General features: G+C 35.0%; 4 protein-coding genes across 7 annotated transcripts; 2 read left to right on the forward strand and 2 right to left on the reverse strand.

Moving 5' to 3' along the window:
• The first annotated feature begins 20,186 nt into the window (after positions 1–20,186).
• Positions 20,187–24,056, forward strand: LOC131594521 (co-chaperone protein p23-2-like). 2 transcript variants are annotated; one of them, XM_058866679.1, is made up of 6 exons: positions 20,187–20,255; positions 22,629–22,812; positions 22,923–23,079; positions 23,254–23,282; positions 23,389–23,434; positions 23,843–24,056. In XM_058866679.1, exons 1-6 carry the CDS (start codon positions 20,251–20,253, stop codon positions 23,875–23,877), a joined length of 456 nt encoding a protein of 151 aa, XP_058722662.1. In that variant the 5' UTR covers positions 20,187–20,250; the 3' UTR covers positions 23,878–24,056. The 2 variants fall into 2 exon arrangements, 1 of the variants encoding a protein (XP_058722662.1); XR_009281415.1 differs by lacking the exon at positions 23,843–24,056 and having other exon boundaries at positions 23,184–23,282; positions 23,389–23,407.
• LOC131594519 (bifunctional UDP-glucose 4-epimerase and UDP-xylose 4-epimerase 1-like) lies at positions 20,659–21,974 on the reverse strand. Its single transcript, XM_058866678.1, has one exon. The coding sequence runs from the start codon at positions 21,928–21,930 to the stop codon at positions 20,878–20,880; it is 1,053 nt and encodes a 350-aa protein (XP_058722661.1). The 5' UTR covers positions 21,931–21,974; the 3' UTR covers positions 20,659–20,877.
• Positions 24,057–46,156: 22,100 nt separating the features above from the next.
• On the reverse strand, positions 46,157–53,924 carry LOC131594522 (FH protein interacting protein FIP2-like). Of its 3 annotated transcripts, XM_058866681.1 has the most exons (11): positions 53,771–53,924; positions 53,569–53,678; positions 51,497–51,631; positions 50,808–50,963; positions 50,211–50,294; positions 49,562–49,608; positions 49,408–49,481; positions 47,906–47,964; positions 46,921–46,980; positions 46,656–46,736; positions 46,157–46,540 (listed from the first exon to the last, which is right to left on the reverse strand). In XM_058866681.1, the coding sequence occupies exons 1-11, from the start codon at positions 53,820–53,822 to the stop codon at positions 46,487–46,489; spliced, it is 912 nt and encodes a 303-aa protein (XP_058722664.1). In that variant the 5' UTR covers positions 53,823–53,924; the 3' UTR covers positions 46,157–46,486. The 3 variants fall into 3 exon arrangements, with proteins under 3 accessions (XP_058722664.1, XP_058722665.1, XP_058722663.1); XM_058866682.1 differs by lacking the exons at positions 46,157–46,540; positions 46,656–46,736; positions 46,921–46,980 and adding an exon at positions 47,003–47,782 and having other exon boundaries at positions 53,766–53,880; XM_058866680.1 differs by lacking the exons at positions 46,157–46,540; positions 46,656–46,736; positions 46,921–46,980 and adding an exon at positions 47,005–47,782.
• Positions 53,925–61,036: 7,112 nt separating this feature from the next.
• Positions 61,037–61,824, forward strand: LOC131598832 (protein SRC1-like). The gene is made up of 2 exons (XM_058871396.1): positions 61,037–61,532; positions 61,636–61,824. The coding sequence occupies exon 1, from the start codon at positions 61,101–61,103 to the stop codon at positions 61,485–61,487; it is 387 nt and encodes a 128-aa protein (XP_058727379.1). The 5' UTR covers positions 61,037–61,100; the 3' UTR covers positions 61,488–61,532; positions 61,636–61,824.
• The last annotated feature ends 10,265 nt before the right edge of the window (positions 61,825–72,089 follow it).

Below are 72,089 nucleotides of genomic sequence, written 5' to 3' on the forward strand. Positions count from 1 at the left end.
GTATGGTTATTGACACTCCTGCGTCGGGTTCAGTAACTACTTCGTCTGCATGCTTGAATTGTCCGGTTGACATTTTTGGTAGGGAATTCGGGATGGACTTAGTGTGCCTTCCGTTGAAGCAACTTGATGTAATCCTGGGAATGAACTGGTTGGAATTCAACCGTGTTCGTATCAACTGTTTTGCGAAGACGGTAATTTTTCCTGAAGAGGTTAGTAATGATGATCTGGAGATGACAGCTAGACAGGTGAATGAGGCTATCGGAGATGGTGCAACAGTGTTTATGTTGTTTGCATTGATGAATGTGAAGGAGAAAGTGGCGAGTAGCGAATTACTAGTAGTGTGTGAATTTCCAGAAGTTTTTCCAGAAGATGTAAATGAATTGCCACCGGAAAGAGAAGTGGATTTTTCTATTGATTTGATTCCGGGAACTAGTCCAGTGTCGATGGCACCGTATCGTATGTCGCCGTCTGAATTGGCTGAATTGAAGAAGCAGTTAGAAGAATTGCTTGAGAAGAAATTTATTCGTCCTAGTGTTTCTCCGTGGGGTGCGCCTGTGTTACTGGTAAAGAAGAAAGAGGGTTCAATGAGACTGTGTGTAGATTACAGACAATTGAACAAGGTTACTATCAAGAATCGGTATCCATTGCCGAGGATTGATGACTTGATGGATCAGTTGGTTGGAGCACGTGTATTTAGTAAGATTGATCTGAGGTCTGGGTATCATCAGATACGTGTGAAAGATGACGATATTCAGAAGACTGCTTTTAGAACGAGGTATGGACATTATGAGTATTCTGTAATGCCGTTTGGGGTTACTAATGCACCCGGTGTTTTTATGGAATATATGAACAGGATCTTTCATCCTTATCTCGATAAGTTCGTGGTGGTCTAAGAGTGAGGAAGAACATGCAGAGCATCTCAGAACTGTGTTAGAATTGTTGAAAGAGAAGCAACTTTTTGCCAAACTGTCGAAGTGTGAATTCTGGTTGGAAGAAGTCAGTTTTCTTGGACATGTGATTTCTAAGGATGGTATTGCTGTTGATCCTACAAAGATAGAAGTTGTGTCTCAGTGGGAAGCTCCGAAGTCAGTATCTGAGATTCGTAGTTTTCTTGGCCTTGCAGGTTACTACAGAAAGTTCATTGAGGGATTTTCAAAGTTAGCATTGTCGTTAACTAAATTAACCAGGAAGGGACAAGCTTTTATTTGGGATGCAAAGTGTGAAGAAGGGTTCCAAGAGCTTAAGAGGAGATTGACTAGTGCTCCTATCTTGATTTTTCCGAATCCGACAGAATCATTTGTGGTTTATTGTGACGCATCACTGATGGGTCTAGGTGGTGTATTGATGCAGAATCAACAAGTGGTCGCTTATGCGTCGAGACAACTCAAAGTGCATGAGAGGAATTATTCGACTCATGATTTGGAGTTGGCAGCTGTGGTTTTTGTTTTGAAGTTGTGGCGACACTATTTGTATGGTTCGAGATTTGAGGTGTTCAGTGATCATAAGAGCCTGAAGTATCTCTTTGATCAGAAAGAGTTGAACATGAGGCAGAGAAGGTGGTTAGAATTTCTGAAGGATTATGATTTTGGTTTAAATTACCATCCGGGTAAGGCAAACGTGGTTGCTGACGCTTTGAGTAGGTAGACCTTGCATATGTCTATGCTAATGGTGAAGGAATTGGATTTGATTGAACAATTCAGAGACTTGAGTTTAGTGTGTGAAAGTACTCCTACTAGTGTCAAATTGGGTATGCTGAAGCTGACTAGTGGTATTCTTGAAAAAATCAGAGAGGGTCAGAAGGCTGATGTCGAATTGGTCGACAAGATGACTTTGATTAACCAAGGCAAGGGTGGTGAATTCAGAGTGGATGAGAATGGTATACTGAAGTTGGGTGACAGAGTTTGTATTCCTGATGTTGATGAACTCCGAAAACGTATTTTGGAAGAAGGACACCGTAGTGGGTTGAGTATTCATCCTGGTGCTACTAAGATGTATCATGATTTGAAAATGTTGTTTTGGTGGCCGGGAATGAAGAGGGAAATTGCTGAGTTTGTGTATTCTTGTTTGACTTGCCAGAAGTCAAAGATCGAGCATCAAAAACCGTCTGGGTTGATGCAACCGATGTTTATTCCTGAGTGGAAGTGGGACAGCATATCAATGGATTTTGTTTCGGGCTTGCCGAGAACTGTCAGAAATTGTGAAGCTATCTGGGTCGTGGTAGACAGGTTGACGAAGTCTGCTCATTTTATACCGGTGAGAATGGATTATCCAATGGAGAAGCTAGCTCAGTTGTATATTGAGAAGATAGTTAGTCTACATGGTATTCCTTCAAGTATCGTGTCAGACAGAGATCCGAGGTTTACGTCTAAGTTCTGGGAAGGGTTGCAGAAAGCTTTGGGTACTAAGCTGATATTGAGTTCTGCTTACCATCTGCAGACTGATGGACAGACTGAGAGAACGATTCAGTCGTTAGAGGATTTGTTGCGTGCTTGTGTGTTGAAAAAAGGAGGTACTTGGGATAGTTATCTGCCTTTGATTGAGTTTACCTACAACAACAGTTATCATTCGAGTATTGGTATGGCTCCATTTGAGGCTTTGTATGGTAGGAGATGTAGGACGCCATTGTGTTGGTACGAATCTGGTGAGAGTGTTGTGATTGGTCCAAAAATTGTATAACAGACTACAGAGAAGATTAAAATGATTCAAGAGAAGATGAAGGCTTCTCAGAGTCGTCAGAAGAGTTATCATGACAAGAGGAGGAAAACACTTGAGTTTCAAGAGGGAGATCATGTGTTTATGAGAGTTACTCCTATGACAGGGATTGGTCGGGCATTGAAGTCGAAGAAGTTGACTCCGCGTTTTATCGGACCATTTCAAATTTCTGAAAGAGTGGGAGAAGTGGCTTATCGTATCGCTTTACCGCCGATGCTTGCAAGTTTGCATGATGTATTTCATGTGTCTCAGTTGAGGAAATACATTTCAGATCCGTCCCATGTGATCCAAGTAGATGATATACAGGTGAAAGATAACTTGACGGTTGAGACTTTACCTGTGAGGATTGAGGATCGAAGGCTGAAACAATTGCGGGGCAAGGAAATAGCTTTGGTCAGAGTAGCTTGGGGAGGACCTGCTGAGGGAAATGTTACTTGGGAGCTAGAGAGTCAGATGAAAGACTCTTATCCAGAGCTTTTTACCTGAGGTATGTTTTCGAGGACGAAAACTCTTTTAGTGGGGGAGATTTGTAACACCCGTATAATTTTATTATTAATTTAAATTGGAATATTTAATTAATAATTAGAATTATTAAGGATTTTGAGGAAATAATGAATAAATTATGGTTTAAGGCATTTGGGCCATATGAGGAAATAGTAAAGATGCGGGTGTAATTTAGTAAAGCTTTCACTAATCTCAATATTATTATTTTTTCATAAAATAATTGGAAATTGGGAAACAAAGGAAGAACGTGAAAGAACATAATTGGGAACAAGGAACGTGAAGGAGAATTGTAGAGGGAGAGACCAAGAACCAAGACTTTTATCTGAGGTAAGGGGAGACTCTCCGTTTAATCTCTTTTATCGTATTATGGGTGATAGTATGGATTAGGAGTATGATTGGATCCGTTGATTCTATATTCTGAATCTTCATCTATGTTCATCATTAAAATTGAACTGTTAACCCCTAATAACTGATAGATTTAGGGTATGATGAATAGAATTAGTAGGGAATCATATACTATGGTTATGGATGAATTCGTATGCTGTTTAGATGTGATTTTTCTGGTTTTTAGACTCAAAATCGTGGACTGGTATGAGTAAAAACGAATGGGTTTTGGACTGTTACGAATTCTGCAGGTTCTGGGTATTTTCTGGTGTTTCGCGTATGAAACAGTGCCATACGCGTATGGGATGAGGTCATACACGTATGGGGGACACTCCCAATGGGCTATACGCGTATGATACGCAGTTGCCCTGTCCCAAATACCACGTACTGGTGTTTTGCGTATGAGAGCGTATGAGGATGCTCATACGCGTATGGAAATATTGAAAGAGGAAAATTATTCTGGTGATACGCGTATGGCAAGACTGATACGCGTATGAGGTTGCTTGTAGGCAAAATCTGATCCTGTTGAGATGCGTATGATACGCGTATGAGGCAAGGGGATACGCGTATGGACTCGTATGGACCCTATGATACACGTACGGCTTCCTGTATGTGAAATTTCTGTTTTGTGATTTTTCTGGAAAGTTCGATGATGTGTAACTTTTGACTTGTAGGCCTGTTTGTATGCTGTTTGAGATTGTGTAAACCTTGTGATGTGATTCTGTGGTTTACTGATGATTGATTGTATTGAATGATGTCAATGTATATATGAACATGCTTAGTATTGATGATGATGATGATGATGAAATGAGTATAGATGATGCTACTCATAGAATGGTAATGATGAAAGTATGTTATATATATGTTGCATGCATTCATAAACATGGGCTGAATCCTATATGATGAGAGGATTCAGCGAGGGGCAGAATTCCCATTGTGTGTAATTTGTGCTGGCAGGGCCGTATCTGGATGATGATAGATCGGTCGGTGGATGATTTCCACTGGTGATGATTGGTACCACATGCATAGTGTCAGTTTCATACATGTGCATGATTTGTTTATAGCATGATGATATATGTTACATGTTGACTGTCTGTTTATCTGTGGATGTATGAATGATTGATTTGTCCGAATATGAAACAATTGGGTGAATGATATAACTATGATATGTTATTATTTATGATGCAATAACATTGGTTAACTGTGATGAGACTCACCCTTACTTGTTGTCATTTTCAAATTGAGGTAGCGGCGCGACTTGGTGAGGATTAGCTCATAAGTCGGTTTTTAGTTATAGTGTCGGTGTCATGCTCTGGTAGATGTAACACTGGGAACACGTTTGTTTTGAGTTGATTATAACTCTAATTGGCTTTGTTGGTTGAGTCGGATACATTAATGATGAATGTTGACTCTGTGCTTTTAATTCCGCTGTGTAAAACATGATTTTATTTAATGAGTTATAATTTCAGTTGTTTCAGTGAATGCATGATATGTACCGACGTGTGTTTTCTTCATTTTATGAACTGTGACACCTCTTGCATGTTTACTCTGATCAATACTTATTTAACTGCCGCGGGTTATTAGAGGGGTGTTACAAAGTGCATTTGCATTTAGCACAAAAATTAAGGTCAATTTCACAAATAAATTAACTTACCTATATAACCAAAATTTTTAAGATAAGTTGAAACTCTTGATCAATAACAAGGGTATTTTTCAAATAGAATAAAACCAACCGTGTAGACATATGTGAATATAGTCAATCATTTCGTCGCCAATTTAAAAATCCTTTTCAATCATTTTTAAAGTGAACGCAAATCAAACACTTGATCAGCACCAATTTCTTTTCAAATTTAAATACCAGTTGAAAAAGGAATGGTTATGATGTATTTATCATATCCGTTTCTCAAATATTTGGGTTGCTAGTCATCAGGGCCGACTATTCACCGGTGCAACCAGTGATGTAGCACTAGGCCAATATTCTGAGGTGCCATATTTTTCAATTACTAACATAAAAAAAAAAAAAATACTCTACTCCAAATATAAAAGTGAGAGTGAGTTTGTGTTTTGCCGCATGTGAAGGATATAGTATAAATGTGTTAGACTGATTTTCTTTTTGAATAGTTATATTTTTGCGTTTTTTTTTACCTTAATAATAACATTATCACGAATGTGTGTTAGTTTAACCAAATATAATAATATTATCACATTAAGTATATAGTTTCTAATTTCAAATATATTTGTAAATAAAAAACAAAGAGCTTCTTTTATTAAAATCATTATCTTTTTAAATAAACATTCTTTTGTTTAATATTATTTAACTAAATATCTAAATTAATTATTAATTTCTAGTTTTCTTAATTTAAATTAATTAATTATTCTAAGTACTAATTTAATATAAATAAAAAGTACTAATTTAATAATTTAGCGTAGGAATACAATTTTACAATAGGATTACTAATAAAATTAGAACAGGGCCTCTGGATTAATTAGGACCCTCATAGTGGTACCTAGTTTGTGGCTTGAATGTTTGTCTTCTGTGTAAAATATGTTAATCAAACGAACTTAGGTTCATCTTACAACTTCATAATAAAACTCTTGTGATGAAAAGGAATGGTTAGGATGTATTTATCCCATTCAATGCGTTCCCCGAGTATTTTGATTTCTATCCGTACTAAGCTTGTGGTTAGAATACTCGTCTCCCACCTAAAAATAACGTAACTCATCAAACTATATTTTTTCTGCCCATATGCATCAAAAACCTTTTCCAAAAGAACATGTTTATCTATTCTACCGCGACACAAACAAACACTTATTCCTTCCACGCGAGCACACGCAAGCAACATTTAACCATTAGAATGCGACCCTAACATCGTTCATTAAAATCAACCAACCAACAATTATTTTCTACTAAATACTACGTAGTCTAGAGTTTCCCATCGCACTAGAGGATATGTAGGAGCGAGATTTAATGTCTCGTCAGAATCAATAATAAAAATCCTAAAAATTGTTCTTTCTTTCTTTTTCACATAAGAATTAGAAGATCGCAAGTAGACACCACGCTTACATCCTTCACAAAACTAACTAAATGGGTCCCATTGAGTACAGTGGTAGTAAGGGGTGCTAAACCTTTTCCTTGCATGCGATACGCTTGGATATTTTTCACGCCACGACAGCTGGGGACTTTTCTCCTAAGTGACTCCACCCTATTTTAGTTGTTTATGTTAAGTGTTTTCTTTTTTTTACATGCCTTATTCTTCTCCTTTTTTTCTTTACATGCTTTCATAATTGTATATTCAAATGTTTTATAATCTTGTATATGGTATCGTTGGAATGCTCTAGTTATTGGTACATTGTGAGGAAAAAATTTATACCCGAGCTTTGAGAGAAATTTAAGCTTAAGATGGTGATTTCATAGTGTTGGCCTACTTGACGTAATGTCTCATTGGGTTGGCGCGAAAACCCCGCATAAAGTAGATCCTCTTGAGAATATTAGTGTCTTGCAAGTTATTTGCAATGGTTGTAATATTTTCAAATAGGGTACGTGACTCTATGGATCTTTAGTAGAACCCTAAACCAATGACTATCAGGACAGATGGTTTTATAGTGCTGACTTGCTTAACTTATTGTCTCATTGGGTTGGCGCAACAACCTCACCCAAAATAGACTCTCTTGAGAGTATTGTTGTCTTGCAAGTTATCTGTGACGGTGGCAATATTTTCTAGTAGAATCCTTGACTTCGGGAACCGTGTCTAAAACTTTGGAGCCGATGGTTGCAGAGTGTTAGCATGCTTGACTTATTGTCTCATTTGGTTGACACAAATACCTAACTTATAATAGATCCTCTTAAGAAAATTGTTCACTTACAAGTTATTTGCAATGGTATCAATACTTTCATATAGAGTATGTGACTTATAGAACCTTATAAAATCTTTGAGCCACCCCTTTGTGAGAATCACTTTGTGCCAAACAATTAGAACTATTTTGTTATACAATCTCAATACTTATAAACCCATAATATGCATGACATTACATCACATAAATTTTCATAAAAGAGATTATTAGCCTATGGTTTTTATTTACAAGGAATTTAAAAATGACTTAAGTTGTGTAGTGAGTATTTGAAAGACAAGATGCATTTAGACAAAAGAAATACGCTGTTACTCAAGTTCAGAGTGCCGAAAGCAGATAATCTAATAGCCTTGAGTGCTAAGCTAACATCAATCAAGCATAACAACTTCAGAGAAAGACATGGAAAGATACTGAAATTATTGACAGTGAAGATAGTTGTGTGGGCTTTGGTTGCTTTAGCCCAATACTATAATCATCCTCTCCGATGTTTCACTTTACAAGACTTCTAAATGGCTCCAACCATAGAAGAATTTGAAAGGATCTTGGACCGTTATCTGAAAGATTATAGTCCATTCATAAGCTTGAGAGATACTATGACACCAAAAAATATAGCAGCAACATCATATCTTACTATAAGGGATATAACACCAAATCTGGAATCTAGAGGATTTTCGAGGAAATTATTGGAAGAAAAAGCAATAACATTGTGTAGTAACCGGCTTAAAAATTTAGAGAGTCGCCGCCACGAATTTTAATCCTAACGGAAGGGAATATAATGGGTAACCCTAAATGCTCAGAGACTCTAAAATCGCGAGTTAATTAAATAAAGGGAAGGTTTTAGACACCCTTTATTTCCCTTGTACTCAAAGGGACCCCTTTAGGTTTAGGTTCGAGGTGTGTTTATTAATTTCTATACATTATGCCTTTATTATTTTATTTATATTCATTTACAAAGAAACCATTTTTTACTTATTATTATACTCGCTAGGGTTTCAAAATCCTATTCCTACGTATCCCCAGGTTTGAAAATTGCGTAATCGTGGGCGTAGTTCGAAGTTTGATTTGAAAGCAAGTACACAATACCTCTTTTGAAAATTGATTTTGAATGTTTGATTATGTTAGTTAAAACGTTTTCGATTGGTGAGCTATTTTGATTAGGTGTGATTGGTTGAAAAAGAGTTGATCTTCTTTAGAATTATTAGATCGCGTTAGGCGGAATAATTAATTCTGGTCGATGAGGAGTTGATCCTTATTTGAATTCAATCACTCTAGGCGAATAAATTCATTTTGTTTGATTAGTTAATCCTTATTAGAAATCTGATCACTCTAGGCGAAGGAATTTGACCGTGTTTGTGAATTTATCGCGAGTTTTAAGAAACTTTTGCGTAATCGAATTAAATAATCAACTAATGCAACGTTTGACCGACCGATCAATATTTCGAGGATGTGTTCGCTATACCTAAGTCGCTCCAAATCCAACACCCATCCTTCCACCCCCCATAGCACCAATAGAGGCCTCTTGCAAGAGAGAGATGCTAAACAAATTCGGGAAAAGATATTTTAAAATATTCTTCATTTAATTCTAAACCATTTTTTATTTATTCAATATCAATACAAATATTTTACTTAATTTAACATATACTTTATACAAAATCTAAAAACAATAATGGCAGTTAACGAATTTATTTAATTAGTATAAAATTATTTTATTTTTTTCATATATATAGCAAAAGGTACTACTCTACAAGTACAAACAAAAAAACAGTTGTTGTTAGATATTGATTTTGTGTCATTTGTCATCAATATAACGTCGATTTCTTCTTCTTCCAGCACACCGAATGTCATGAACATTCAATCCAAAATCAAGCACAGTTCATCACTAGAATTCATTTCCACGAATTATAACAACTTAGAAGACAAGTCGATTCAAGATCTTGTAGGTATATTGCATCAAACGTGTCAATTTAAAACTTTAGAACAAGTTGAAGGTGTTTTGGTGAGTAGAGATACGAGACTGAGAAAAGAGATTCAACAACTGTGACAAAAAGTTGAAATGGAGAGACAAAAGCTTCACTTTGAGAGTCAGTCGAGGATTCAGGCTAAGGTAGGTTTTAGGAAAAAGGAAGAATTGTATGAGTAAGAGAAAAGTACATGAAAGTTATGAATGTTTGGTGAAGAAGTTAAGAAGTTGAAGGAAAAATGTGTTAATGATGGGAATGAAGATGCTCACCATTCTTCTAGACCTGAATACCAACAGCAACTCCAAGAAAATGGTGAACATCTTTATTCCCATCATTAACATATTTTTCCTTCAACTTTTTAACTTCCTTCAATAAGTTATTCAGAAGTTTCATGTACTTCTGAATAACTACAAGATCTTCAACTTGTTCAAAAGTTTTAAGTTGACACGTTCGACGCAATATACCTACAAGATCTTGAATCGACTTGTCTTCTAAATTATTAGAGTTCAAAGAAATGAATTCCAGTGATGAACTGGGCTCGATTTTGGGTTGAATGTTCATGACATTCGATGTGCATGAAGAAGTAGTAGAAGAAGAAGAAGAAGAAGAAGAAGAAGAAGGAGGAGGAGAAGGAGAAGAAGAAGACGACGACGTCATATTGATGACAAATGAGACAAAATCAATATCTAACAACAACTGTTTTTTGTTTGTACTTGTAGAGTAGTACCTTTTGCTATATATATTAAATAAATAATAATAATTTTATACTAATTAAAGAAATTCGTTAATTGCCATTACTGTTTTTAGATTTGATATATAATATATGTTAAATTAAGTAAAATATTTGTATTGATATTGAATAGAACAAAAATGGTTTAGAATTAAATGAGGGGTATATATCAAGAATATTATTAGTAATGTAAAACTTATTAATTTTTGCTTAATACTCAATAAATTTTAAGATTTTTAAATAAATGAAGGACACGTCGTTTCAATAAATCAAACTAAGACTTTTAATTCTTGTCATTTCTTCACTTTTTCTAAATTAATTTTGTACGAAATCAATGGATATTTGACCGTGTTTGTAAAATTTAATCGAAATAAGTTCGTCCTTCTCTTAATATTTATCTCAATCCTTTTTTTTCTACTTTATAACCATGACTAGATTGTCACGTGTAATATTTTGGTAACATGGAACTATTAGTTTTTATTTTCAATTATTTTTAAATCTAAGTAATATTTCTTATCTTTATTATTTAATTTACATATTAAAGAAAGCTGGATAGAAAAAAAATCAAAATTTTGAACTAAACAAGAATTTAACTAGAGACTTCTTAGTCATTGGATAACATCCTCTACCACCTTACTAATATATTTTGAAAATATCTCAATATACCCCTTGAATCTCTTACCCACCTAGAAAAATTCTAATTATGTCTCCTGCTTCCGTAGATACACATTAGGAAGCATATTTTTTTTAAATTTGGTTTTTTTTGGAGGTACATTTATGAAAGCATAAAAAACATAGTGAACGTTGGAAAAATTCAAAGGAATTCAAATTCTTGAAATCTTTCGTAGATATATCTACGGAAAGTGTTAAAAAAAGAGTGTTTCGTAGATGCGTCTGCAGAACATTCTGCTATATTTTAAATCAACTGCATTTTACTCCAAAACTCATTTTTCTTTATAACAATAATGGAACCTCATGTTAGTTGGGAAAGCAAGGAATTGGGAGGAAGACGATTGGTCCTTGGACGTTGCTGGCTGGTTCATTATCGATAACGATGATGATCAGTACCTGGTCACACTCCTGCTTGATCAGATTTCAAGTGTTCATTTGGTGCATGATGAGAGGGACATTGTCATATGGGCTGCCAAGAAGATGAAGGATTCTCGGCAAAATCGTGTGCGTTAGCTATTAGAAGTAGAGGGGAATCTACTGTTGGGGAAGAAGAGAATTTGAAAAAGCTGAAGTTTATGTGGAAGATTGAGGCACACTCAAAGGCTAAAATTTTCTTTCCGAGACTTGTGTTGGATAGAAAACCGACGAGACAGCAGTTGAAGAAGAGAGGGATCTTGACTTCGGCTATCGATTGTTGTTGCATTTTCTGTTTTAGATCAGAGGAGGATGCTAATCATTTATTTTTTTCGTGCCCAATCTTGGAGAAAATGTGGGAGAAAGTTGGCTCTTGGATAGGCGGTTCCATTTCGTTGACAATCCTTAAGTTAAGTTGTTTTCTTTGACAAAATTAAGATTTTAGACGAAAGATTAACTGTCGGTGTTATTTGGATGGCGGTGGTTTAGAACATTTGGATTATGAAGAATACAATTTTGTTTAGAGGTAGCATATTTAGCTTCGACGAGTGTGTCAGTGCTATAGTGTTATCCTCTTGGAAGTGGTTTAGAGCAGTTAATGTTTCATTTGCGTCCTGTAATTTTTATTTTTGGAACATTTTACCTCTTTCTTGTGTAAAGAGGTAATTGTTCTTTTTCAGTTGATTGTTTTATATCCTTTGGCTTTTATGAAATATCATTACCTATTGAAAAAAAATTATTTTTTTGACATTGGTTATTTATCATTTAGAAGACATGACAAACACATTTTGTAAAGATGAAGCCCAAGTGTTTGCAATGTTTGACTCTTTGAAAAACTAAAATATCTCACCATTAGGTGTGTTTGTTTCAAGTTACAAAATAACATTCATAGAAATATGATATATTAGAAATGCAATAATGTCATGTTTGTTTCAAGTGTTTGAAAAGTATTCACAAATATTTTTTATTTCTAAGAATTTATTTTACACATGATTTCTTCCTTAATTATTCTCATATTAAAGGGTGAGAACCCAACATTTCCATAAAAATAAATTCCAACTAACTCTAATTTGCCTTGTTTATATTTGTATTAAACCATGCTTTTGGTTAAATATTGGGGACCACCTTAAAAGTAATGGTTTGTTCCCTTGTATGGCTTTATGTTTCTTTTTGGTCCATAAAATAAAATAATACAAAGCAGCAGCATACATCAACAGTTTAAAAACTAATGCTAACCGATAGTTATTCTTTTTCTATGACATTGCATACAAAAATCGAACAAATAATAGTAGAACTTGTGCAAATAAGAAAAAATAAGTTCCTACTTCAATAACATGTGAATGTGTTCATGAATCATAATAAGCAATTTGTAATCATACCAATGACTACTGATGTAGAATCTTAAATACATGTAACTGAAGGCTTAATACAACAATTCTAGAACAATGATTATGGAAAACACTACTTGCAGTAGTGGCTTGTCCTTCTTTCAATTGTTGAGCAGTTGCTTCAAAAGCATCAGCATTCTGAATTGAATGCCTAATGATGGTAACAACGGTATCATTCAAGATTGACTTCAGCAACCGCCGTAGCTTGCTTGTAGAGCATTGCAACCTGCACAAAACAGTTATTTAGTTTTGTTTACATTAATTGTGTTGGAACCATTTTCCATAGGCACCATATAAATTGTGTTGGATAAGTAAAATCAGGCAAGCTGTTGAGAATTGAAACCAGCCCTTTGCAACTGCACAAAAACAGTTATTCAGTTTTTTTGCGCACAATTTATGCAAAGTGGAACTACAAACACATAAAGCTTACAAAACTTTGAATTATATAGAATCTTAAATTGGTAAAAGAATGGCAATTGGAAAGGAGACAAACCCATATACATATATGAAGGTAGGAGTTTTTTTTGTCAGAAGTTATTTTTCATATAGCTGCATGCAGGCATCATAACTGCACTTGGAAACCTGTTGGTGGCAGGAAATTCAGACAATGAGAGTAAGAATTTCATTTATCTCACATGCAGAACTTCTCATTTGCTCCCCTTCCATGTAAATAACTACGTACCTTGTAATTAACCCGTTAATTAAATTAAACATAAAAAAAACATCAATTAGCATATAAGTGATATATATATATATATATATATATATATATATATATATATATATATATATATATATATATATATATATATATATATATATATAAATATAAATTTTCAATGAGATTTTATTACATAGCTATACTCACATTATGACGGTGGAAAGCAATGATATTCATTTCAATGGCAGCGACAATGCAATTAGCATGTTTACAAAATTCATAAACTTTTTTATAGCTACTTAGCACCGTCATTGTAATTGTAATTCTTAGCCCAAGAAATGAACGGAAGATAAGTGGTGTAATAAGTAGTACATGAAAAGAGAATGGGGATTAATTGGCTCATTAACCCTCATTCTCTTTTCCTTTACTACTTATTACGCAATCATATTCTGTCTATTTCTTGTGAGAATCACAATTACAATGTTGTTGTTAGAGAACCTCACGGCAACTCTAAATAAAAGTTTATAAATATTTTAAACATGCTAATTGCATTGGCATTGAAATGATTATAACTGCTTCCACCGCCATAATATAGTTATATAATAAAATAATATTTATTGAAAATTTATATATTTGTTTACGAGTTATATGCTAATTGATTTTTTTTTTTTTTGTGTTTAATTTAATTAACAGGTCAATTAGAAGGTACAATTGTTTACATGCAGTGGAGAAAATGTGGATGCATATGTTTATCAAAGTCTTTCATGATTTTATATAGTTTAGCCGAAATAGTTCTTTCACAATTTTCTAAATTTGAAAAATTCTACCTAAAATAAAGATAACATTCACTTTGTTTGCTGAATCCTTGCAGAAAAATGGTGCAGAAGATACTCCAAACTATTTCTCTCCAATTTTCACATCTTTGAAGCCTAAACAAAGCAATTAAAATAGGTTACTCTTTCAAAAGCTTATGTCACCATTTTTTAATGCACAAAATACCATTTCATTTTGACTTTAAATACATATACATTTACAACTAAACACTAAAAGAATAATCATTTTATACAATTTTGCATCATGCATAAATAGTGTTAATAGAATAAGGAACATATGTTGCATTCAAAGAAAAGGAAATCATGTACCACTAACCTTCCTCTTGGAAGAGTCCTTGAAATCAAACTTTACCGCAAACTTAGCAGCCATCTCCTTTAAATCTCTGACTTCTTCTACCAGCTTGAGAGGGGTGCTTTCTAATGAGGCAGGTTTTTATGTTAAAACAAGATTGTAGCTCTTAAGCTTAATTGAATGTAAATGAATGGCTTTATAGCCAATACAGAAACTGAAAAGGAGTAAAATAGGGACCATGATTTACATTACTATGTCATGGCTATTTTTAAGGAGGAATAAATCAATAAAGAATAGTATTCCTAAAGAATAGGTTTATTCGAAAACTAAAACCTGGAAGGGGAGGCCGGTCGGTCCACCATTATTTTTTTATTACTTTTACTATTTAATTACTATAACTTCTATGTTTTTATTTGTTTATTTGATTATTCATGATTGATTTGCTAGATTGTTTACTTTTTTATTATTATTTAGGCTCTGCTTGGTAAGACATATTTTCGAGCTTATAGCTTATGTCTTATAAAATCATATGACAATTTAGACCCGTTTGGTAACGGTCTTTTCATCACGAGCTTATAGCTTATTTTACTAGCTTATAACTTATTTTCCAGACGCTATTTCAAATAGCGTTTTAGCTTATGTCTTATAGCTTATTATTTTTTCTTCCTTTTTTATCCTTATTATTTTATTTAAAATTCATTTTTAACCTTTATAATTTATTTTAATTTAAAATAAAATAATTATATATTAAATATCTTTTATGTCATTTAACATTTATAAGTTAATATTACCGTAGAAGCTTTTTTTTCTTCTCTCTCTACTGTAGATTCGCTCTGACCTCTCTCTAAAAGAGGGGTTAGGGTTCCTCGCGGATTACAGCTGATGAACGCAAATTCAAGGTCTATTGGGGAAGGAGAGTGGAGAAGAGTCAATCACAAACACAGAATTCTGTTTTTGCAACGTCGATGGGATGTGTTTCCGACGGGGGGAAGGAATCGCAATCACTGCGATGAAGGGGTGGAGGTGTCGTCGTTCTTCATTTCTGATTTTCTTGATTTTTCGAAGGCGAAGGACCTCTTCGAGCTGTTTGGTTGTATCGGTAGGGTGGTTGAAGTCGCAATATCGCCGAGGAGAAATAACAGAGGCAGACGTTTCGGTTTCGCTAGGTTCAAGGAGGTGGAAGATGTCAAGATGCTTGGGGTTCGTTTAGATAATGTCCAGATTGCGGGGAACAAAATTCATGCTAACCCTTCTAGATTTGTTAGAGGTGAAGTGCTGAAAGGTGTTGAGAGGAGTTTGGGGGCGGAAGGAAAACGGGGGTCAGTACGGTTTCAAACCTCAGAGGTGTATAAGGGAGAGCATGGTGATTTTGGGGGGAGGAAAGCGGGTAGAAGTTATGCTTAAGCAGTTCAAAAGGTCAATGGCAAGGGTGGGTGCAGTCAGAACTTGTCAACTTCTTTGTGTTTTTCTTCTAACGACGAGGATAGGAAGCGTTTTAGCAAGGCATACGTGGGCAGAGTGAAAATTCCAGGCTCTGCTTATAATATTCAATCACACTTTGATATGGAGGGTATGTTTGCAGTAAAGGTGTCTCCTATGGGAGGTAATATGTGTTTATTGGAAGATAGGGAACCTGGTTTCATAGAAGACATGATTGGAGAGGGGGAGGTATGGTGGAAAGATTGGTTTGAAGACATTAGCAAATGGAAAGATGCAGACAGGGACGAGTCTAGAGTCGTGTGGCTTAGAGTTTTTGGAATCCCGCCCCTCGCTTGGAATTCTGAATTTTTTATGGCTCTCGGAGGATGTTTGGGTGAATTCATTTGCATTGATGAACATACAGCTAGTGGCGTTTGCTTTGATGTGGCTCGTGTCATGGTAAGGGTGAAATTGTCTGCTGCTGTCCCGAATTCTCTAAAGGTGACCATAGATGGCATTCCCTTCTTGTTGTTGCTTAAAGAAGACAGCTATGGCTCTTCGTGGGCGTTTTCAGGTAATCCTAAAACTCAAAACCCTGGCCCCGAATCTACGGATTCAGATGATTTATTGTCAAACGATTTACAGGTGGAGTCCGTTTTTTCTGGGGAAGACTTTTTGGAAGATAGTTTCGGGTCAGCTCCGGATGTTTTTCCTGTCTTATTTCCTAATTCTCCTCATCGTCCCGGGCCGATTAACATTAGTGGGTGTCGAGGAGAGGATAAGGTGAACCAAATTGCAGGAGGTACTGGTATCAACCGGAAGGGGGTTTTTGAATCTGTTGATAGTAGTTTTGATGACGCTGTTCGGGCGGTGAAGATTAAGGAGAGGGTGGACGGGGGTAAAGGGAAGTTGGTGCCTAACAGTGCGGGGTTGCTCGTGGATGGGGCAGGAGAGTTCGTGAACGTGTCGAAGGGAGAGAATCCAAGACAGGACACATGTGGTCCCCATGTGCAACCGCAGACCCTTAGTTCTAATTCCATTTCTAATTCCTTTTCTCATTCTGTCTCTCAATCTGTTGTGGGGTGCAGTATCTTAAAGGAGAGGGCTGGTAGAAGCATGGAGCAGGGTATGGTTATTGGTGATGTTAAAACAAAAAAGGTGAAATATAAATGGTTGAAGGATAAAGTGGGCAGGGGAGGTAACGCTTATTCTAGTGGGAGGAAAAGGAAGATAGTCAAGAATAAAGGGCTGTGTGGCGGAGTTTATTCTTTGTTTGGGAGTGCAAATTCCGGTGATGGTGGGTCTAAGACGGCGGTGTATGGGAGACATAGTGAAGATTCCGATATTTGTAGGAATAACAAGAAATTGTGGGGTATGTTGGACGGCAACATCAAGGAGAAATTGTTGGAGGCTATTTTAGGTTTGGGTGTAGTAGATATGGAGGGTGTAGGTAATTTAGGGAGAAGAATTGAGTTATTGGAGAATGGGGAAGAGATATCAAAGGAGGGCGGGAGGGAGTTAAAAAAGGTGTCTTTATGATTATCGGAAGTTTTAATATAAGAGGGGGGATGAAGGCTCTAAAGAGGAGGAGAATTAGCGTCATTATTAAAAAAGGGAATGCGGATGTTTTTATGATTCAAGAGTCTAAGATGTCTTGTCTAAAAGAGGAGATGGTTAGAAGTTTTTGGAGTAACACGGAGATTGGTTATTCTTTCTCGAATGCTTCGGGGAACTCGGGTGGCCTTATTACGCTTCGGAAAGTTGGAAGTGTGGATGTTTTATATAGTTTTAAAGGCGAAGGTTTTTTGGGTATTAAAATGGTTTGGAAGGGGGAGATGTACTATTTGGTCAACATTTATTCCTCATGTGATTTTGCAAAAAAAAGGAGGTTGTGGGATTCTTTGTTGGATTTGAAGGCCAAATTTAACGATGGTGAGTGGATTATGGGAGGGGACTTCAATTCTATTAAAGATAGGAGGGAGAGGAAGGGAAGATCCTTAGTGATAAAGAAGAAGGAGGTGGAAGCCTTTTCGGAGTTCATTCAAAAAAGTGTGTTGATTGACATTCCGTGCAAAGGAAAGAAATTTTCTTGGTTTAGTGGGGATGGAAAGTCCATGAGTAGAATAGATCGTTTCCTTGTGGCCGATAATGTGGTTAGTAGATGGGGTGTGGTTGGGCAATTGATCGGAGATAGAGATATTTCGGATCATAGTCCGGTGTGGCTTATGTCGGATGTTGCTAATTGGGGTCCTAAACCATTTATGTTCAATAATGAATGGTTTTCTCATGTCGATTTCCTTCCTTTTGTGGGGGTTGAGTGGAAGAAGATGGTGGTTTGTGGTAGAGGTGGTTTTGTCTTAAAAGAGAAGCTTCGGCTTTTCAAGGATATTCTTAGGAGGTGGAATAAGGAGGTTTTTGGGAAAATTGATGTGGAGGTGGAAGAGGGTGTGAGGGATATTAACTTGGCCGATGACATTGTAGGGGCGGATGATGGCTCTTTATTCTCGGTCACTTTGGAGAGGAGGAAAGAGGCGTCAAGTCGGTTTTGGAGGAATATGCGGATAAAAGAGAATATGCTTCTTCAAAAGTCTAGATTAAAATGGTTGAGGGAAGGGGATGATAATAGTCGGTTCTTTCACAAGGTGATTAAGGAGAAGAGAAGGATTAAACATATTTGCCCTATTCTTACGGGAGGGAGTATGGCGGTATCGGTGGAAGAGGTTAGGGAGGCGGTTGTGGATCATTTTGGTAGAAAATTCGTTGAGGTGGATGAGAGAAGACCTTGTTTGGAAGGAATTCATGTGAAGAGCATTAAGAAGGAGACTTCGGTAGACATTGAGAAACCTTTTTTAGAGAGCGAGATAAAGGAAGCTATTTGGAGTTGTGGAGGTGATAAAAGTCCGGGTCCGGATGGGTACACTTTTCTTTTCCTTAAAAAGTGTTGGCATGTAGTCAAGGAGGATTTTGTGGCTTTTTTCGAGGCCTTCTATTCCGGTAATGCTCTTTCCAAAGCTATTACTTCTTCTTTCTTAACGTTAATTCCTAAATCATCCGATCCTTTGGGCTTGGATGACTACCGCCCCATTTGTTGGGTGGGATGTTTGTATAAGGTGGTTGCCAAACTCTTGGCGGGTATATTGAAAGGTGTGCTAGATCCGATCGTTTCCCCTTGCCAAAGTGCTTTTGTGCCGGGAAGACAATTGTTGGATGGGGTTCTAGTTGCAAATGAGGTTGTTGATTTTGCTAGAAAGGAAAATAAAAATTGTTTGCTCTTCAAAGTTGATTTTAAAAAAGCATACGATTGTGTGAGTTTGAACTATTTAAGGTCTATGTTAAGAAGAATGGGTTTTGGTAATAGATGGATGAAGTGGATGGAGTTATTGGTTTTTAATAATATCAAAAATAAAACTCACACGTTTAAATAAATTACACCCACTAAAATCACATCTAAATATATTTCAAACTCATTCCTATTAAATATAAGTTTATTTATAAATATGTGATTTTTAAGAAACTATGATACATTTTGATAATAAATCTGTTAATAAAATTCACACTCACTAATGTCACATTTTGATATTATTCAAACACAATTAAATAATAATTTAAAATTATTTTTTAATATATAAATATATTAACTTGTAAATACATATTATAAAATATATATTATATGTTAACTTATAAATATGTTTGGATGATATAAAAAATCACATTTAAATTACATTGATTTAGTTCAAACATGTTTTAATAGTATTTCAATATATATTTGGATGTGTTTTGTAAATTATTTAAACGTATGAGTTTTATTTTAGATGTTATTAGAAATTAATTTTAAGTTATATAAAATGGTTTTGTAAAATATTTAAATGTGGTTTTAGTGGATGTAAATTTTATTTAAAGATTTATTATCAAAATATATTAAGTATTACTAATAATTAAAATTTTGATATAAGTGTTATTTGTAAGTTAAAACTTGAAAACAAACTTTAAAACAAATTAATATAAATTTTATTTGTAAGTTAAAACTTGAATATATATTTTTTTCTTCTAGATTTCTTTGATAACTAAATAAAATTAAAATAAATAAATAAATAAGAAACTGAATATTATGGCTCTGTTTGGTAAAAATATCGGTTGATTGATAAGCTAAAAATAATTATACATATGGCAGTTTAAAAGTAAAAAAAATTAATTTAAAAAAATATTAAAAAAATAACTAAAATAACTTGGTTAAATATTTAAAAAATTAAATAAAAAATTGTTTTCTCAAAAAAAATTAGGAATTAAAATGAATCTTCACTTAATTTTTTTTATATATGTTTAAGTATATTCCTCAGTATAAATACATTAAAGAACCAAAAGAAAGGCTCAAGTGAGACAAATCCAAACACTCACATAGAATTCACTTCTTCACTCTCCACTCTGCAGACAATGAGGTTTTTCCCTTTCTTGCTGTCTTTTTTCTCTTTCATTTTACTTTTGCTGAAATCTGAAATTTTTCTATGTTTTATATGAAGAAAAACCATTATTACTTTCACTCTTGCTTAGTTTTAGCTCTGCCCCATTTCAATTTCATGTTATTATTGTCTTTGCTACATTTGTTTCTACCATCAAAATCATATCTTTGTAATTATCATGAAGAAAAAATGAAACTTTTTGATATATTGTTGACTCATTTGTTTGTAAAACCCTGTGAAGTTTCAATATTCTTAGTCATTTAAACAATTGAAAGTTGAAATCGCGATAATTGATATTCGCGAAGTATCGCATTCAAAGAATACTCTTAGGGTTTCAGTTATTGGTGCATTGTAGAGACATTAGAAACCTTTGATACCGCGGATTAAATTAAAAACATTTTTGTAAAACCCTAAATAGTTTCGAATTTTTTACCATTCTGACAAATTATTTTTATTCAGTTATTGAATATCGGTCTCAAATAGCAGAGAATCGCATTAGAATTAGAGTTTGACCTTAACAGGCTTCAAGTACTCTTTAACAATGGGAGGCCTATTAGTATAGAAAATATCGGTTTATGAGTAGTGTATTTGTCGAGCTGATTCAAGGCTTCCCCGAGTAACCCCATGGGTTGTTCTTTGTCCAATTCCACTGATCCCTGCACATCTCCTCTACACCATATTTGGCCTTCCAACCGAGTTCTCTCTCGGCTTTATCTGTAGATGCATAGACCTCGGTAGCGTCTCCTGGCCTTCTCGGACATAATTTCAATGCAATTTTCTTGCCGGAAGCTTTATTAAATGCGTCAACCATTTCAAGCACAGATGTGCCACGTCCGGTTCCCAAATTGTAAGCCACACAACCTATGTTTTCCGTTGCGAAAAGCTTTCTTAGGGCGGCAATGTGACCGTCTGCTAAGTCCATCACATGGATATAGTCTCGTACCGCAGTGCCATCCCTTGTAGGATAATCGGGACCATATACATTGAGCTCGGGTAATCTTCCAACGGCTACTTGCTGTATATAAGGCATGAGGTTATTTGGGATGCCTTTAGGATCTTCGCCGAGTTGACCACTTTCATGTGCCCCAACTGGATTGAAGTATCTCAGTAAAATGATTCTCCATTCTGGATCAGCTTTCTGAATATCTCGCGCAATTTCTTCAAGGAAAAGCTTTGTCCGTCCATAAGGGTTCGTTGCTTGTAACTTGAAATCCTCCACACATGGTATTGTTTCAGGTTGGCCGTAAACCGTTGCAGACGATGAGAAAACCATGTTTTTGCAATTGTGCTTAGCCATAACTTCATATAGATTGATGGTGCCGACGAGATTATTATCGAAATAACGTTGAGGATTTTGAACACTTTCACCAACTGCTTTTAGCCCAGCAAAATGAATCACAGCCTCGAATTTAGTTTTTGAGAAGAGGTTCTCCAAATCATCTTTATTCCTGAGATCTCCCAGTGTGAATTCAAGATTCTGAGAAAGGTTTGGACCAACGACTTCACGAACGCGGTCCACTGCTTCCATGACAGAATTATCGAAATTATCGATGATGGAAACATGAAACCCATCTCTTAGCAGCTGAACAACAGTATGAGCGCCAATGAAACCAGCCCCGCCGGTTACAAGTATTTTTTGTGATGAAGACGCCATATGTTGAAACAGCAGATATAGAGAGAGGCGTGAGATTTTGAGAGATAGAGAGCGTTGTGTAAAGTGATAGATTTGGAATTTGAGTTTTGGATTTTATAATCATTAGTTGCTATTTTTAGGTAATGGACAGAAAATTGGGATCTGGAATGATTTTGTTAGATTTTAACTTTCTTTCTATCTGTAATCCATTTTCGATTTGTTAAATTAGGCGCGCGGCTAATTTAAGATAAGATTAGTAATTCTGTTTTGTATGTAGGTTCCATTTTTAGCTTCTGGATTGTATTGCCAAGTAAGCTCCTTTTCAACCGTGTTTAGGCCATACTATAATTCTACAACGCGCTGTTAACCTCTTTTTTACAGAATTAGGCCAAACTATAATTTTAAGATGGTATTAGGACTTGTCGATCGGATCATGGGCCACCCACCATTTATATCCACGCACCAAGCTCAATACTGTTGGGTGTGAGGGGTGTATTGGGAAAATCTCAAATTCCATATTAGTTATCGATAGAGTCTGGGAATAGTTTATATCGAGTGAGACCCCTCACATTACTTACCGGTTTTATAGGGACGAGTTATGCGAAACTATAATTCTAATAATTGTGATTACGGTTATATATACAGTATACTATTGCAAAACCCTCTATAGTTGAAAAATTATTTTTCCCTACTAATTTGATTTTTCGGTTTGTGTGTAGTCGCCATCCTGAAGTTCTGTGGGCGCAGCGTTCCGACAAGCTTTACCTGACTGTTTCTCTAACTGATGCCAAGGATGTTTCTGTGAAGTGTGAGCCTCATGGTTTGTTCGCTTTCACTGCTTCTAAGCTTCAACATGAATCCTACAGCTTTACCTTGGAACTTTATGGATCGATTGAACCTGAGGTGAGTGATCTTTCACTGCTTCCAATTTACCGATAGTTTCGGTTTTTTCCATATCCAGTTTTGAAAAGGGTGGATGGTTCTGTATTTAAATTTGTCATTGTGCTATGTAGGGCTGTAAAATTAAATCGAGCTCAAGAAACATACTATGCTCAATTCAGAAAGGACAAAGGGGTTGGTGGAAAAGACTACTGAAGTCCGAAGAGAAACCTGCTCCATACCTAAAGGTCGATTGGAATAAATGGTGTGACGAAGACGCAGAATCAGATTGTAAGCTTTCGTTATCGTAAATAACTTTTTGATCGGTGTTTCAAAATTTAACTCTAATTCAGCATGAGTATTTATATAATTATATTGTTTCGACAACCTTGAAGGTTAAAACTAAATCAATTACTTGCAAGTATTACACTCGTCTGATTGAAGTTTCTATTGGAATTATTGCAGCTGAATTGATATCCGATGATGATGGACGGGTAAGTCAACTTTATTTCTCGTCGCATGTAATTTTGAGTTGTAGAGTTTAACAAACCTCGAACTCCAAGTACTTAATCTTATACAATTCAACTTGTTCTTTTGCAGTTTGCTGGCGAAGATGATGAAAGCAGTGACGATGAAGGAATGTTATGTAAGTGAATCAGTTGCATCTCTTCTTTAGCTACAGCGATTCTTTCAATTGCTTGCATCTTCTTTGAGAGCGTGTAAGGCGTGCTACTGCTACCGCATAGTGCTCAAAATCTATCACGGTTAAATCGCGGTTAAATAGGATCTCATAAAATATTTGTCACGGTTAAACCGTAGTTAAATAGTATTCATATTTTTTTTTTGTCGCGATTGAATCATGACTAACCTGCACAAGGTCTAAAAAAACTTAAGACGGTCCTGTCTATAAGATACCTTGGTCTCTGTTTGGATAAACAACTTCATTAAGCAGTTATGCCTGGTCTCTGTTTGGATAAACAACTTCATTAAGCAGTTATGCTTATAGCGTAAGCGCTTATCTTACAGTTTATGTATAAATGATTATCATTTGCAGATCTTCCTGATTTGGAAAAGGCTAGAGGAAAGTGATTTTTATAGTAACATAGGTTGAAAAAGCTTCAAGGAGATGGAATCATATGAAAGTGTTAGAAAGCTGCATGGATAAGACTCATATTGTTGTAGCTATCCTGTTGTATATATAGAATAGAATCTGAGTAGTGCTTTGGAATCTCAAAACAGTCTTCAGCTTCTTGATTACTTGGTACTAATTCTAGTCAAAGGTTTCTTTGATGTGGATGCTGGTTGCATCCTAATCTAACCTCTTTTATTGAAAATATGTTTTTGAAATTATACAACCTTGACATCCATTATTGTTGATTCAAGTTTCTATCTTTGACTGTAAATCCAAGTTTTTTTATTTATATACACAGTCAATGTAATGTAAGGAGTTCTTAGTCACTTAAGCACAATTATTCGGACCTTGCCGCTCCCGTCCCGAAACTAAAGCGAAAAACAAATTTAATTGGAGGCAGGGTCGGGTCGGGTCGGGTGTGAAGAAAACTCGGTTTTTAATTATGGGTATTAAGATAAACGGCTGAGATTACTCCAATCAAGTAGCATAGATATTAGCACATGTATAAATACTATTGGGTACTCACTTTGTACCTTATCCAAAAATATGAATGAAGTATAGAGCATTCTTTTGTGATCTTTCTCTCTTCCAATTCGTTATCTTTCGGTTACATATCTGTAACAAACTTTACTTTCATTTTCTCAATATGGTATCACCGAGCCTTTGAATCCATGGCTCCACCACGAAACACCAACAATTCAAGCAGTTCTGGATCTTCCGATCCCGTTTCCGATCCAACAAGCCCCTATTATGTCCACCCTAGCGACGGTCCAGCCTCTGTATCCATCACACTCGTCCTCAACGGTTCCAATTATCACAGCTGGGCACGATCCATGCGTAGAGCTCTTGGTTGAAAGATGAAATTCGATTTCGTCGACGACACAATTCCTATCCCAATTGATACGTTTGATCCTTCTTTCCGAGCGTGGACACGATGCAACATGCTAGTACACTCTTGGATTATGCGTTCAGTTTCAGAATCAATAGGTCAATCCATCGTCTTCATGGAGAATGCCATTGATGTCTGGAATGACTTGAAGGAACGCTTTGCACAAGGAGATTTGGTGCGCATTTCAGAATTACAACAAGAAATATATTCTTTGAAGCAAGATACTCGTACGGTAACAGAATTTTTTTCTCAACTCAAAATTCTTTGGGAAGAATTGGAAATGTATATGCCAATTCCCACCTGCACATGTAGAATTCGATGTTCTTGTGATGCTATGCGTAGTGCTAGGTCTAATCACAACTTCCTCTGTGTAATTCGTTTTTTGACTAGTTTGAATGATGATTTCAATGTTGTGAAATCACAAATCTTGCTTCTTGATCCTTTACCAAGTTTAAACAGAATCTTTTCCATGGTGATTCAACACGAACGCCAGATTTCACCTGTTTCTAATCAAGTTGATGATGATTCTAAGGTCTTAGTTAATGCTGCTGACAATAGAAGACCGGCTTCCAAAAAGTTTAGACAGAAATTGTGCACTTTCTGTGGAAAATCAGGTCACACAGTTGACACATGTTATAGGAAACATGGAGTTCCCCCTCATCTTCAACGTACCTCTGGCTCAAATGCTCACAATGCAAGTGTAGATAACGCTGAACAATCTAGCTCTGTTGATTCCAATGTTGCTGATACTCAACCTTCCCCACAGCTTACAGCTGAACAATACCAAACACTCATAACCTTGCTACAGAATGTAAATCCTAGCAGCCAATCCAGTACCTCAAATCAGGTGAGGACAGTTCAAAGTGCAGCAAATACAGGTAACATAACCACTTCCCTTTGCTTGCATAATTCCACTGTCAGTTCTTGGATCATAGACTCTGGTGCTAGTGACCACATATGTGGATCTCCTCATTGGTTTACATCTCTTAAAAACACAAACCCTGTCAATATTCGTTTACCTAATGGTAATTTTGCTATAGCCAAACATGTAGGCACCATCAGTTTTACTCCTACATTCTCTATTCATAATGTCCTGTATGTACCAGATTTTTCACTAAACTTAATCTCAGTTTCAAAATTATGCCTTGACATACCGTGCATTGTCAATTTCATAAAATTTCAATGTTTGATTCAGGATCCTCACTCACTGAAGATGATTGGTTCTGCTGACTTCATTGAAGGCTTGTATCACTTGAATTTGCCAAATAAGAAGCCTCAAATTGTTGCTGGTATCTCTGCTTCTAATTCCATTACCATCCCTGATCAAGCCCTATGGCATTTTAGATTAGGTCATCTTTCTAGCTCTCGAATGGCTTTGTTACATTCTTCTTTTCCTTTTATTGTTGTAGATCCTAAAGGCATTTGTGACATATGCCATCTTGCCAAACACAAAAATTTACCATATACAAGTAGTATTAGTAAAGCTGCAAAACCTTTTGATTTACTCCACTTTGATATATGGGGGCCTCTTGCTATTAAATCTATTCGTGGTTATTCTTATTTTCTTACTGCTGTAGACGACTATAGTAGATATACTTGGTTAACTCTTATGAAATCCAAATCTGAAGTCAGGCACCATATACAACACTTTGTACAGATAATACACACACAACATAACACTTTAGTAAAAACAATCAGGACTGATAATGGACAAGAATTTTTAATGCCACAGTTCTATCAATCTAAGGGCATAGTTCATCAAACAAGTTGTGTAGAATCTCCCCAACAAAATGGTAGGGTTGAGAGGAAACATCAACAAATTTTAAACATAGGAAGAGCCCTTCTTTTTCATTCAAATTTACCCAAGCAGTTTTGGTGCTATGCTGTTTCTCATGCAGTTTTCATAATGAACAGAGTTCTTAGTCCTATTCTTAATAATAATTCTCCTTATTTTCTTTTACACAAAACATTGCCAGATTTACATGCTTTGAAAGTTTTTGGTTCTCTTGTTTATGCCTCCACTCTTCACTGTCATAGAACTAAAATTGACCAAAGAGGTCGAAAATGCATCTTTCTTGGTTTTAAACCAGGTATGAAAGGTTCTATCCTATTTGATCTAAACACAAAAGAAATCTTTGTCTCTAGAAACACCAAACATCATGATAATATCCTACCATACATACCTGTCTCAAAACCACCTACTTGGTCATATCACTGCCCTTTACAACATAACACCACTGATACAGATTCTCATACACCTCATCACACTATAGAACCTACACCTACTAATCAACCACCCTTCATCCCTGTACCCAGTTCTTCTCCTACAGTCACGCCATCAATGTCACCCTCAACAAACCTACCAATTTCACAACATATGAAAACTCACAAATCTGCCAGACAGAAAAATTCACCTTCTTATTTAGCCGATTATGTGTGCAATGCCTTACATGACTCACAAGAATCAACATCTCCAGGTACACCATATCCTATTACTGCTTTCCATTCATTTTCCAATTTATCACCTGCTCAATTTGCTTTTTCTGCTGCTATCGCTCATAATTCTGAACCTAAGTCATTCAAAGAGGCTAGCAAATCTGAGCATTGGCTTACAGCCATTCAATCTGAATTGGAAGCATTAGAGAAACTTGGTACATGGTCTATAGTTGATCTTCCTCCTCATGTGAAGCCTATAGGAAATAGGTGGGTTTTCAAAGTCAAACACAAAGCTGATGGTTCCATTGAACGTTACAAGGCACGATTAGTAGCTAAAGGCTACAATCAAATAGAGGGTCTTGATTTTTTTGACAGTTCCAGCCCTGTAGCTAAACTTACTACAGTTAGAATGCTGCTTGCCTTAGCTTCCATACAAAATTGGCATTTACACCAATTGGACGTCAACAACGCATTTCTCCATGGAGATCTACAGGAGGATGTGTACATGACAATTCCTGATGGAGTAACTTGCAATAAACCTAATCAGGTTTGCAAACTGTTGAAAAGCATCTATGGTCTGAAACAATCGAGCAGGAAATGGTATGAGAAACTGACTTCTTTGTTAATACAGGAAGATTATACTCAATCCACCTCTGATTATTCCCTTTTCACTTTAAAGATTGCCACTGACTTCACTGCATTATTAGTCTATGTAGATGATGTTATTCTGGCAGGTACATCTCTTGATGAGTTCCAGAGAATAAAGTCTATCCTTGATCATCGTTTCAGGATTAAAGACTTAGGTGTTCTGAAATATTTCTTGGGCTTAGAGGTTGCTCACTCGAAACTGGGCATCTCTATATCTCAGAGAAAATATTGCCTTGACCTCCTTCAAGATTCCGGTTTGTTAGGCTCCAAACCAGCTGCCACTCCTCTTGATCCCTCCATCTAGCTTCATCAGGACAATGGTAAACCATATGACGACGTAGCTACTTATAGAAGGTTGATTGGCCGTCTATTATATCTCAACACCACTCGGCCAGATATTACTTTCGCAACTCAACAACTCAGCCAATTCCTACATGCTCCTACCATGTCTCATTACAATGCTGCTTGTCGAGTGATCCGGTATCTTAAACATAATCCTGGCAGAGGTCTCCTCTTTCCTAGAACATCTGAGTTACAACTTCTAGGATATTCCGACTCTGACTGGGCAGGCTGCATAGACTCCCGCAAATCTATCTCTGGCTACTGTTTTTTTCTTGGCTCCTCTTTGATTTCATGGCGTGCCAAGAAACAACAAACCATCTCCAGGTCATCGTCTGAGGCAGAGTATAGAGCTCTATCAACAGCTACCTGCGAGTTACAGTGGTTGTTACATTTGTTTCGTTATTTACAGGTTACATCCATTCGTCAACCAGTCCTATATTGCGACAGCCAGAGCGCGATTCACATAGCCTCTAATCCTGTATTTCATGAACGAACTAAACATTTGGACATTGATTGTCATTTAGTGAGGGAAAAACTGCATCAAGGAATATTACGACTACTGCCAATTACTTCTCAGGAACAGTTAGCTGATTTCTTGACTAAAGCATTAGCAGCCCCTAAGTTTAATAGTTTTGTTTCCAAGCTTGGTATGATAGACATCTACCATGCTCAGCTTGAGGGAGGCTATTAAGATAAACGGCTGAGATTACTCCAATCAAATAGCATAGATATTAGAACATGTATAAATACTATTGGATACTCACTTTGTACCTTATCCAAAAATATGAATGAAGTATAGAGCATTCTTTTGTGATCTTTCTCTCTTCCAATTCGTTATCTTTCTGTTACATATCTGTAACAAACTTTACTTTCATTTTCTCAATAATGGGGATGGGGTGGGGGCGGAACTGATAAATCTTAAATCCACCTAGTCTTGTTGCCATGCCTAATTGTAACGTGCTTTGCAAATACAAATTGTTTCATAAATTGTAATTTCCAATAACAAATGATTTGGTATTGCACATGAAAATTGAAAAGAAAAAAAAAATCCTCCTTTATGTTTTCCTTTATATCGCTTTATCTGGTATGAATAAAAAAAACTTTTAAAACTAATTTTGAATATATATATATATATATATATATATATATATATATATATATATATATATATATATATATATATATATATGATGTTTGGCATTGTTTTTAAATGAAAGTGTAAGTTTTTTTAGAACTTTATTTTAGGAGAATGTTCTTTCTTTCTATCCTTATGTATGCTTAAGATTCGCCACCATTTTGAACAAAATATGGGTATGGAGATGCATTTCTGAACGAATTTTGGGTGTATTTAGATATGCATTTCTGAAATGTCTCCGGAGTAATTTTAAAACAACACCATTGTACCTTACATTAAATTTTTTTAGGCCAAGTTATATTGAAGTAGAGTAAAATAATATTTAATTGAAATGAAACTAAAAAGATATATATTAATTAAAGTAAATCATAAAAAGTCAAGATTATAATGACATTTGTCTGAAAATACAAAAAAAAAAAAAAAATACATCCAAACATAAATTACTGGGTATGTCTAATCCTCTGCCTTCTCCTTCACTTGTATTGCACGACATTTTGTAATTCGACAATCATGTTCTCCACGAGGACCAATTGGGAACTTCCATCCTCATAGAATTATGCATGTATGCCTGCTCTACCCATCTCCATTACATGCCGACAAACTGTCGCCACGTCCTCAACGTGCTCATCGCTAACCTCAAGTACCTCCTAATTAATTGGCATATGTAGTCTTCTAAGAGCTTCTAGTGTCATGATAGAGTGTGACACCCTATAGAACCATGTCATGCAGCCGTCAGATACAACCCACTGAAAAGTAGCTGACACCTTACGATATTCCTCTATTACCAAGTGACTCTCGAAATCAACCAGTATCACATCAAGATCTCTGCACGGTGGAAGGATCAGACTCACAGGGAGGTCTTAGAATAATATGCAAATAACTAAAAAGTCGCATCACTCACTCGGGAAGATAAGGATACATAAGAGATGACCCACATGTCAGCCATCTAGAGTATTAGAAAATGACGTCAATCTGACGCGTCTCGCAGTGACCCTCGTATGGGTAAAAGCAAACATCATCGGGTACATGACGATCAAGATACCCTTTGAATGGCTCGACACACTATTTCCCCTGCACGGGATAAATGCGGCATCATGTGGCCAATCCTCATCATAGGAAATCACAACTTCCCACCTGGTGATGAGAGGAAAGTGAGAGATGATCCATCCCTAAAAGTGGCTTAGATAAAATATTAAAAACAAGTGTAACAAATGAATTATAAAAATATTAGTATCACTCAAAAAAACTGTAAGCATCATCCAACTCCTTGTCATATGCTTTGTCTTTCATAGACAACCTTTGCCTAGCTTCGAGTACAGGTAGACCAAGAAGTCGCCCCCCAATCGTGCTTATGAATCATCGTCAAGTCGATGAAGTACTTAAGGTAGACCACTTCGAAATAGGTTACAGTTTTATCCATGAACATGGATGTACCAACCAGGAATAAGAGGTAACACCTTAATGCACATTGTCGGTGGTACTCAACCTGCATATCATCACCTTCAACATCCATGATCCTCTTGTGTCAGCTTCCTCCTTTGAGGCACTAGCAGGATCGGCCCCCAAATAGGTGACCATCATCTCGAGGGATTCCTCTAGACCGATCCTTCAACGACTTAGTAATTGTTCCCTTGTGGGAAGATACAATAGGAACAAGACATCATCCAATATACATTACCATAAACCACGACATGCAGACAAATTTTGCAAAGAATTGGCATTCAAAGATGACGTTTTTGAATGTCAATTCTCTACAAAAGCCGCCTGCATGCCGTGGTTCATGGTAATGTACATAGTAAAACATAAACCAGAAAGACCAAAATAGGGGATAAAATTAACGAACCAAACAATAGTGGGGTGTGCCAACTCTAACATCTTCCTTCCGTGGTTTACCAACTTCAAACATGTACACTCTTGTAAAAATTATCATTATCAATATTGATTTAATTAATTGAAAACATATGTATTGCAAAAGAAAATAAATATACCTCTCTTTTCCATACATGTCTAGCAGCATGTTCTGCATAGAAATGAAGTAAGGAGGTGTCAAATGGGCCTCATGGGTAACTCTCTAAAGGAGCATCGCCATCAGCTTCCTCTTGGGCTTCAGGGGCTTCAAGTTCTGTTGCATCATCCAGGGACTCGTGACCCCGTGAAGTAGATTTCTGAGAGAGTCGACTACGAGAAGAAAAACTAGATGGTTGGGAACCTCGGCATTACAAACCATCAAACGAGTTATCATTAACTCATGGCCTCCTGGTCCTGTTAACATCCCTCTCACATCGTACCGACAGGATTGTTTTCATCCATTACTCATGTGTTACAACATACACCGAGAAAAATAACATGTCAGAAATATCCACAAATTCCATAAAATCAACCAAATTTCAGACTGAGTCAAATCTGGAAATGCATCTCCGAAAACGTTCAGAGAAAATTCGAAGATGCATCTCCAGTGAAACTTGTAATTCTCAGCCATGGCCGAAACACTATTGTTGCCCTAACCCTCCAAAAACATATTAATGCATATTCTTGTAGGCTACCAATTTTGTTTACACTACTATCTAATGTACTTAAAACAACTAATGTAGCTTAACCAAGTAACTCCAAATTAAAACATAAAAAGAGATAGAATTTTGAAACACTTACCTAATAAAAATGATGAGAAGTAGAAGCTTGATTGTATGATATGCTTGAAAGTAAGAGAAGCAACTCCAATGTTAAAAGTTTGTTAGGAGGAGACACTTGAATGGGACAGAGAGCTCAAAAGTTTAAGAGGATAAGAAGTTTTTTTAGAAAATGAAGCACGAGGAAAAAGGAATGTCTCGCGTGAGGATGTGAAACAAAAGCGTCTAAAGACACATCTCCAGACCACCCACTAATTTTTGAATAAATGGTGTTCGCAGACATGCATCTTCGGTCGTACCTTTTACTCATATGCAGATGCATATTTGGATTAAATTTTGGCATAATTTGGTGCCTCATCAATTCAATATGAGAAATAGGTTAAAAATGTGCGTCCAAATATACATATTCAGACAATGGGGACAATCATGACTTTTCATAGTGGTGGGGGAAAATATATAAGGGTGGAAAGAGAAACCATGTTATATTATTGGTATAACTTTTTATTATGTATTGATTGATTTGACATGATTTTTAATACCATTTTAGATTGCTATTTGTACTCTTAGTATTTATCTCTAATCCTATAAAATTTTGAAAATGTCTCTTGCGTTGTTCAATTTATAAAATCTTGATGCACCATACGATACAAAAAAACAAGTTCATCATAAACACACCCAATGCAAGAATAGATATGACTTGGATATGGTCTCTAGTTACAACCTTTAGATATTGAAATTTAGATACATCCTTTAAAATAACATGGCCTTTTTATCATCCCCATTCTCTAATATTTGAAATCAAAAGTCAAAAAGCCCAACATCCACCACGTGAGAAGTTTCAAAAATATCTCAATTTCTACTCTTTCTCATTCAAACTAAAACCCTTACCTTAATCATGTTCGGTCATTCATTTGTCACATTTGAAGAATATTTGGTAAATTTCTCATCCTCACCTTACTTTTTTTTCTGATTTTAATGCATACAATTTCTTCCAATTTTTTAATTAAACTACACTAAATTGTATCTAATAGAAATGTTATATCATTTTAGTCCAACTTTGATTTGGTTTGAGTTTGGGACATTTGAGAGTTAGAGTTTGTTCCATTCAGGAGTATGAAATGGATACATTTGGAAAACTAATGACCTTGAAACAGCGGTGTTGATACCCATCATGATGACGTGAGGTGGACTTTCATGGTTAGCACTCCAACGCCCAAGTCACTTCAGGATTCAAGATGAGTGGAGTGAAAAATGGAGATCAAAGAATGTACCTTGCTTTTTCAAGTGAACAAATTTTATACCTTGAGTCAAGTAGATTGAATTTAAGGAGAATTGGGTATTAACTATTTGGTCCTTTGGCTTGGCCATAATACTTATACCCAAGGCTTTGTCGGACACTGAGTGGGTTGGGGAAGCCTTTAGTGATATTGGTAGGCTTCTAAGAATATCGTCCGACGAATAGGAAATGAAACACTTGGAATGAGTTTTAAAAGGTAGTGGATGGCAGGAGCATTAAATGCTTCCTTACCATTGTAATGTTTCATCACCTACTCCCAACGTGCCACCATAGGGAAGAAGACTAGGGAATAATTCCTCTACTTATGGCACTTGAGTATTTTTGTCATTTCTTTCTGCTACATGGAGTGGTGTGAACATTTTATTAGGATTGATATCTTTCCTTTGATCTTGATTTTTGATATTTATTAATTTCTCTATAAAAAAATGAGCTTTTCCCCCAAGGTTCCATTTTACTCTCTTGCTACTCTTTATAGTCACATATTTTTTGGCTGATAATCATTGCCTTCCTAGCTCCAACTGTAGATTTCCACCATGATCCCCTTTTTCTTCACACATGTATATTATTGCCTACTTTAAGAGAATGGGATTCTCACCCTTTTAATCTCTAGGGGTCAATCCTTTATTACAGATCTATCATCACTAACTCACTCAAATTATTCGTAATGCGGGTGTATGATTCGACCGTTCTGATGAAAATAATTGTGTGGGATTATTCATGGGTAGATCCACTATATTTGGGAACACCCTCTAGCTATACCCAAAATGACAATGAAAAAAGATTCCTTTTGAAGTGGGATCCCCTTCTAACTGGGCAGTCTTAATGATTCCTTACAGACAAGAGGGTGTGTCATAATTTCGAAGGGTGTTTTATCCCCTTCTACTCCTGTATCTTTGAGAAGTTGGGTGTGCGACTTCCTTTTATTGCCTTTGAAAAGGAAGTGTTGGATTATCTTCGCGTTTCTTAGTTGTAGGTTCATCCTTATGACTGGGGCTTTGTAAGGGTCTTCCAATATTAGTATCAGTACTAGTGAAACATGTTTTTGGCTTCCATGAATCTCTTTTTCCACCTTCTTGAACTTAATCCTTCCTAAAAGGATTACGGCTGTAGACTCATTTATCTTCAACGGATAAGAAACGCGATCTTTCGTGTGTATACTGACAGTTAAACAATTTCAAGGAGAATTATATCTTGGTTACTCCCCTTTCTCCTTTTTCCCATGATGAGTTATGCGCCTTCCTCTCCTCTTCTTCTTCCCCGGCATCTTGTACCAAACGAAGGAGGCGATTTTGGTCCTCATATCACTTTTCCCAGAAAGTTAAAAAATACTTCATCTTGTATGATGCCTTCACCGATGCATAGAAGGATATGAAAGAGACATTGCTTTCCTTTTCTGACTAGGAGATATATTTTCGGGATATTCGTGAAGTGAAATTTTCTGGTATAACCCATGTCCTAGCTTTATTAGTATTCTACGATCTTGAATATTCTCCTATTGGCTAATTATCTTACTCTTTCACATATTATCTCAAAAGGAAAGATTCCCCGAATGTCAATGCACTGTATGTACTATATGTCGGGGATACTTTGGTTGTATTTGTGTCTTCAGAAGGTCGGAGCAAGAAAAATCGTGACTAGCCTACTAACACAGAATAGGGAAAAACAACCATCCGGGGAAGTCCTACAAAGATAAAAGGTCGAAATAACCCGGGTTTGACTCGAGTATCCATGTAAGATGTTATTTTCCCCTTCCCCGTGTGTTGGTTGGTTGCTTGCCTTGAACTACGACTGAGATGAATAGTTGTGTATGAAGCGATGACTGCACCCAGGTTCGACAGCTTTCCGCAATCAAAAAGTATAATATGCTGGAAAAAGCAACTTAAAAGGTGTTTCGGGCGACTTTATTTCTAAACCAGTTTGTCGCCAGTAAAAAGAAGCTTTTATTCTATGACACCTCTTCTAAAGGAGCCAAGGATTCAAACGCTCCTTATAATCTGGTTGAGGTGAAATTGGTCAGCTTCGAGAAGGAGTGTTTCTCCTGCGTAACCGTTTGGATGAATTTAAACATTTTGGGTCCCTTGCAGCTTTAGATGGTCTCGTAGCTGAGCGAGAGAAGCTGCTCGAAGAGAAGAATCAAAATTCCTGTCAAATGAGACTTAAGTCAGATACTTCATCTTCTGTAGCACATGGTGTCAGGTCGGGGCTTAAGAAGAAACGAATCGACCAAACTAAGGTTATGGGGGTTCTCCGAGGGGAATGGGTCACCTTGGGCGTACAATAGCGAGACCTTTCCAAATATGACCTAAAGAACCGCCTTTCACAATGTCTTGAGCCAGTTGGAGTCTTTGGTGCTAGGTCTTCTAGCTTTCCGTGATTCTTTCTCCCTTGCATGAGCATGATCTTCTTGTAACGTATTATTTAATGTATTAAACAATATTTGTTACACTATGTTTTGTTATCATTAGCTTTAATGTATTTGTACATTGTGTTTAGCGTTTTTAGAACTTTTATTTAGTGTTAGACTATGTTTCGCCTAGTGTGGAGCTCGGCACCAACGAGATAAGGTCGTAACTTTAAACAAAGCTTTATATCACAAATGATTGTTCCCCAACCATGAGTAGAATCCTCATCCTTGCCCCCAAGATATGACTCGGATCGAGGTGGACGTCTCTTGGCTCCACCACATAACACCTTTAGATTAGCTAGATCCAAAAAAGAGGAAGGGTGTGCCCGCTACACATAAATGTGTGTAATCTTTGGCTATGCAAAAATATGTGCAATCTTTGGCTATGCAACAATGTGTATAGTCTTTGGCTACACAAAACAAAGGTTTCTTGCTAAAGTTAGTAGGAATCAAAGTCGATTATCACAGATGGCGCCACTATTCCGCAAGGGAACCAGAAACTTAAGATGGACCAGCGATTGGACTTTCGAAGTAGTACACTAAGCTTTCTGGTAAGGAGTCGGTGTGTCTGCAAGGTTAACATTCCAAATCCTAAGTCAGTGAGAATATGAGAAATAGTGACCGGCGACATAAGAAGCTTTTGTTCTCCACATTGGAGCCTTCTTATCTTTATATAACAAAGGTGGTTATAAGCGTTTCATATGGAATGCGACATACTGTGTTGGAGATTGTCTGATTTATCTAGATAGTGTGTGATGAGCTAGGGGTTGAGATCTTATATGCTCGAGTGTACAAAGCTCCTCATATCTATTGTGTAGTTCTCATATAGCCCTTAATCTTTGGTCTCCCTTACCGGCCATTTTGGGTGGCCCAAAACATTATTATAAAGATTACAAATTCGGCTAATTGAATAAAATTATCATATATTATTTAGTGATTGAATTAAAGTTTAGGTTTATTGAAATTTTAGTTAACATCCTCGTTGAAGCTATCAGCATTTACAACCTCATGTATTACTAAGGCTTAATTGGTTGTAATATCGCCTTTTTTTTTTATAAAACTGAATTATCTTTATTTGAAAAAAATCACCCATTCACTTTTTAGAGTGTTAATAATCTTTTGATCAAGATCTGACGTCTGTAAAAATAAGGATTTATAATTTAAATAACTAAATTTATATTCAAATAGTTCGATTATGATCTAAATGTTAATAATTTCACAAATGTGTAATTGGGTGTTGCGCCATTGGAGGAACGTGGTAACTTTTTTTACTTAAGGCATGTGCTTGTAAACTTAAGGTTTGAGTTTCCTTTTTACGGGTATGCGGATTTTAAATTGAGCTTTGCACCTAAATAAACTCAGAAAAAATAATCTGGTTTTAAAAATATTCAATTTAGATAGAGAGATGAAGATGATTGAAAAATCTCTAAAAAAACTAAATTTTTATGGAAGAACTTTTTTTTTTTGCTAAAAATTAGCTAAATAGTACTCGCAAGTGTTTCTAAAAAACAAAAATATAAATAAACATAACTTGTAATATATTTGAAGCTTATAAATTGACAGTTAAGTCACCAGTATTTGTTCCAGTAGTCATTTTATATAATTTTTCATATAGAATTTGAGACAAATTTGCTATTTCAATTTTTACAAATTATTATAGGTTACATTTATATATTAAAATATTAAAACGATTACTTGAGTGCTTGTGATTTTGTTTTTTTCTATAATTTTTTTCAATTCAGTTTTTTCTCTCTCATCAAAAACTTCCTTGTTTTTTTCAATCTAGTTTTTTCTGATTATTGTTTAAATTTTTATTAAAATAAATTATAATTAAAATAAATTGACAATAAAAAATTTTATTAAAAAATGTATAAAATTTTATTTCGCTATAGCATGAACAAAAAAATAGTTTAGCATGATACAAATTATTAAATGCGTAATTACACTTTAGTTCCCTATTTTATCTTTTTTTTTATTTTGATCCTCTATTTTAAAAACCACTATTTTAGTTTTTTTTAAGTTTTCTGTGTAATTTTCGTCCCCTATTTTTGTTTTTTCTACAAAATTAGTCTCTATTTTTGTCTCATTTTCAACAGAAAACTCAAAAGGGGGCCAAAATCGTAATTTTAAAAATGGGAGACCAAAATTGAAAAAAAAAAACAAAATAGAGAGACCAAAGTTGCAATTAAACATTTAAACTGTTGAGTCACTTTAAAAGTAGGTATGAATAAAATCAATATTTTTAATTAATTCTATTATTTTTAATATATATTTTAATTAATAATTTATAAATTAAATACAATGTATCACTAAAAATAGTGAGCAGACAATAAAACATCGTACAAAAGAATTTATTTTAATTTATACATGTATAATTGTAATTATATTTGATATTTAATATTTTACTTCTTTGTTTTTAATAATTTATTGATATATTTTGTAAAACCAATACCCCAATGTCAAGTGTTTATACTTTCTTTGGAGATGACCATTATATTAACTATTATAAGTGAAATGTTAATATCTTTAATTACAAAATATTTATATTATCTAAAATAGTTATTAAGAAGATGATAATTATATTAATTATTATAAGTGAAATGTTAATATCTATAGAAAATTACAAGATATTTATATTATCTAAATAGTTATTTGCTCACTAGAGTTCTTGGGTTTCCAATTAGAGGTGCATAAAGTAAATTTATTTTGTGCATTAAAAAATTTTAAAAAAAAAATCAAAATTTTGCGATAGCATACAAACAAATTTAATAAATAAAAAAAAGTAAGATAATTGAGATAAAATGTAATATATTAATATTTTTTGTTCAAAAGAAGTGTTAACAAAAAAAACTCAATACAAAATCCTAAATGTAAGAAAATGTTTATATAGCACAAATTACAAGTACATTATTTTTTATTAATATGAAATATTTTATAATTTATGCATTTTTTACACAACTTCATAATTAGTATTTGATCACATTTGTATGTGAATGTTACAAAACAATAACAAAATAAATATAGTTTGAATGCACTATTTAGGTTTGACATGAATTTTTTATTGTCATGTAATCATTTGTGAGTTAATATTAAGAGATATACATGATTATTTGCAAATAAAATATCATACAACATATCATAAGTTAGATATAGGGGTGGCAAAATGGGTCGTGGCCTGCCGGGCCGGCCCGCGCACCCGTCAAAAATGGCGGGTTGGTTTGGGATTTTAGGCCCGCCGCTCGCCAAAGTCCGCCCCGCCAAAACCCGCCGCCCGCCATAGCTCGTCCCGCCAAAGTCCGCCTCTCCTCCAAAAGTCTCTCTTTTTTAGTTAATTCTAATAATTTCAATTCTTAATGGTTTATTTTATATATTTATTTATAAATATATGTAATATTTTTTTAAGCAAAATTTGTTAAAAATTTGCTTTTATAAAAAATTGTTTTAAAAAATAAGTGAAAAATTTAATTAAATGGTTAAAAAACCTATTAATCTATTAAAAAAATGAAAAAAAATATAAATAAAAATAGGCGGGCAAACCCGCCGCCAGCCAACCCGCCATCTTGGCGGGGCAGGCATGATTTTTATGCCTATTTCACTTGGCGGGCATGCCCGCCCCGCTCATTTTTCTGCGAACTTAAGGCGGGGAAGGCGGGGCGGACGGCCCGTTTTGCCACCCCTAGTTAGATATAAAGGACTTCAAACTGTGTGAATGTAGTCACTAAACTACTTAATAAGAAAATGAAATAATTTTCTATAATAAAAAAATTTAGTATTTCAAAGTAAATAATATACACAATAAAATACAATACATTATATATTTAGAAAAACAACAACATCAACAACTAAGTCTTATATCTCTTAAATGGGTTGGCTACATGAATTAAATTCCGTCATAATATTCTATTAAGGGCCATGTTTCTATCTAAATAATTGATCTTAAAATCTTTTTTAATAACTTCTGTGATAGTCTTTCTAGGTCTTCCCTTCCTCTAATTATGTGTCTTCTCTCCATCTGGTCTATCATTCTTACTATAGATTCTACCGGTCTTCTCTTTACATGTCCTAACCACCCAAGTCTATTTTTCACCATCTTCTCCACTTACCCCTCCTACACTCCCTGTAATATTTTCATTTCTAATTTTATTCTGTCGAGTCTTACCACACATCCACCGCAACATTCTCGTCTCTGCTACGCTTACTTTATTCTTGTGTTGATTCTTAATCGTCCAACATTTGTCCCATACAAAATCATAGGTTTTACCGCAGTCTAATAAAACTTTTCCTTCAACTTGAGTGGTACCTTTGTATCACATAAAACACATGATACTTTTCTCCATTTCAACCACCCAACTTGAATTCGATGGTTTACATCTCCTTCTATTTTCCATCATTTTGTATTACAGACCCAAGATATTTAAACTGTGTGACTTGAGGGATAATATGGTCACTGACTTTTATCTCTAGGTTAGAAATGCCTCTTCTTTTGTTAAAATTACATTGAATATACGCCATTTTACTTCCGCTTAAGCAAATACCATGTGTTTCTAAAACTTGTCTCCAAGTTTCCAACCTCTCATTTAAATCCTCACTCGACTCTCTAAGGACTATATCATCTTCAAAAAGCATGCATCTCGGTGCTAGCTCTTGGATATGTTCTGTGAGTACATCCAGAATTAAGGTAAAAAGGCGGGGCTTGTGATTGAACCTTGATGCAAACCAATTGTAATGGGAAAATCATATGACTCTGCACTCTGTGTCCGCACACTAGTCAATATCCCTTTATACATATCTTGGATAGCTCAAATATATGTAATCATAACCCCTACCCCTTTCTTCTCTAGGACTTTCCACAAAATCTCTCTAGACACTCTATCATATGCATTATCCAAGTCAATAAAAATTAAGTGCAGATCTTGTTGGTCCATCCGATATCGCTCCATCACATGCCGTAATAGATAAACCGCTTCCATGGTCGACCTTCCAAGTATAAAACCAAATTGATTCTCCGTGACTTGAGTTTTTTTCTTAATCTTCGTTCAATCACTCTTTCCCATAACTTCATGGTATGACTCATAAATTTAATCCCCCTATAATTCGCATAATTTTATATATCCCTTACATTCTTATAGATTAGAGCTAAAGTGCTTCTTCTTCATTAATCCAGCATGTGCTTTGACCATATAATTTCATTAAAGAGTTTGGTGAGCCACTCAATACCTCTATCTCCAAGAATTTTCACACTTCAATAGGTATGTTCTCTAATCCAACCGCCTTACTGTTTCTCATTCTTTTCAACAACTTTTTTATCTCATGTTTTTAAATTCCATTGTAGTAATTATAGTTCTGATCCTTTTCTCTAATGTCGAGTCTGCTTGAGTTTGGTGAAATATCATATACTACATTATATAGGTTATAGAAATATGTCTTCCGCCTATTCTTTATATCTTTTCATGAACCAAGAATTTGTCTTCATCTTTAACACACTTCATTTGATCCAAATCTCTAGTCTTTCTTTCTCTTACCTTAGCAAGCTTATAGATAGATTTTTTGTGAGTGCACTTACCCATTAAATATTATGTATGATGTCATAACTAACAGAATCTGACAGGTCGCGTCTGTACCCGGGGGACAGACTGCCTCGCCTAGGGGACGGGCTGTAGGAACGGTTGCGACGTCTCCTCCTGGGAGGGGAGCGAGAGCTGGAGGAGGAGTGGTGGCGGTGACGCCTCTTGGGGGGCGACTTGGAGCGGTGTATCTTTTCCAATGTAGCTATTATCCGTTTGTTCTGTTCGAACAGCAGGGTGTTGGTCCGGTTGACTGCGCTGAGCAGTGCGGCTGTGACCGAATCAACGTTCTCTGGGATCGGAATTTCAACCTGAGCGGAATCTGCATCGGCTTCCAGGTCCTCAAACTGTTTGGAGCTTTGGGTCGACGGAATGGCCGTCTGTCCGTCTCTTGAAGGTGGCCTTCAGTCATTTGGTTTGGATTTTCCGAGGGGAACTGCTTGTCCGTTCTTTGTCGGTTGGGGTTGCCCGTCACGATGAGGACGAGACTGGTTGCCAGCAGCGGTTTCTTGGATCAGTCGTTCGACGCTGAACTGGTCGTTGTTCTGCTGATTGTCGTTGTTGTTGCCGGCCATGATGATTGTGGAATGGATTGAGCTTTGATCTTTGTTAAAGAAGGGGAAGCTAGTTTCCCACAAACGGCGCCATTGATCTAACCTGATCAGAGTGGATCGTCACGGCATCTGGATCTGGCTTGATGAACAAGGAGGGGGGTACCTGCAAGGTTCTCCGATGCTAAAGTCAGAAGCTATCAAAGAGAGTGAGGGTTTAAGAAATAGAGAATGAATACCTGACCCTCTAGTGAAAGAGGGTATTTATAGCCCCCAGCGCTGGGCCAAGGTCTCCTAATTGGGCCAAATCCAATTGGAGGTCCACGTGCTAGGAGACTGCCAGAATAACCTTTGCTAGGGCTGAGTCAGCAGGTGACTCGCGTTCTGGGTGAGCATGGCGTAGGATTTGGAGGTGATTGACCGGATCCTTCTCTGAAGCGTTACGCACGTGGTCTTTATGCTTGACCAGTTCGTAACGGTAACAAGATGGGCCCAAATGGATTTGGCATGCTCGGCTGGCAAGGGGAGCTGGGCCTGCTTGGCCCAGTCCAAAATAACCCTTATATTAATTATTATAAGTGAAATGTTAATATCTAGATAAAATTACAAGATATTTATATTATCTACGCAGCTATTTGCTCACTAGAGGTTCTTGGGTTTACCAATAAGAGGTGCATATAGTAAATTTATTTTGTACATTAATAAATTGTAAAAGAAAATATCAAAATTTTGCAATAGCATACAAACAAATTTAATAATTAAAAAAGTAAGATAATTGAGATAAAATGTAATATATTATGTTGTCCTCTCTTCTCCGGCGACCTTCGTCGGCGTCAACGGCAACCTTGTAACGGTTGCGATGAACTTCGGTTCTAGCATTGGGTCAAAGCGATATCGTATCGTATGGTTAGGTGGCACCAATCAAAGGTGAAAATTGAAAATGCAAAATCCTAAATTATGACAAATGAGATTTTAGAAGACCCTCTGGGTCAATTTGTAAATATTATTGGAATTCTGGGTAATGTTGTGTGTGTTTTGTATAGGTGATGAGAGTTTGCAGCATTTATTGTTTGAATGAAGAGAAATGAGCACCATTTGGCAGGAGGTTCTGAAGCGGATGCAGATAGATCATATACATATCAAGAGATCGCTTGGATGGAGCACAAGAGTAAGAAGAAGGGTTGGAGTACTAGCTTGTTGAAAACTGGTTTCTCTGAAACTGTGTATAGATGTTGGCTGTATAGGAATGAGAAAATATATGGGAAAAGTGATAGCAATACTAATAGCAAGAATGTGTATAGTGAGATCATAGATAGTATAGTCAATAGGATGTGGAGGAAACCTGATTATGATTATAGAGGAAGGATTGCTCCTCTCCTTTTGTGAGGTTTCTGTTTTGTTTGGTACTCTTGGAGCCTAGTTGGACCCTCTGGGTCACTATGTAAATATTGTTTTTGAAAATATATATAATTTCTTATTCTTCTAAAAAAATGCAAATATTAATGATTTTTGTTCAAAAGAAGTGTTAACAAAAAAAAAAAACTCAATACAAAATCTTAAATGTAAGAAAATGTTTATATAGCACAAATTACAAGTACATTTTTTTTTAATATGAAATATTTTATAGTTTATGCATTTTTTACACAACTTCATAATTAGTATTTGATCACATTTGTATGTGAATGTTACAAAACAATAACAAAATAAATATTGAATGCACTATTTAGGTTTGACATGAATTTTGTATTGTCATGTAACCATACCACATAATATTTGTGAGTAAATATTAAGAGATATACATGATTATATGCAAATAAAATATCATACAATATATTATAAGTTAGATATGAAGGACTTCAAACTGTGTGAATCTAGTCACTAAATTATAATAAGAAAATGAAATAATTTTCTATAATAAAAAAATTTAGTTTTTCAAAACTAAATAATATACACTATGAAATACAATACATTAGATATTTAGGAAAACAACAACATAAACAACTAAGCCTTATATCCCCTGAGTGAGGTTGGGTATATGGAATAAATTTCGCCATAATATTCTATTAAGGATCATGTTTTTATTTAAATAATTAATTTTAAAATCTTTTTTAATAACTTCTGTGATAGTCTTTCTAGGTCTTCCTTTCCTCTAATTGTGTGTCTTCTCTCCATTTGGTCTATCATTCTTACTATAGATTCTACTAGTCTTCTCTTTACATGCCCTAACCACCCAAGTCTATTTTCCACCATCTACTCCACTTACTCCTACACTCTCTATAATATTTTCATTTATAATTTTATTCTGTCGAGTCTTACCACACATCCTCCGCAACATCCTCATCTCTGCTACGCTTACTTTATTCTTGTGTTGATTCTTAATCGTCCAACATTTATCCCGTACAAAATTATAGGTTTTACCGCAGTCTGATAAAACTTTTCCTTCAACTTGAGTGGTACCTTTGTATCACATAAAACACATGATACCCTTCTCCATTTCAACCACCCAACTTGAATTCGATGGTTTAGATCTCCTTCTATTTTCCATCATTTTGTATTACAGACCCAAGATATTTAAACTGTGTGACTTGAGGGATAATATGGTCACTAACTTTTATCTCTAGGTTAGAAATGCTTCTTCTTTTGTTAAAATTACATTGCATATACGCCATTTTACTTCCGCTTAAGCAAAAACCATGTGTTTCTAAAACTTGTTTCCAACCTCTCATTTAAATCCTCACTTGACTCTCTAAAGACTATATCATCTTCAAAAAGCATGCATCTCGGTTCTAACTCTTGGATGTGTTCCGTGAGTACATCCAGAATTAAGGTAAAAAGGCGGGGCTTATGATTGAACCTTGATGCAAACCAATTGTAATGGGAAAATCATATGACTTTGCACTTTGTGTCCGCACACTAGTCAATATCCTTTTATACATATCTTGGATAACTCAAATATATGTAATCCTAACCCCTTTCTTCTCTATGACTTTCCACAAAATCTCTCTAGGCACTCTATCATATGCCTTATCCAAGTCAATAAAAATTAAGTGCATATCTTGTTGGTCCATCCGATATCACTCCATTACATGCCGTAATAGATAAACCGCTTCCATGGTCGACCTTCCAAGCATAAAACCAAATTGAGTCTCCGTGACTTGAGTTTTTTTTCTTAATCTTCGTTCAATCACTCTTTCCCATAACTTCATGGTATGACTCATAAATTTAATCCCCCTATAATTCGCATAATTTTATATATCCCTCATATTCTTATAGATTTGAGCTAAAGTGCTTCTTCTTCATTAATCCAGCATGCGCTTTGACCTTATAATTTCATTAAAGAGTTTGGTGAGCCACTCAATACCTCTATCTTCAAGAATTTTCCACACTTCAATAGGTATGTTCTCTGGTCCAATCGCCTTACTGTTTCTCATTCTTTTCAACACCTTTTTTATCTCATGTTTTTGAATTCGATTGTAGTAATTATAGTTCTGATCCTTTTCTCTAATGTTGAATCTACTTGAGTCCGGTGAAATATCATATCCTTCATTATATAGGTTATAGAAATATGTCTTCCACCTATTCTTTATATCTTTTCCTAAACCAAGAATTTTTCATCTTTAACACACTTCATTTGATTCAAATCTCTAGTCTTTCTTTCTCTTACCTTAGCAAGCTTATAGATAAATTTTTTGTGAGTGCACTTACCCATTAGATATTATATATGATCTCAAAACTAGGAAAACTTTAGCATTTATGTACATTAGACGGTATCTCTGAGTCATCATATGCACCTTTGCATTAGGAATCTTAAAATGCACTTATAACAAGTTTGAAAAAAGTATCTAGGGTGACGTGTATCTAGGGTATCTAAGGTGACGTGTACACTTAGAATGCATTTATGTACACCTCGTCAATATGCATAGGCACCATCTAAGGTGACGTGTACACTTTTTTGTACATGTAGGCACAATCTGAAGTGGTGTGTACACTTTTTTTCATTGATTATTTAAGTAAATAATGTGAAAACTTGCTTATTTAGATAATTAATTTGAAAATTTTGGTTATTTCAGAAAAAAATTCTAACTTCTATATACCTATTTTACAATCTACATAATACATTTTTGTTCACAATTTTAGACAACAATTTTATTTTTATATTTTAAATTCTATATTTATGTAGAGCTCAAACTTTAGTTATTTTATAAATATCTATTTTATGCTTACCTATCATGTTCTCCAACATCATTTCATTCAGGTGACCCTGGTACATTCGTATTACAATTAATTATCAGGTTTTTAACCATTCAGATCATTCTTAAATGTTACTATTAGAAACAATGCTATACACCAGATGGTTCACATATTATAAATAGTATCAGTAATATTGCAACTTTCTTACATTAGATACATAAACAAAAAACCACAATGAAATACCAAATATGAACAAGAAAAGCCTAAATGGCTTCCTCCTTACAATGACAGCATGTTGGAGAAGATCATCAGCAGGTACAACCATAACGTCGATTGACGACCCGATGCACAACTTCATGAGCAGCAATAGTAAGTACTTTCGAAATACGATAACTTTCAACTTCTCAAGTCAACTCATCTTGAGTTTCTTTAGCCACATCCCCATTTCTCAAGTTTAATATCTTCACTCTTCGGTCCAAATATTATCTGATTGCTCCAAGCAAATTGGCACCATCAAGTTTTGCTCCTTCCAAGTCCTGATTTATTAAAAAAGACCGATCATGTAAGATTATCGTATTTTGAACAATAGAACAAATTTGAATTTTTTTTTTTGCGTTATATTTTGGAACGGCATTCAGCTCATTTACATACCGCATCTCTAAGATCTACATGACGCATATACGCTCGTTGAAGGTTAGCACCCTTCAAGTTGGCATGGTTCAGCTTTGCTCCCTGAGACATAGGGAAATAATTTCAGTCAACTAAGCCAAAATAGGAAAAATAACTTTTCACACGTTCATTGAAAGGTTCTCATAGCAGCCCAATTATGTTCACTCATATATGTTCACAATATCCATTGAAAGGTTTTCATAGCAGCCCAATTATATTCGCTCATATATGTTCACAATATTTTTACCTTTAAATTAGCTCCTTCCAGATTAGCTCCCTCCAGATTGGCATTAATAAGATCAGCATTCTGTGAAATTAAAGGTTCCAAGTAATCAACCACCTCAAACCAATAATCAAGATACAATACTACTACACTAGTGCTGCATGTTTCAAGCTAAAACCCGTCACTTAATGTGGACGCTTCTCAGTTGGAATTTGAACCTTAGTTCGCCATTTCGTGCGAGACTAGCCCCTTCAGCTAGACCCAACCTTCACTGGCTGAAACTTAAATGATTTATTCGCCATTAATTGTAGAAAAGTATCGGATGAATGGCGTTGTGGATCTCAAAAGGTTAAACAGATATAGGATCATAGCTCTAGTTTACAGCGGAACAGGACAATTCTAATTAACCAATGGTTGAACCACAAATAGGATTAAGAATGACTAAACACAATATTGATGAGAAAATCGGGATGGCATCAGTTGCAGAAAAATAGTAGATCATTGCTTTATGTGGTCTCTATATGTGTGGAAAACTTATAGAAGTCTCAAAAAGGAGAATAGAGTAGATACGAGTAGAAATAAGTGTTAATGAGCGACCAAGGAAAACTAAAGGCCAAATCACTTAGAATGATTTTAGGCCTAAATGGTGTCAATAGATTAATTTATGATAGGATTTTATCATGTCATGTGATTCTTGCAATTGACTGACTATACCTAGATGAAAAAGGCTTTTGTTGTCGCTCCAAATATTAACAGAAGTTATAGGAAAATGCAATAAAGAGGCTAGTTTATGCATTCCACTTCTAACTTCTACGGAAAATGACAGGAAGGAGATTATACAGGAATATCCTTTATTACCAAAGGTAAAGAATATACTCCGATGAACCTTGCACATGATAAAATAATAGACACAAATTAAAAGCTTCTAGAATAAAATAAAGAACAGCATGAAAGTTATAAACAAATTTAAATTATTATATATAAAGATAAATGTTCAAGTTTGGCAAACCTGTAGATGTGCAGATCGCAGGTCTGCTTCACAGAAGCTACAATCTACTAAACAAGCATCTGCAAAATAGCAGTTTAAACAAATGAAATACATTTACAAGAATACTGTTCAATATACTATACTATTACAAACACATATGAACTACATTTACAGGAATCAAGTAGACCAATTACAAACACAAATATACTGTACTATTAGAAACAGATGCATAGTATTCTCATTCTGTTTCAGTCAAACCAAGAAAATTACTTAGATATTGCAAACCAAATTAAAAATATTATGCCGGATGCAAGTAGAATAGAAAGGTAACGTCAAAGATGGACTTGGTTTTCACTCCGGATTTGGTCCTTATTTGTTCATATAAATAGTAAGGAATATGAATGCACAATGTCACAGTAAGGGCTGTTCTCGATATTTTCCTTATCCATTTTCAAGCTCATCATTGCATCCGAAATGTTACTTTAGAAAATACAAAGCATAATGCTCATTTGAACTAACCTAATTCATATTGAATGAAAAACAGATAGAATAAAACAATTTAATTCAAACAAGAAGCAATTTCTGCCAATTTTATAATAAATATAAGGCATACATGTTCTGTCAACCATCTAACGTCGGCAAAGAAGTTAAATATCTTCACTAAATACGAAGAAAAAAAATAACAGTCGCTGGCATGCCATAGAATGAAGAAATATATATAGTATAGCATAAGATTCCACTAACAATAACTCTGCACCTAAGATTGACCAAGTTGCATAACCTTTTAATTTGGTATTGAGTATACTTGGTAGGGAAAATCCAAGAGCTATAGCCACAAATTGTGGATTTTATATATTCCTCGTTTCCGAGAGGAGTAAATTCTAAATTTAAGTTGGGGAAGGTAGCTTTGGGCCTTTTGGTGAATTAGGAGTGAGATGTCTAGTTTAAATTTTAATAAGATGAAAGTTGGAAATAGTTTACAATAGGGAATTGCATTATACCACAAGTTGCACAGTAGGTAGCGTGGGTTAATCTTCAGCTAAAATTTGTGATGGCAAAAAAATTATGTTAAAGGAGACTTTTATTAGACAGCTACAGGATCAATGAGGCTCGATGGGAGTGATCATGAAATGAAATGGCAACACAAGGAAAAAAATTAGTGTAACAGATGAAAATGTTGGGGTGAATGATTAGACAAGCGTAAAGAGATGTGTACAGCTATGAATGAATAAATGTATCTTAGAGAAAGTTGGAGTAGTGCCTATAATGGAGAAGATAGAAAACTTTATTGAGGTAGTTAGGTAATAGAGAAGAAGACCAACAAAGGTTCAAGTGAAAAATTGAATCAAATGGAAGGCAGTCTGATTAAATGGGTAGAGAATGACTAAAAATTTGCTATTTTGTTATGCTCCAATAGATGTTCAATAGTGAGATAAGGTTTGGTTGTTATTTGCATTATGTGATGATGATAATACCAATTTGGGGTTGATTTTAAAACATCAACGTATAACATATTAACAGACCTTGTAGATTTGCACTCTGAAGGCATGCACCAGCCAATAAAGCACCACGGAGATTTGCCCCAGTAAACTCACATCTTCCCTAGGAAAGATGAAATAGTTAAGAGGCCTACAAGCATGTATGCAATTAAATAGAATAATTTTTTTAGTGACTTACTCCCGCAAATTTGCATTGTGAAAGATGGAGCCCTCGGCATCAACATCCTATAAAATTATATAGGATTTGGGTCAAATTGCAAATTAAACAGTACAAGCATGAATACAGTCTTAATGCTTTCAAAAGGTAATCAAGAAAATATTTGGTGATTGCTAATTACAAATATAGTCTATACCACTATTAATCATTTACATTTGTCAACAAAAGAAAAACTCAATCATTTACATCAATATATTTTTGTCAAGAAGCTGAGCTGGTAGTTAGTTATTAGATTCTCTTTGGATTATAGTGATTGGTGAGATGATTGTAACCAATTTCCCTACTTATAGCCTTGAAGGCATGCATCATGAATAAATAGCCAATTCTGATCAATTGTGATATTCTCTCTCTTTTCCCTCAGCACTAATTCATATCTTTTAATTCTTCTCCTTGAGTAGTTTTTCAGCTTAGTTATTCCTGGTTTAGAATTTGGCCATTACCAGACAGGTATCATTTGGCTGGACAATAGTGTTGGACTATAAGCCGTGTTAAGATTATTGAAAGTCTAAACTCATGAATGGCCTGAACTAAATTTAGCTCAAGCTTCGGTAATTTTAAACCTATCTTGCCTGATATTATTATTAATACGCCTGGTTATAATCAAACTTACCCGAAACTTTGCACATTGAAGATTTACTCTTGAAAAGAAGACATTTTTAAGACATGCATAGCTGAAATCCACAAATGATAAATCCTGAAACTCCAAAAATCAAAAGATCAATATAGGTATTGATGTTAGTGGGCGTATTACCCTGAATAAATTTACCATTTAAAAACTCTATTGAAAATGATGACTTAGATCTCTGTCTTACATTATGTTAATTTCTAGAAAAATGGTTACAGAAATAAGTTTCTCGGCCTAAGGTAACACATTATCATCCTTTGGTGAGTTCTTCAAATGCCCAAAATGTTATAAAATTTAAGATAAACATGAAAACAAGTTAATTTAAATAACTCTGTTCACATATATGAGCTTACAAGTATTGACAGAATTGAAGTTACAAAACACAAGATAAAGAAAAGTCACTATATAATGGCTATAAAAAAATGCACTAAATAATGGCTAAAAGAAAATGCACAGCTCTCACCAAAACTCATATCCAAGTAATAACAACATTTGTTTTACAACTTACAAGTACACATATACACACCCTTTATACGATATATGGTCCAAGAATTTACCAGTTTAGAGAGGAAGATGTCATACCAGTTTAGAGAGGTCGATGCCAGAAAGATTAACCCCTCGAAACCTGACTTTATCAGATTGTATACACTTGATGATATCAGTACGCGTCAATTCTGTTCGGAGCTCGTCATCTTCCTTCCTCTTATTAAGGACGTCTTGGATTCCATCTACAAGCCCCTAGTGTTTTGCAAGTGATCATAGGTTTTAGGAATTCAATACGGCTTGAAGTTTCAGTTTCTTTTCCATTTAGTAAAGTAATTAGAGAGAATCCAGCATGAGAAATGAGAATGCATGTTCAAAACCTATCATATAGCTCTCATAGCACTGACATTCTCATCGCAAACAAAATTGACATGGTATGTTCTCATTTACATTATTTTTAGTAGCAGTACTGCGCCTCATCCATGCTAAATAAGACCCAAACTATAATGACAGTGCTAGCAGAAAACAACCAACAAGAAAACACCTTGCTCTATTTCCTTGTTAGTACTTACCCTATCTTCCTCTATGTAAAGATGTTCCTCAATTATGCCTACTACTCAAGTACAACTATACTCATTAGTATAGCCATATGAATAAACAATGAAGTCTTTGTCAAAGTTATTTGCATATTATTTCAAGCTCTTGATTATAAACACTATACCCATTCAAGAATTGCTACACGCTAGAAAAAAGCCAAAAAATAAAAGAAAGAAAGAAGTTGTGCTCACAAGTAGCTGATAGTACTCAGCTTCCCTCAACAGCTCTGCATATTCAGCTTCCTCGAGAGTGGGCACCACGCCGTCCCTTAACCAATTGAGAATGTGTCTGAAGTGCGTACCATCCCTATCAACAAACACATATCCCTGCAATACAAACACACATTACCACTGTCCAAAAATCAACAAATATATTGAAATCTATGATTTAACAGTTATACAGAATTGTATACATATTAATAAAGATAGAGAGTTACACTTACACCCCTCACCTTACAAGCCGGTTTTGTAAGTATGAGTTAGGTCAAACTCTAATACATAATCTCACCATATGCTTTTAGTTTAATTACCACAATAATAAGTAAATATCCAAATTGGTCATGACAAAACACTAAGATTTATTTGGTCTCAAAGAACTAACATTCTCCAATGCAAATCTAATTATCTTATAGAAACCTATGCAGCACTGACAACACATCAGATTGAAGACATGTTTGATGTCTGACACATGTGCTTACATTCAATTACTCATTCTTCTCAAATTACTATGGGTGCAAGTGTCTCTGTTGGTGTGTCATGGATAGAAACTAAAATATCCCTAAAATAACTAATCTTTTCCACATGAGATTCTTAAGAACCATTGGTGTTTTTCATTTCTCCAATATTAAATAGATCTTCGTATTTTTTTGTCGAAACAATATGACACATGGACCAATATATGTTTGGACTAGGAGGTAAATAACGTCTGGTTATAATTTGTTTCATCACCTGGGTTGAACTAGAGTACCAGCCCAAAGTCTGGCCCTTTAGACGATAGCACTAACCACTTGCGCCAAATCTTATGGTTAATTTGAGTATTCAATTATTGATAATGATAATATAATAATAATAATAATAATAATAATAATAATAATAATAATAATAATAATAATAATAATAATAATAATAATAATAATAATAATAATAATAATAATCTAACATGTGAGTAAATAGCATTTAGCCCTTAAAATTGTAAAGGACAAGCAATTCAGTCCTCAAATTTGAGAAATTGCAATAGTTTCTTAACTATAAGTGTCAATTTAGTCCTTTTCTAAATATAGCACCACAAATTTGAAGATTTTATGTTTATCTTGATGCAGCAAAAATAAAAAGATCAATCAATTCAATATTTAGGTCTTTCATTAATTTTGAAGAATGTTTATTAAAGAATATGTATTTGGTTGGAGGAAAATGGAGAAGAGGGATTATTTTAAATATGAGATATTTATTAAGAGGGGGTGGAGGAGAAGGGAGAGGAGCAAAATCCCTCCAAAATAAGAAGACTTGAAGGGAGAGTGTGTTTGTTTCCCATATGAACATAACGGAGTGGAATGGAACACAACACAGAGAAAAGGAACGGAGCGGAGCGGAATGGAATATAGATCCCCTTCCATTGTTTGTTTATTTTATTAAAAATGTCTCATTCCATTACATACATCCTAAATCGGATGGAACAAAAAATGGAGAATTGGATGAAACGGATTCCATCATGTTCCATTTCACTCCATCCATTATTTGCAAATCCAAACAATAAAATCTCAATACTTACTTACCACTCCATTTCATCCATACCACCAATCCAAACTAAATGTCATTTAATTTAATGTCATTTTAATTATTAGAACCGTCTTAAAAATGTAACTTTGCACTTTCCCTCCATAAAAATCTCTTCTCTCCACCCGTCGGACCTTTTTTAAAAATCTCTCCCCTCCCCTGTCCAACCTAGCAATGTCGATTTTTGCCAGTTGAACTAAGCTTTGCAGACTACTCATATATATAGCTATAAAAGGGATACCACCTTTTGGTGTGACATTTTTTCATTCAATTTTTCACTTCATGTAAACTATTTTAATTATAAACTAGTCATTCTTACTAGCTTTCCATTTATGTAAGGAATTAATTCATATAGTGTGAATCATAACTACATTGTTAATCAAGCTTAAACTTAAACTATTTTATTTACCATTTTTCCTTCATTTTTACCTAATAGTAATCAATAACAACAGAACAAAAAAAAAAGGAAAAAACAAATTAGGGATTACCACCTTGTGAGGATCTTGAGGAAGAGTATGGCGACCACTGAACATAGCAGCGAGCATTGAATCTGGCTCGCGATGTGTCATCGTATCGATCGTCGTCGAGAACTTCTTCCCTCCTGCGAAAATGAAAACGAAACTCAATCAAACGGCGTCGTGTGGTGGAATAGTGTGATGTTAGGGTTTGTGGAGGGATTAGAGATTACGTTACCGATGTTGAGACGGAGAACGGAGGGTGTGTCGGATTGGAAATCGTCCTTCATTGTGATGTTGTTGCGGTGATGCTGTGGAGTACTGCCAGTGTGTTCCGGTGAGAGTGCGAGAGGATGTATTAAATGAAATTAAATTAAATCAAGTTGTATAGTTCTTTTCTTTAGTGTTAATTGTGAATATTTTTTCAAATAACCACAATTTTTTAAAAAAATTCTTTAAGTAAATTTTCAACATAAATACTAAAGTAATTATTTTTAAAAAAAAATAGAGAATTTCTCAAAGAACATCATCCCCTCTTACGCACTACCGAATTATCCATTTTGTCCTCGTACTTCCGTAAGTGCATCTTCGAAGTACTTTTTTGTTTAACGTTGTTTTGTTCCATAGATGCACCTACGGAAGTCTTCCGCATGTGCATCTACAGAAAGGTTTTGGTGTTATATATCGCGTCACACCCTTCCCCTCCCTCATTCTCCTCATTTCAAACTTTCAACTCTTACACTCTCAAACTCTCTCAACCCCAAATTTCAAACACCACATTCATTTCTCCTGAGCTCGGCCTACATTGTCAACATCAAGTATCAACACATTCCATCAAGTTCAAATCTCTATTTAATCAGTAAGTTTTCAATATTTCGAATTATTTTAGAGTATTTGTGAAATCGAATTAGAATTTGATATTTAGGTGTAGAAATGATTTGATAGGTTTAGAAATAATGTTTATAGACAATGTAGGTAATATTTTGGGTTTAAAACGTACGATCAAGCCACAAAAATGGTCATTTTGGTGATTGAACAGTGGAGTTACGCCATTGTTGTGTTTTCTGGTTTCAGTGGCTTACGTAAATCTATCTACGAAAGAGATGAGCGTAAGGGCATTCCGTAGATGCACCTACGGAAGCACCCAATATTTTTGAAACAAAGGTACTTCCGTAAATACATCTACGGAAGCACCCACTATTTTGAAAATAAAACACTTTCGTAGATGCATCTACGGAAGAGTAATTTTCTGTTTTTATTTTTATGTTTATTTATAAAGACGAAGTATCTAACTCGAGCTTTTTTGTATCATAATGTAGACATCGTGACCCACGGCCCGGATAGAGTCATTCATGGGAGGATCGCACAACACGCATCCGTCCGACGAGAAAGATCTCGTGTAGTATCTCAGGTAACTGATGGAGCAGTTGTTCCACCCGATACACCTACGACATCTGATACACCCACCTCAGCCATTCCTTCTCCATCACGGGCTTCATCCGCGCCTACTCCTTCACTCGTTCTAGTCAGGCCTTCACCATCTCCTCCCCTCTACTGCTGCACCACGGAGGCCTCAGGATGATCCTGAGGGTTCCTCACAGATGCCACCACCCCACAGACGTCGTCGTGGCACTACTTCTACTTCTATTCATGTGTCAGTGGCAGTGACGGGCGACGCAGGATCTGATGTGCCACCTACGCAGGATGAGCCGGTGTCGGAGCCTATTTGGTACCCTGGGGGTCCTGTAGACGCATCCCTTTTGACAGGTTATGACGGGCATGCAGCTAGACGTATATGAGATGGAGAGGTACATTCTCCCTGTTAATTACTTTTTATTTGCGTCATTTTTTACCTTGCTTATTACTAACCGTTTGAATTTTTTTAAAATTTCAGAGTAGGGTCCTTAGAGGTTCTACAACCATTATCGAAAGATTAAAGATCTCGCGCAGCCTGACGAGTCATGGTTTCAGGAAGTACTGGCAACTTCAGGCATGAGGGACCTCTGTATGCTCGGCTACGATATCATACATAATGGTATGCTTGCGGCCTTTGCGGAAAGATGGCATCCTGAGACATCCTCATTTCACCTACCCCACTGTGAGATTACCATCACCCTAGATGATGTGGCATGTCTACTTGATCTACCTATCAGGGGTACCCTCCTTTGTCACAGTAGGCTGACGAAGGCGGAAGCTCAAGAGATGCTGATTATTGAGTTGGGGTTGATCCCGATGATGCCCCTGAGGAGGTGGAGGGGACACGAGGGGCCCACGTCAGATTTAGATTCCTACAAAGATAATATGCATGGGTCACACCTTATTCTTCACCATCGCCTCACTCATTATTATCATCCACTCTTACACCTAGCCACATTCGCCCATGGTTAACATGAGAACTCCATCCCATACGCTATAAGGTACCATCAGTAATGGATATGTTGACGCCTTGGAAGAGATGTGTGTTGCCATGAACAGATTATTGGTTGAGAATATGGACTATAAACGGTCTGGAGGGGGTGAATAGACCATGCAGGCAAAAATTCGTTTGAAGAGGTTAATCAAAGTTTAAAAAATAGCATTTATTTTGTGTGGCGGAAGCAAATTTAACATAAAAGAGATTATGCTTATTGATTAAGAGATTCACAAATGTAGTTAACCAATTTGCAATATATCAAGTTGAATTATTGAGCTACTCCAAATGGATAAACTAATCATTTTTCAAAATAGTTCAATTTGGCTAGAAGTGTTATTGAATGATTTTAAGTCACTCACAAGATTCTACAATAAAATTCTTCGGGTTTAATAAACACTATGACAAGGTTGAATTACAAATTATAATAAAACTTACAATTTCTGCAATAAATCACAACCAACAGAAAATCCTATCAACGTACAATTCTAGAAAGTAATAGAAATAATGTAATCATGTGATCAACTACGAAATTAAATGAGTGTGTGTGATAGATAGATAGATAGACAGATAGATAGATAGATAGATAGATATATAGATAGATAGATAGATAGATAGATAGATAAAGAGAGAGGGAAGAGAGGGAGAGAGAGAGAGAGAGAGAGAGAGAGAGAGAGAGAGAGAGAGAGAGAGAGAGAGAGAGAGAGAGAGAGAGAGAGAGAGAGAGAGAGAGAGAGAGAGAGAGAGAGTACATCATGGTTTATAGTCAGATATTAGAAAATTACACTTGGTTCTTGATCATAAAGGTAATGATGTTTTTCAAAGACCACAGATGAAATCAAATAATTTTGATTTTCATTCATCTAGATCCCTGGTAAATATAATGAAATGGAAGATGACTAGAGACTTAAGGAAAAATATGGATTCCTTAATCCACATATGAATGTATGCAAATAAGATCAAATTCACCTAAACCCTAGTGAATATTTTTATAAATAATGTGACATATGATCAAATGAAATGATCATATTAAGTTAAGGCTGATGAAAAAAAATAGGGTCAAATTTAGGGTATGACACTATCATCCAAGCTTGGAGAGGAAACTTTGGAATATAGTTATTCCACCTTCTAAGTCTCGGATTATTTGGAGGTTGTTTCATGGGAAACTTCCTACTGAAGATAACCTTAGGTTGCGAGGTCAAAATTTTCCGCCAGTTTGCAATCTTTGTTTCGAAAATTCTAAAACTACACATCATCAATTTTTTAAAAATATTCTTATGACATGAATATTTGGGCCTAGTTGTGTGATTTATGAGATTATCATTTGATTTCGAGTTTGGAGAGTTGTAGGAAGATTATTGATGATCACCACTTTGCACATAGCTAATTGGTTCATACTGCTGCAGTTTTGAATTCGGTCACTTGTATTTGGAATGCTAGAAATCAAGCAAGATTTTGAGCAAGATGTTGCATTGTGTTAGTACCGTGGTTTTAGGACTGACACAATTTTGCTAAAACATGGTTTACTACATAAATGTTATGGAAGATGTTCTAACATGTTGCTCAGGAAAGATATTCTGACAGATGTTGTGACATGATATACCAGAACATTAACACAGACTGTTTTAAATCTTGACAAATTTAATTTGATTCTGTGATATTTCTTTTGGATATATCTCAATATATTTTGCATGTCAAGAAGATTTATTCTGGAACAAGTTTTGTATCTCCATCTGTATATGATTTGTCAAAATTGGATGTTAAGACAATTTAGGAAACTTGATATTTGTGTTCCAAAATTTAAGGAGATTTTGTTGCACTTTTGGTGCATCGCGCAGCTTGTGGATAAGGAAATATCTGGTTATAGAATTCGAATTCCATGGATTGTAGATGTGTATTTAAAGAGAAGATCTATTTGAAATTTTCATAATATGTAAATTAGGGGAAGCTTATAGTTGCAGGTTTGAGAGTCTCTCGTGTAGTTGTGAGTCATCCTGGTATCTTTTAATACTTGTGGTAGACGATTTATCTCACTCATAATCCTTTAGGTAATGAGTTAAGTGTTGTTCTAACTCTTGAAGCTTCTAAGCAAAAGAGTTGAGTTTTTTGTATTTGGAGGTGTGATATTCTTAATGAGTTGTTTTTTGATGCAGTCATTGAGATTGAGACTGTTAGATATCACTGAGATGATCTAGAAAAAGGAATGGCGATTTCTCATATCTAGATGTCGATTTCTACTTTCTAGGTAGAAGTTGCAATGGGTAGTGATTAAGCGAGAAGTTGTAAACTGGGAGTGTTTAGGCTTTGAACTAATATTGTTAATAGTGGATTTCCTTTCTGGCCTGGAATCCATAAAGTAGGTGTTGTTGTACCGAAATGGGTTAATAATTCTTCGTGTTATTTATCATTCTGCAATTTTTATTTCGGTATCAAATAGAGCTTGATGAATTTGTTCAGTTGGGAGACAAATGTTGTAACATCTGTCTTGACATTGTTCTGATGTAAGGACATTAGTATTAACATGTTTTACATGTACCAAAAATTTCACACTGAAAGTCTAATTGTGCTATCATTCTCTCTTTAACTTCTTTGTTGGATCATTCTCTCTTTAACTTCTTTGTCGGGTAATATCTCTTATAATAGGGCCAATTATTCTATCGCAGACTTTGTGTTACTTAAAAAGTTCAAGGTCTTATTTCATTTTCCTCGTTTGTCAATTGTTTTGGAAGTCTTATGGACGCCTCCTCAACAAGGTTGGATTAAGGTTAATATTGACGAGGCTTCTGGTGGTGTGCCTTTGCTGGCTACTTGTGGCATAATTTTCTGCAATCATTTAAGTGATCTTCTTGGTAGCTTTGGGTGTTCTTTAGGATCTGTTAACGTGCTCCATACTGAACTTATGGAGGCCATTTTGGCCATAGAAGCTGCTATAAGTAAGAATTGGTATAATTTATGGTTGAAATCAAATTCATCTTTAGTGGAGTCAAAACATATGTGGTGTCTTAGAAAATATATGGGATCTTTGTTTGTTCAAGTTGAGAAATTTTATTTTTTTTCTTCACATATATTTAGAGAAGAAAATTACTTTGCAGATACCTTAGCTAATTTAGGCATAACGATTAATACTCTTATTTGGTGGAATGAGGTTCACCCGAATGTTTTGTTGGACTTTAACAAAAAAAATATCAGGTTTACCAAATTATAGATTTAATATGTTTGAGGTCAGTCAAGTTCTCCGCCTTTTTTTTTTTTTTTACATATTTTCTTCATTTATATCATGGGCTCTTACCCCTTTTTTTTTTAAATAAATAAAAATAAAAAAAAACAACAAAATTTCATCAAAATTTTCTTTTAACAAAAAATTATTGAATATATATATATATATATATATATATATATATATATATATATATATATATATATATATATATTACATAAAAATTATCTCATCTCAAATATAAACTAGATACATCTATTTTTCTAATATTTTTTTTAAAAAAATCATATAAATTAAAAATATTTATTTATGACATTTTGGTAAATATTTATATTTTGACTAAGGGTGACAAATCGGATCTAACCTATCTAACATCTTTGCGTTCGTTTTTCTATATTTTTTTACGGAACAAATTAAAATTATAGATTTGCATCCTCTAATATATTATTCTATCCCGCTATATTTTAAACTGACTTTTATGAACATGAATATTAATATAAAATTTTATAATTTTTAAATTTAAAATATACAATATCCGTTGATTTGATCCGCACCAATTTTTTTTTTTTTCAGATGGAACTTATAAAACTTTGATATTGTATTTCTATAATTTTAAATTGTGTTGTAGTAAAAATTACTATATCACTTTTTATGCAAAAATTATTACGCTTTCCTATTTTTTGACTCAATTATTATTATTTTCCTAAATACTACACATTTGTTAGTATTTCCTTTTTAAAGAAATTGTGCATTGAATGGAAATTGAGTTTGAGATTAGAAGGAATATATTGAAAAGGGAAATAAAAAATTATTAAGTACTATTTTTCTTTATTCCTACGCATTGGTTGGTCAGCACCATCATCTCAAATCAATAGCATTGGATGCTGTTCTATACACACCAACCAATAGATGCCATACTTTACTATATTAAATTCTAGAACGTTAAAATTTAGATACCGGAAAAAACCGAAAAAAAACAAAATTTCATTAAAATTTTCTTACAATAGAAGTTTTTCCTTTGACCAAAAATTATTGAATATGTTTTTTTTTTTCATAAAAAAGATCTCATCTCAAATATTAGACTAGATACATTTTCATTCTTTATATAAAAATAAAAATATTTTTTTACATAAATAAAAAGTTTATATATATAATTTTTTTTATAAATATCAATATGTTAATTATGGGTGACAAATCAGATCCATCCATTCTGTTTTACCCGTACTTTTTTATGGAATAAATCAAAATTTCAAATATGTATTCTCTAAAGTCATTTCGTTTTAATTTTTAACGAGCTTTTGCAGACACGGATATTAATATAAAATTGTATAATTTTTAAATAAAAAATTTACAATGAGCAATTGAAGCGCACAAATTTTTTGTCATAATAAAAATATATCATTTAGTTATGTCATTTCAGTAATTTAAAATTAATAATATGATTTAATAGAATACATTATAATTGTTTGACAGTGTAAAATTATAAAATTTAGTAAAAAAATAAAAAAAAAAGGTGAACACTTCGGTACTCTTGAGTTTTGTTGGGTACCGGTACCCTTATCCAATCAAACAAAGTTATTCATTGTCATGTCATCTTTTAAATTATTTTTATTTTAAAATAAATTAAATTTTTTAATTAATTTGCACTAAAGATACCGGTACCCAACTACTTGTCATGGGTACCTAAGAATTTAAAAAAAAAAATAAATCCAATAAGTTATTTCTTTATGTGTTTTGAGCTACCGACCAATAGTAAAAATAATACCGTGTACACGTGGACACGGACGTTACACGCACATGGTCATTACCGTAATTTCAGCCAAAATAATATCTATATTAATATTAATTCACGTTACTTTTATTCAACTCTATAAATTCAATTACTCCTTCACTAGCAACATCACATAAAGTCACAAAAAAACCAAAAGAAAATCATCAACAATGGCAGGAATCATCAACAAGATCGGAGAGACTCTTCACCTTGGAGGAGGACACAAGAAAGAAGACGAACACAAAGGAGACAAGAGTCACGACGACAAGCACAAAGGTGAGCACAAGGAAGGTTTGGTTGAGAAGATCAAGGACAAGATCCATGGTGATGAACACAAAGGTGAGAAGAGTCACGATGATAAGCACAAAGGGGAACACAAAGGGGAACACAAAGGTGAGCACAAGGAAGGTGTAGTTGAGAAGATTAAGGACAAGATCCATGGTGGAAGTGATGAGCATGGACACAAAGGTGAGAAGAAGGACAAGAAGAAGAAGGATAAGAAGAAGAAGGAACATGGACATGATCATGATAGTAGCAGTAGCAGTGACAGTGATTAGATTAGATCTAATGTTGTTTGTTTCTCTCTTTCTATGTTCTTTAAGGTAATAATGTCTTTTTTTGTTTGCTATGTTTTTTATTACATTTTTCTTCAACTCGTTTTACTATGATCTAACTAATGTTTTCTTTTTCTTTTTTATTTTGCAGAGGTGTAGTATACCTTATGGTGGGGAGTCATTGATAATAAGTTAGAGAGAGAGAGAGAGAGAAATTTGTGTGTATTTCTGTTTTTTTTGTTATTGACTTATTATGTGCTAATTGCGAGAAAAGCTTACAGCTTTTAGTTTGGCTTGGATGTAGATTGGCATATATGAGAATAAATATGTTGATTATTAATTTTTTTTTCTAAATATGTATGCTTATTATTATTGTCAATATATATTATTACAATAATTTAGTTATTTTTAAAATAAGATTACAACATGGTTAGGTTGATTCAGTTTTTTTCGAGAAATATATCTTGACACCCCATCAATTGTATCACATACACATATTTGTGAATTTGACTCTAATACATTTATAATTGAAGATACAATTTTTATAAATTTTTTGAAATCGTCGATACCATACGACAATTTATAAATTTATAAATTTGTGATAAAGTCCGAAATTTTGTTTGCATTTTCTTCAATAATTTTAATATTGCTAGTAAAAATTGTATATATACTAATGTTTTAAAAAAAATCGAAAAATAAATAGATAATACCTGCAGATTAAGATTTAACCGCTTCAACCATAATTGAGCTGTATAAATAAATATATTATTAAACATTTTAATAAAATTAATCTATATCATAATTTTAAAAATAAATTTTTTAAATAAATATAATACTAATAAATAATTTCTCCAACCCATATTATAAGAGTAATTGGTCTATACTATATAGACCATCTCTTCCAAGACCAACATTAGTCAACCCATGTCTACAAATACTACATTATGTATTCTCTTTCTATTTACATTCATATTATCGCAGATATTTTAATTTTATTCTTTATCTTTCATCTATATAATTTTAAATATTTGTTATACTTACTTTTTTTAGATTTAAAAAAACAAGAAGCAAGTAAAACATTAAAAAAAAAACTTTGGTTTTTTGAAATTTAGCAAAATCGGTTTTGATTATGCGATTATTTTGATTTTTAGATTAAAATGGTTTTATTCCAATTATCTAGACCTAGCTATTTGTTGGTCCAAACCAAATTAGACTACGGTTCGAAGTTGAACCGGTTCAATCGATCTATTCAATTTTTAAACATTGATATATACATAGCAATTTAAAAAATTTGATAAAAAAAATATAATTTTTACTAAAAGTCTACCAAAATTTTAAAATTGTCTATATATAAGGATATTTCAATTTATATTTTTTATTGGATAAAAACTTGTATATTTTTTTGTACGAACTAACAAATTTTTAATGAATGAGAATTTCTTTTTGCAATATATGATTAATGAAAAAGATAAAAGAGATATTTTTAATATTATGAAAATATGTGTGGCACCGTGTATAATTAAGAGGATGTCAAATAAAAGAGAATTTTTTATTCCACTCAATGTTTATTCAACGCACCATGCGAAATTCCAAAAATGCACTTTAAAACTGGAAACATATTTTTGGTTCGCACCATAATAGACATTAACGTTGGAACTAACCGAAAATATAACTACGATATGGAGCCGTAAGTATATTTCCGGTTCGTGTAACACCTAAAAGGTGCGTTGCCTCTTCCCTTTCCATTACAGTTTCAAAAACAAACAAACACAACAACTCTCTCAATTTCATTTTCACCAAATCAACCATATTTGCAATCGAAGTTGTTTGAAAGCATCAAGCACCAGTATATCAAGCAATCAATAAAAAAACAACCACAATCAATCAACAAAAAACAACCACAATCAATCAAGTAAGTTGTTTTTGAACTTTTTAGAGTTTATGTAAAATCCACTCAAATGTTTGTTTTAGGTCAGAAACTAGAAATTTGTGGTTTGTTTTCAACATTATGAATCATTACTAAGGTGTTAGAAATGTATTTTTAATGATCAATGGCTACTTTAGTGTACTCATTTGTGGGGGAGGGGTGTCATTAACGCACCTCTGAAATCGCAGTAGAAACTGAAAATGCATTTTCGATTTTCATTAAGAACAAGCCGTGTGTTTCTTTAGTAAGATTAACTTGAGGTCGGGTTATCACCAGATTAGAGTGAAAGAGTAAGATATTCAGAAGACGACTTTCAGAACTCGTTACAGACATTATGAGTATTCAGTTATGCCTTTCGGTGTTACTAACGCGCCGGGAGTATTCATGGAATATATGAATCGTATCTTCCATACATATTTGGATTGATTTGTGGCTGTGTTTATTGACGGCATTCTGATTTACTCAAAGTCAGAGGCAGATCATGCAGAGCATTTGAGAGCGGTATTGCAAATTTTGAGAGAGAATAAGTTGTATGCAAAGCTGTCCAAATGTGAGTTTTTGTTGGAAGAGGTTAGTTTTTCGGGGCATGTTATTTCAGGTAGTGGCATAGCTGTGGATCCATCCAAAGTAGAAGCAGTGTTGTAGTGGAAAATTCCAAAATCATTTATCAAAATTAGAAGCTTTTTGGGATTGGCTGGTTACTATAGGTGATTTATCAAAGGCTTTTCTAAGTTAACACTTCCATTAACGCAGCTGACTTGTAAAGGTAAAGCATTTGTGTGGGATGTTCAATGTGAGGAAAGTTTTACCGAACTGAAGAAGAGATTGACGACGGCTCCGATTTTGATATTACCTAATCTTGGAGAATCTTTTGTGGTGTATTGTAATACTTCTAAATTGGGTTTTGGTGGTGTGCTCATGCAGAATGACGAAGTAGTGACGTATGCATCAAGGCAATTGAGGATTCATGAAAGGAATTATCCTACTCACGATAGTTGAGGTTGTGTCTTCGCTCTGATACGTAACACTCAGGGAAATGAACGCTAATTATTTCGTTGTTTATTTTGTGGTTGGATTTTTAAATTGTTTGTTGAAGTATTTTCACAGCTCGATGCTGATTATGTTGAATTCCGCTGCTTAATCAAAATTTGTTTTGAAGACTAACTATGTTGTGTTCGGTTCATCCAAGTTAATAGTGTTATGTATGTGTTTTATGTGTGATTAATTGTTGATGTTTATGAAGAAAATATGACATCCTAGATTTACGATTAATAGTGTTGTACTCTGATTTTATTATTATGGGTTAATACCACTTTACCCCCTGCCATATAGGCGTGTTTTGCTTTACCCCCTCTAAAAAAAAACTTATTGGACAGACCTTGCCAAATAAAGATTCCAAAAAATTTGACCCTGAATCAAAATTCTAAGAGAATCTGCATACGTGGCATGCGCATGTGGCATTTTTTTATTTTTTATTTATTTTTAATTTCCACGTGGAATTTTGTTTTTTTTTTCAATTTTTTTTAATTATTTTTTTCCAAATTTTTTTAATTATTTTTTTTAAATTTTTTTAAATTTTTTTTTATTTTTTATAATTTATTTTTATTTTTAAAATTTATTTTTATTATATATAAATTCGCAGGTATTTTTAAATCCGCAGGTATTGTCAAATCCGTAGGTAAATCCGCAGGTATTTTCAAATCCGCAGGTATTTTTAAATCCGCAGGTATTGTCAAATTCGCAGGTATTTTTAAAGGTAAATCCGCAGGTAATTTTAAATCCGTAGGTAAATCCGCAAGTAAATCCGTAGGTAAATCCGTAGGTATTTTCAAATTCGTAGGTAAATCCGCAGGTATTGTCAAATCCGTAGGTAAATCCGCAGGTATTTTTAAATTCGTAGGTAAATCCGCAGGTATTGTCAAATTCGCAGGTATTTTTAAAGGTAAATCCCCAGGTATTTTTAAATCCGTAGGTAAATCCGCAAGTAAATCTGTAGGTAAATCCGCAGGTATTGTCAAATCCGTAGGTAAATCCGCAGGTATTGTCAAATCCGTAGGTAAATCCGCAAGTATTTTTAAATCCGTAGGTAAATCCGCAGGTATTGTCAAATTCGTAGGTAAATCCGCAGGTATTGTCAAATATTTTTTAAAAACGTAAAAAAATTATTAAAAATTTTAAAAAAATTTTAAAAAAAAAATTCCACGTGGCAGTGCTGACTGTGCCACATCGCTTATGTGTTGTACAGTCAGCACTACCAAAAATGCTACGTAGGCAAGATTCTAAGAATCTTGGCCAAAAAAATTGATCTGGGTCAAATTTGATGGAATCTTTATTTGACAAGGTTTGTCCAATAAGTTTTTTTTAGAGGGGGTAAAGCAAAACATGCCTATATGGCAGGGGGTAAAGTGGTATTAACCCTATTATTATCCAACGGGGTAAATTTGAGTGTTACACCAGTCACAACCTCCATACCAACCTCCATCTCAGTGTCCATCACAACCCCTATCACAACCTTAGACGACACCTGAGACTGCACTTGAGTGTGCACCTGGGCGTGCTCATGAGGCTTCACCTGAGCGTGCACCTGCACCAGTTGCGTCTGCGACGCTTCAGGGGTTTTGGAGGAGGATCGTCTGATTTATCACTTCTTCCTCTTTACCCTGACCATGTTACTAGACATATCTGGGACAAACATGTATGAAACTTGAATTTTTATTTCTATTACATTTTGAATTATGAAATTTATTATTAATTTTGGATATTGGTTTGTTGATTAAATCCGTCTACATATTTATGCAGGAACGTGATACACTCAAGGTCATTAGCCATGGGCGGAAGATCAGTAGAGTGGTACCACCCATTGAGCCATGGTTTGATGAGCTTTTACTGCTTTTAAAGTTGAAAGATTTGGAAAAGTGTGGATACAGCGTGATCAACTGGGGTATGATCAACACTTTCATTGAAAGGTGACATCATGAGACATCGTTGTTCATATACCACATGTAACACCCCATATTTTCTAATTTTAATTTAATCGGAAATTAAATTATTATTTGGAATTTATTTGGTATTTTCGTTGAACTAATTGGAAGAATTATTGAGTATTGGTCTTTGGGCCAAGTGGAGTATTTAGTAATGAGGGGGTGTTAAGTGTTGAGCCCATTACTAAATTATGCCATGTTTTAATAAAACAAGTAAATAAGAGAAAATTGAGAAATAGAGAAGGAAAACCTAAGAGGGAGAGAAGGAGAATTCATGGAGAAAAGGGATTTTCGTATTCATGGTGCAGCCCTCACAAAATGGGTCATAACTCTCTGCTCGTAGCTCCAAATCAGGTAATTCTTGAAGATTCGGATTCTACACGAAATTTCCTTCGATTTGATATATTAATTTGTGTCAGGGAAGTTCTCGGTGAGGGAGATAAGCGGGTTTGAAGATTGGAGATTCTTGCTGAAAGTGATGAAAAGAGCCTTACGGGTTTGATGGAGAAGAAGGAAAAATGTCCGGATTCTTGGCTAAGGTAAGGGGGACTCTTCCGGTTAATTTCTATTATGTGATTATGGGTAATAGGATGGATTAACGTATGATTCGATTCGATTGGGTATATTGGGATTTGATATTGTTAGGTATGTTATGATTTGGGATAACTGATGAATTTGTATAGATTGTTGGTTATTGATGTTTGTTTTGATGTATAATGATGTGTGATGAGAAATTTGACGTTTGTATGCTTGTATATGATGTCTGGAATTGTTTTTGGGTGTAAAGGGTATGAAATCGCAGGTCTGTCGCAGACCTGAGAATTGGTGAAATCGCAGGTCCGCTGAGCGGAGGTCCCAACGTAGTTTGTTTCTGTTGGGCGTCGCTAGAGGTCCGCTGAGCGGAGGTCTGAAGGATTCGTTTCTGTCGGGCTTCGCAGTGCGAACTTTGCTGTGTTGAACTTTTCTAAAACTTTAAAATAACGTATCTTTTGATCTGTGTATCCTTTCTTGGTGCCGTTTGGGACGTTGTGAAGCAAATTAAATATTTTATATGATGAATTGGTGAGATGGGCGGTGACCCGAATTATTTTCAAAAGATTATTTAATTGCTTCGTTGATATACATTGTGTGTATGTGGAATTGTGTAAACATGACAATGTTTTCGTGAGACGATGGGATGAACTGTTATTATTATTAATGTGATGATTATACGTTATATGTGGACATGTATGATTGAATGTAACATTGTGTGCATATGTTTTTGAATGTGACAATGTGTCGATGCGGTGATAGATTTGTTGTGACTATTATCATGACTGTTGTGATAATATGACGGTGATGATTGAATGATGTATTTGATGTAAATATGTGTGAATAATTGAATGATTGTGCAGCGTGTACATACTTATTCGGTGATGAAAATGGTGAGTTATGATGAGACGGTGCGGTGCATCGGATCGGTGATGTTTTTAAGTATGGTATATGTGTACATTCATTCATATGCATTTGATGATGGATCCCGGTGATGTTTGGATCGTTGGTGGACATATTTCCCATTGTGCGGAAATTGTGTCGGTGGGCCGTATCTCGATGAGGCGTAGATCGGTTAGGTGGATTGATTCCACGGTTTATTGGTACCACATGCATAGTGTCAATTGGTCACATGCATCTTTGTCATAACATGATTGAATTGAATTTCAGTGTTATGTTTGGTGTCGTATTTGTTGTAATTGTTGTATTTGTTGTGATTGATGAATGATCATTGAATATCTGAATATATGACAAATTGGGTGAATGATATATTATGATGTTTTGTTGCTTATGAATGCATAACATTGATTAATTGAGAATGAGACTCACCCTTACTTGTTGACATTTTTCAGATTGAGGAGTAGCGGCATTAGTGCTCGGTGAGGATGACTCATAGAGTTTATCCGTTGTTTTGGGTCGTGTCGGTCATGCTCTGATATTGTAACACTGGGGGACGATAGTTATAGAGATTTATGAGAGTTATCTATTTTATTTGGTGTTGGATTATGTTTCCATTTGGTTATGTTGATGATGTTTCTTATTCCGCTGTGATAAACATAATTGTGTTTGGTAAATCGTTTCCTAATAAAGCATGACTTGACCATGATTGGTTTATTTATTTTAAATAACTGTGGCACCCTTGTGTTTATGTTTGTACTCTGATATATATTTATTTAAATTACCGCGAGGTTTAGAAGGGTGTTACAATAGTGGTATCAGAGCAGGTCGGTCTGTCCGGCCAATTGTCGAGTCAGTTAAGTTGCACGACTGTTGAATACTGTCGGCGTATTATCCCTTGGTACGCGACATGTGAGTGAATCACTGTCGGTACTTGGTTGTTTGTTGCAGAAGTTGGTTTGAAACAAGTGGGTGAGAAGCTTTGCTTCTCGGTTATGTTTCAGTTGTAAGAGGATTGATTCAGTAGGCTGTTGTTGGCAACAGTGTAAACGTTGTTGGAGTTGTTGTTTTTCGAGTTGAAGGTGACTTGGAATTAAGACTTGGCTGGTAATTAAGTTGGAGCATCTTGAAGGAGGATGATTATATGTAATTGATGATTATTTGTAGGAGAGGAAAATTAGAGAGTTGCAATGTATCAGCTCTGCTGGTGTGCTGCGAAGTTGTCAGTTGAGTAGCCTTACGTCTCGGAAGAGGGTCAGCTACAAGTTTACAAAGAGGATTGATGTCGTAATGTTTTAGAAATCGCACTTCGGCGATGAGATGTGTTTCTCAAGTTATAAGAATGTTTGGAAGTGAAGATATATGATAAGGGGCTGTTTGGAATGTGATCGAGTTGAAGAGAATGAGCTTTGGAGTGAGATTTTCGTAAGCAAAACGCAGGAAAATTTGCTGAATAGCTGCAGAACTTCGAAAATTCATAACTAGAGTTCTGGACATCCGATTTGAGTTTCGTTTAAAGCATCGGAAAGCTAATGAGATGAAATTTGTTGTCAAAATGGTTGCAGCAGCTGTAACATAATTAATTGTGACAAGGAGACGTTGGAAAGATGTGAAGTTACGGTTACTCTTGTTCTTAGAACTAGACTTATTGGTACCACACGGGATGTCAGTGTCAGCGTTGGATGGATTGAAGGAATAATTAGAAGGTTTTTGAGAAGTAATTTTAAGAATTGAATATACCATTTGAAGAGTTTTACGAATACCGTATAGAGCGTCGCTGCATGATGTCGATGTTGCATTTCGGATAATGATTGGAAGATTCATATCTTGAGTTCCGAGTGTCGGATTAATGTACCGTTTGAGCCTACGAAGAGGTAAAATCATGTTCTACCTTATGGGAGAGTTATAAATACAGTAGAGGTGATCCTATGAAGAGAGATTTGAATTCGGTTAAGGAAGCGTGAAGCTTGTTGAATAGGAATGCCTACTACCGTGATTGTTTGAAACGAAATTGAGTAGAACATGTTGTTGATGAATAAGTTGATGAGATGTTCGGTAATAAAGATGATTTGAGTGCTGATGGATTTTAGTGAGGAGTGAATTAGTAGGAAAGGTGAAATAAACTTTAGAACAGTTGAAGTCGTAATTGTGATGCCAAAGTAACGACATGTATAAAAGAAGAATTGTAGAGGATTTATGACACCTATTGATGTGAGGAAGACTTTGTTGAGACTCTGAGTGGAATGATACTTAGACGCGAAGGATGCCATGAGATTTAGAGTAAAACCACGAGTTATGAATGTTGTCGCGGTCTTTTGCTAAGATGAGGATTTTGATTTGGAACGGGATGAATAGTAATGTACGAGTATGTTAGTGACTATGAAGTTTGGAAGTACTTAACAAGTGTGTGATGCTAAGTGACTATGAAGCAGATTATGTGAAATGTTGGGATGTTGGTGTCTCACTGACAAGATCCAATAAGAGGGAAATGTGCGAGTTGTAAAGACTCAAAGTGAATTATTGAACTATGACGATGTTAATGAGTTTGAGTGCTGACTCGGAAAGGACACTATTATGTAGTAACGACGGTTTATGCTTACATATGGTTGTCGGCTACCTATTGAAAAATTGAGGACTTGATCACCCTTAATCTCTTATTGATACTAGACGGAATCATATAGATGGGAGGAGCTTGTTTGTTGCCTTAATGGTATAAGATGTGATGGATATTAAACCGTGAGAATAAGCACTCACTATGTTGTGTGAACTTATGAAGAAGTGAATATGAAAGAGCGAAACATGATGGACAAATGACTTAAGACGGGTAATCAGAGTCGCGCAGCGAAAGTGTGATGTGGAGTAGTGTCATGAGTACTACTCCTTGTTGCACCCCAAAATTTGCCCTCTTCATTTGAGCTATAAGTTAATAATGACGTTTATTTCGTCATTCTAAAATCGAAGAAAAATAATAAAGAGCTTTCATGGGTTTAAGAAGAACGGTGTGAAAAATGGTTTAAACAGTGGAAATACGAGAAAATTCGCAAGTCATATTTGGAAGGTGATATGAACTAAGTTCCCGCGTCCTGACTATTTTTAGGATATCTACAACTTTCGTGTTCGGCTCGGAAGCCAATTCTTTGAGGAAGGTTGCCAGATTTGCAAATTACTTGAGGCTTCATAGTGAAAAACAATGCTGAATGTAAGGTTTCGGACCTCGGAAAATTCATATCTCCTAATCCGCTCGCCGGATTCGTTTGAAAATTTAACTGGAGCTCCGTGCCATCATTACCAAGATTTCATATGTTCGGACCGAAGGCCAAATATGCATGGAAAATTCCCAGAATTTTAAAGATCGTCGTGTCGTTTCGGTAAAAAGTGTGTTTTCGGGTATGTCGCGCCGAGTTCGAAAATTCATAACTTCTTCGATTTTTATCGTATGAAGTCCATTCTGGCGGCATTCTCTCAGAAATTTCGTTAGCTTCGATTCTTTGTCACACATGCCTGTTCAGATTCTGAGCCGAAGGTGGAGTTTTATCGAGTTCTTTGAGAGGTACTCATAAAATTTCGTATAGTCGCGCCAGATGAATCGACGTTTCTCGTCATTCAAACAGGCGTATTTTCTTCATCGCTTATCGGATTGAGGTGATTCTCGCGGCAACGGGTCACAAATTTGGTCATCTTCATAACGGTATTGGTTTCGTTCCGGAATTCAGAGCCGAACCGAGTTTCCTTAAAAACGAGCTAAAGTAAGACGCACCGAGGGCAATTTGGACATTTCGCGTTGACAATATATAAACATTTTGCTCTTCACAAATCAAAAAGAGGACTCTCATAATTTCAATTCACCAATTCTTCACAAACATCTTCTCTCAATTCTCTCTCAATTCTCCTAGATCAAAACCACATATCACATAAAAACTTTCATTAAAATTCATCAATCTTCATCAAGATCAAGAATATGGATTGAAGAATCAAGATCGAAGTTTGAATTCCTCTTCCTCTCTCCACATAGTCTCGCGTGCCTCCCTCTCTCTCTCCCTCCGGATTTCGTTCGAGTTTGTGTCGCGTTCGTGTCGTGTTCGCGTTCGTATCTGTCGCTACCCGCGAAAAATGGATCAGAGTCGCCACCAATATATTTATCCCATCAAGGAAAGGAATATCAGAAAACCTAACTCAGAATAAGAACAAGGTCTTGCGACCAGAGAATAGGGTACGGGAGTCGGTTACGCAAGGGGAAGGTGCTAGCACCCCTCACGCCCATCGTACTCG

This window comes from Vicia villosa, linkage group LG4, assembly GCF_029867415.1.
Source record: "Vicia villosa cultivar HV-30 ecotype Madison, WI linkage group LG4, Vvil1.0, whole genome shotgun sequence".
NCBI classification, from domain to species: Eukaryota; Viridiplantae; Streptophyta; class Magnoliopsida; order Fabales; family Fabaceae; genus Vicia; species Vicia villosa.

Bases quoted from the DNA above. Each gene is read 5' to 3' on its own strand.
- LOC131594521 (XM_058866679.1), top strand. The intron at 22,813-22,922 runs GTGAGTGATCTT...TGTGCTATGTAG, and splicing joins ATGGATCGATTGAACCTGAG to GGCTGTAAAATTAAATCGAG. The intron at 23,435-23,842 runs GTAAGTGAATCA...TATCATTTGCAG, and splicing joins TGACGATGAAGGAATGTTAT to ATCTTCCTGATTTGGAAAAG.
- LOC131594519 (XM_058866678.1), bottom strand. From the start codon at position 21,930: ATGGCGTCTTCATCACAAAAAATACTTGTAACCGGCGGGGCTGGTTTC.
- LOC131594522 (XM_058866680.1), bottom strand. From the start codon at position 53,822: ATGAAGGACGATTTCCAATCCGACACACCCTCCGTTCTCCGTCTCAAC. The intron at 51,632-53,568 runs GTGGTAATCCCT...TTTGTATTGCAG, and splicing joins TTCCTCAAGATCCTCACAAG to GGATATGTGTTTGTTGATAG. The intron at 47,783-47,905 runs GTTTGCCAAACT...ATCATGTGCAAG, and splicing joins TGCGATCTGCACATCTACAG to GTTCATCGGAGTATATTCTT.
- LOC131598832 (XM_058871396.1), top strand. From the start codon at position 61,101: ATGGCAGGAATCATCAACAAGATCGGAGAGACTCTTCACCTTGGAGGA.